This window comes from Conger conger, chromosome 13, assembly GCF_963514075.1.
Source record: "Conger conger chromosome 13, fConCon1.1, whole genome shotgun sequence".
Classification (NCBI taxonomy): Eukaryota; Metazoa; Chordata; class Actinopteri; order Anguilliformes; family Congridae; genus Conger; species Conger conger.
Genome location: NC_083772.1, coordinates 29,107,760 through 29,168,355, shown reverse-complemented (window position 1 = coordinate 29,168,355; position 60,596 = coordinate 29,107,760). Strand labels below are relative to the sequence as shown.

At 42.1% G+C, this 60,596-nt stretch overlaps 2 protein-coding genes and 1 pseudogene across 2 annotated transcripts; all 3 read left to right on the top strand.

Annotated features, from left to right (window-relative positions):
• Nucleotides 1–2,853: 2,853 nt before the first annotated feature.
• On the top strand, nucleotides 2,854–15,563 carry LOC133108423 (extracellular calcium-sensing receptor-like; annotated as a pseudogene).
• Nucleotides 15,564–18,970: 3,407 nt separating this feature from the next.
• On the top strand, nucleotides 18,971–43,785 carry LOC133107521 (extracellular calcium-sensing receptor-like). Its single transcript, XM_061216509.1, has 7 exons — nucleotides 18,971–19,039; nucleotides 21,021–21,241; nucleotides 21,402–21,684; nucleotides 36,197–37,018; nucleotides 37,352–37,579; nucleotides 42,014–42,137; nucleotides 42,893–43,785. The coding sequence occupies exons 1-7, from the start codon at nucleotides 18,971–18,973 to the stop codon at nucleotides 43,783–43,785; spliced, it is 2,640 nt and encodes an 879-aa protein (XP_061072493.1).
• Nucleotides 43,786–49,230: 5,445 nt separating this feature from the next.
• On the top strand, nucleotides 49,231–59,833 carry LOC133108384 (extracellular calcium-sensing receptor-like). The gene is made up of 6 exons (XM_061217887.1): nucleotides 49,231–49,370; nucleotides 49,538–49,829; nucleotides 53,356–54,174; nucleotides 54,511–54,738; nucleotides 58,036–58,159; nucleotides 58,941–59,833. The coding sequence occupies exons 2-6, from the start codon at nucleotides 49,572–49,574 to the stop codon at nucleotides 59,831–59,833; spliced, it is 2,322 nt and encodes a 773-aa protein (XP_061073871.1). The 5' UTR covers nucleotides 49,231–49,370; nucleotides 49,538–49,571.
• Nucleotides 59,834–60,596: the final 763 nt, after the last annotated feature.

Genomic DNA, 60,596 nt, shown 5'->3' with positions numbered 1-60,596 from the left:
ACAGTTTCTGGGGGTTTGAAGTAGAGTTGTGAATTTGTGTTTGATAGTATTTTACCTTGGTGGCAGTGACAGCAGAAGAAAATGCCGCCAGGTGAGACCGGTAGGTTGTGAGGCCCGATGGGTCTCTGGATTTTCCCCACTTCCTCTCAGCTGCACGGAGGCTGGCCCAGGAGGTATGTAGGGTGTTGGACATCCAAAGACTGAGAGTGGATATGCGAGGTGGCCTTGAGACAAAGGGACAGAGAGAGTCAAAGGCAGAGGAGAGAGATGAAAGAAGGGTGGCAGATGCAGAGTCAGTGGGGAGTTTGAAGAAGGATTCGAGAAGGGGGAGAAAGGCGGTGACAGTGGTGGCAAAGGAAGAGGCTGAGAGGGAGTTGACATTACGGCGGGCTGAGGAAGAGGAGGTGGGAGGAGGGGAGGGAGGATGGGGAGAAAGGGGGAGGGAGAATGAGATGAAGTGGTTGTCAGATGTATGCAGAGGAGTAACCGTGAAATTGGAGCATGAGCAGTTCCTCACGAAGACAAGGTCCAGGACGTTGCCCGCTTCATGGGTTGGAGGAAAGTGTTACAGGGAGAGGTCAGAGGAGTGGAGTAGTGGTAGGAAGGCAGCAGCCTGGGAGGCTTCAAGGTGGATGTTGAAATCTCTGAGGAGAATCAGTGGGGTGCTATCCTCAGGGATCCTCAAATGGTAAAATAGTAAATGGTTGGCATTTATATAGCGCCTTTATCCAAATCGCTGTACAATTGATGCTTCTCACTCGCCCATTCATACGCACACTCACACACCGACGGCGATTGGCTGCCATGCAAGGCACCGAAAGCATTTGGGGGTTAGGTGTCTTGCTCAGGGACACTTCAACACAGCCCGGGCGGGGGATTGAACTGGCAACCCTCCGACTGCCAGACGACTGCTCTTACTGCCTGAGCCATGTCGCCCCTCAAGGAGCTGAGAAGGGTTTCATCAAGGAAACTTCCCAGAGGCACTGGAGGACAATAGACAACTGCAATAAAGAGGTTAGTTGGGTAGAATGGTGAAACATCCCTCCAAATGTGTTCTCTAACCTGAACACAAATTATAGGAAGAGTCCCATGGCTGTCATCTTTCCTAGGGGTAAGTATAAAACAGTAGCAGTAATTCTGGAACCTGTTTTTTGGGGAAATATTTTTTTCATTTGAAAAAGACTTTATCAATGAGTCAATGGAATCAACCAAAGTACACTATTTTATAATTTAAAAAATCAAGAGGAGAAACAATTCTTCTTTACAGCTGAATCTAGTCCCACCCCCAAAGTCCCACTGAGATCCATTCAAATGCAGAGTTTTAGTGTTGCTTGACCTCACAACATGAAGTCACACAAAATAGCTTATAACCATAATTGTTTCTTTTGAGGTAGTGCTTCTAGTGTTGGAGAAATAGCGTGGACATCATACCCTGCTCTCCTATATATACAGTAATATACAATGTTCTGTCCGCAGAAAATACAAATTAACAAGTCTACAAAAGACAAATACACACATGCAGTTATAAACACACACACACACACAGACACAAGACACACATAATCCCATAATCAAACACAGGGCATACACTCAAACACATGTTCCCATCATCGTAAATTAATCCTCATCTCCAGGGGCCGAGTGATATGCATGTGATTACATTTTAAACAGAGAACACAGATTACGTACACATGCACGCACATAGATAAGCACATGCTTGAACACACACAAACACACACACACACACACACATTGCCTTTAACTAGGCACCTTTACATTAAAACACCCATTTAATTGGTGAATTGGCATGAAGAATACATTTACCATGTTCGTATTGTGCTTACTGCATGATCTTGCAAGCAATTACATAAGAAGAGAATATAACAAATAAGACTGGGGTTTATTAATAGGTTCCATTTTAGGTAGTTGAACATGTGCTTAATTTCATTTGTAATTTTCTTTCCTTAAACACAACAACACAATGCAGCTTTGCCTTGTTATATTCTTTGTCTTAGCATTCTTCATTATCTTCCAAATGGTTTGTTTTGGTGGCCAGGTGTCCTTACTTTCACCAATTAGGAGCCTACTGATTCACCTTAGTCTTTAATTTGATCCGTTAAAAATAATTAATAAATAACTCCATATGCAATTTTCTGTAAATTGTATGCATTGTTTGCAATACAGCACAATAATCACGATATGAACATGGACATTTTATTCTTGATAGTCTGCATAGCTATCTGACAAAATGTGCTTTTAGATGGTAAGTAATCCATGTAAAGATGAAAAGCACCTACTAAAAGAAAAAAAATCTAAATTCAAAAATTCATTGCAATTGTAGTTGGAACTAAAACCAGCATACACCAGGGTGCTCCAGGACCGAGTCTGGGAACCATTGATGTAAGGGAACGTGGAGAACGTGGGTCTGTTGTGGAAAAATATGCGACAAACAGCACTCAGTGCACATTAGAGAGGGAGAGTCAGTACCAGACTCCAGGGTCTTATGAAATAATTATCTCCAGATAAAAAAAAACAAGGCGATTTACTTCTTTTCCTTTGGGTCGAGGCTTCGACTGGGCTCCATCAGGGTTTTCACAATTACTACACTACAAGCTTATTATTGTTTTTTTTTTTGTTTTTTTTTGCAGTACAGGGAATAGGCCCTAAATAAGGAAGCCTCCCTCTATTTCAGTCAGAGAACTTAGACCCATTCCCTCCTTCTCTCTGTCACTCCCCCCTCTCCTGCAGGAGATGGGTATTCATACCTGGTTATGGCTGTGGGTGTCATTGGTCCTTGGAGCAGTGTGTGGAACAGCAAGCTCCTCCTGCAGGCTTTTGGACACTCTTATCTCTCAAAGTGTGTATAAGGAGGGTGATGTGATCATTGGAGGACTGTTCACAATTCATATAGAGGCACCTGAGCCCAACCTGGACTTCACACAACGAGTGGCACCTTCACAGTGTCAGAGGTAAATGCATAACCTTTTACTTTATCTGTATACTGTATACACCCAGTGAGAACTTCATTAGGTATTTATTAGACTTATTTTTTAGACTTCTACTGCTGTAGCCTATCCACTTAGAGGTATGATGCGTTGTGTGTTCTGCATACCACTGTGTGGTTATTTGTGTTACTGTCACCTTCCAACCAGCTTTGACCAGTCTCGCCATTCTCCTCTGACATCTCTTATTAACAAAGCGTTTCTGTCTGCATAACTGCTGTTCACTGGACTGATGTTGATGTGAACAATAACTGAAGCTCCTGTCCCATATCTACATAATTGTATGCATTGCACTGCTGCCACACAATTGGCTGATTAGATAATCGCATGAATAAGTACGTGTAATAAAGTAAACATGTTCCTGATAAAGTGCTCAGTGAGTGTATGTGTGTGTGTACACAGACCACATATGCAAATTTATCTGTGAACCTTTCAAGCTCTCTTTCACTTCACTTTCTTTTTTTCTCCCTCAGATTTTATTTGCGTGCATACCGTTGGCTGCAGACCATGATCTTTGCAGTGGAAGAGATTAACAGAAACCCCCAGCTGCTGCCCAATCTCACCCTGGGGTATGCCCTGGCTGACACCTGCCTTTCAACATTAGCCACTGCCCTGGGACTGGTAGCAGGGAATGACCCAGTCATTATGGGTTCCAGGTGTGGCCGCACTCCTGAGGTGCCTGTCATTGTTGGTGATTCCCTCTCATCAGGATCTATCATAATTGCTTGCACCCTGGGAGTCTTCAGTATCCCCATGGTGAGAAATGGAACAGCACTGCAGAAAATTAATGATCATTAATTAGATCATTAATTGTCTCAAAATGTTTTGTTGCAGAAGGCAACGGCAGCTCTAATTTCGTAACACAGAGTGCATTCAATCTCTTACACTTGTATAACGAATACTTACTGCAGCATAAAAGATTAAATCAAAGCTTCAAGCACTGTCAGAACACTGTATATATCATTTATAATGGGAGATGCTATTTATGGATGTTTGCTTAGGTCCAAAGGATTTAAACTATGATGTTATGATGAGAGCTAGCTGACTAACACTTCACAGGGCAAGTATTCAACAATAAAAACTTTAATAGATTGTCAAAGTCTTGTACAACTCAGTCTTAGGGCCTTGTCGCTGGCTAGGAACAACCTCTGTCCACAGCACAAAGTCATTCACCTAATCGCTTTTCTTTGGTGGTTATGCTGGGTTTCTCACCCAGATATACACAGATGCCTGCCACTGAAGGCTAAGAGATTTGGTAAAGTCATCAACCCACTCACAGGAGGGCAGCAAGAATGGGGGCCTGTATCACAAAGTGAGCTAAATGGGTTAATCAGCTAACTATGGGCTTAGACATGAGTTTCTGGTATCAGAAAAGTTGCTCATGGACTAAATCACCATGGTGATTATGCTGCAGAGCTGAGATAAATTTTAAAAAGACATGCGTTTTACTGGAAGTTCCCTGTGTGCTCCCCAGGTCAGTTACTCTGCCACATGTGCGTGCCTTGGAGACCACCAGAAATATCCCACCTTCTTCCGCACTGTGCCCAGTGATGCCTTTCAAGCCCGGCTATGGCTCGCATGCTGCACCTCTTTGGCTGGACCTGGGTGGGTGTGATAGCGGGAGATGATGACTATGGCAAGTTTGGGATCCAGCATCTGTTGAAGGAGCTGCAGAACTCTGAGGTGTGTGTGGCCTTTTCTGAGGTCATCCCCAAGGTCAACTTTGAGAGGAGCATTCCACGCATCGTGGAGACGCTCAGGCTTTCCACAGCCAAAGTCATCGTCACTTTTGCCATTACCTCAGACATGCAAGTCCTGATGGAGGAGGTGGTGAGACAGAACATCACCGACAGGCAGTGGATTGCCACAGAGTCCTGGATTACCTCTCGCCACATGTCCTCTCCTAATAATCTGCCCTCATTTAGTGGCACTTTAGGATTTGCCTTGCGCAAGGGAAACATTCAGGGTCTCAGGTCTTTTCTCACCAGGTTTCAGCCCAAGGATTTGCCCTCTGACCCCTTTGTGGAGGAATTCTGGGAGATGATGTTTGAATGCTCCTTTAGAAATGGCCCCAGCCCCTCTCCATTAGCCAGACCCAACTGCACAGGGTCTGAGAGCTTGGACAATGTTGAGAGCTTTTATACTGACGTCTCCGTGCTCAGATTCACTTACAGTATCTACAAGGCTGTGTATGCCATTGCACATGCCATTCACAACATGCTGTCCTGCCAACCAGGGCATGGCCCCTTTGAAAAAGGGGGCTGTCCAAATGTCACCAACCTCCAACCCTGGCAGGTAAGACCAAAAAACATACAAATATCACATTGGGTAAAAATATAAATTAATGCATATTAATAGCTTATAAGTAAGGGATTTGTTAAAAGCATATTCTAAAATGTACATATAATTATCCCCTTAAGTATCACCACTTTTTTAAAACAAGCTTGAAAATGACATCCAAAATAAAGTGGTTACTACTCTTGATCCCTTTTGACTACAGGCACAATCCTGGTATCTTCTGAAAGGTAACCCTTGGGAGTGTGTTTGTAGAGTTACTCTAGACATAACTAAAACAGAGTTAAAGATGCTCAAACACAGTGGAAGTGGAAGCTTTTTTCCACACTGAAAAGTTTTTTGTATTTGATACAGATGCTCATGACTGTGTCTGGTGGCCTTAGAAACACAATGGGACCACAGCAAAAACGCTGGACAAATTCCTTTCAAGTCCATGACAATATCACCAAAAATTAGCATTCGGCATTGGTTTTAGGCAGGACATCTAAAGGACATGTAAACTAAATGATATTATTGGTCATGTACGAGGTGTAAAATGCTATAGATTACATACTAAATTATAAAATACTTTTTATTCTTCCTACTATTTATTATTCAAAAGCATAATCCTGCTCCTTATTCATAAGCATACAGAATAATATAAAACCATTTTGAGAATGTGTTTGGATGCTCACCGATGGAAAATGGGATCACGTCACTGGAAACCTCCAGAGTCTTCCATTTAGACTTAGCCATCACAAAATATTTTTTGCTTGTATAACATCAACCTTTTTGGCCATAACGTCTCAAGAACTATTTTTCCACCACATAACGCTCAGCCTGTGTACTGGAAATTAAAGGAAAATGATTATGCTGGCGAAAAAATCTGTGTTTTTTGAGCGATTGTCACAGTTTCTCACCTAGAAGTGACCTAGGTGTGAGAACTGGTTAGCCACTACTTTGGAGAGATTGGGGGCAGGACATACAGTCAGGTCCATAAATATTTGAACATTGAAAAAATGATAGTTATTTTAGCTGTCTACCACAGGATATTGGGGTTGGAAGTAAATAATGAAGATGAGCTTATACATAGCCACCCCAGTTTTAGGGGCTCAAACATAATTGGACAAATGGAAGTGCACTTTAAAATTTTATATTTGGGACAGTTTAATTATGTTGATCTCACTGTATGTACACAATCAGGCTGTGATTCTGCAGTTCTGTTGCACTGCTTGTTCTTTTGAATATTAAATCAGATCCTATGGCCTAAATTAACTCGGTACTTGAGTTCAGTAGATACTTTCTTACTCTAACTTGAGTAATTATTATTGTAAAGTAACAGTACTCTTACTTGAGTACAGCTTTCAGCAAGTCACCCTGAAAAGTAAGGTGGCTGCTCCCCTACTGTTGTAGGTTTTTTCCCCCAGCCAGCAACATTCTTGCCACAGAGGCAAAATGTCAAATGAAACAAGAAACTGTCATGGTGGGAGGTAATTCTCACTGGTGCCACGAGAGGGCCGAGGATTATTGTTTCCACCTGTTTCTCGTTTACTCCAGGGGAATTACCTCCCTGGAGAGTATTTAAGACCAGCATGGACTATTTTTCAGTGCTTTTGTGTTCAACCGTTCGCCCTTGGCACAAAGCCGGTAAAGCGCCCGGCAGACTCTAAACCTAGACGAGTCAGGTACGGTGCTGGTGGATAATTCTCTCATTGCTAAGAAAGAGAAATATCTAAAAGGTAAGGAAGGCGTACAGCTGGAAGTGTTGTGTGTGCTGGCGCCTTCCTCAAGGGTTTTGTTTTTTCTTTTGGACTCGTGTGAGTCGATGGTAGAGGGACGTTGTCCCCGGTGTTGTATTTTGGTTTGCATTTTTGTCCCGAGCTGCGTCTCGAGGTTTTTATTTTCGTGCCTAGCTTTTCTCGCTAGGTTGTATTTTATTTTGGTTTTCACTTAGTGCCCAGCTATTTGGCATGGTACCAAAGTTATTGGTTCGCCCTGGTTATTAAGGGTTGTTTTACGTTCTCTAGCCGTTTTTGAGCTACTTTTCTGTTTGCGATTTCGAAGATTGGTTTGTTTAATTTCTATTCCTCCCATTGTTCCGGGAGAAGTCCTGTCCCTAGCTGGGTATCCCTATTTCTGTTCTCCCTGGGATTTAGTGACGGACACGTTCGCGTGTTGGTTAAAAAAAGGTTCTACCCTTGGTCGCTCCTGGCTCTCCGCTTAGCTTCCCACGCTACAGAAACTGTGTATCAAACGCATGCAGACACAGGTTTTTTTGTATCCATGTGTGTATGTTGATAAATACCAATCAATCCTAAATGAAAATTGCATTCAAAGAACTTGTGATTAACATATATTGAAGCACCTAAAATACCATATAAGTAAGGAGCGTGGAATTGTAGGCTATTTTGCATTACATAACATTTCAGTCATTTAGCAGACACGCTTATCCAGATCGGTGTAAAATAAGGTGCAAATCAGAACCAGGGACACGTGCGTTGAAGACCCGAGAGGAAAGTACAGTTTCCTAGAGTCCTAGAGTGACCATTTGAAGAGATAGCTGAGAAAATCCAAAAGAAAAGACCGCTCTGATTCAAAGATTGAAGTACTGTTAATGGAAGTACAAGCCAAAAACATAATTCAGTCAGTAGTGTAAGCAGTGGTTCTACGCCCTATTTCTAGCAACCTTTGATTATTTTTTTAATGGAATTTACATTCAACTCAAATTACACATGAATTAGTAAATGTTACCCAAATTAAGCATCACCCATTTTAATGTTGAATCCAGTTGTGATTTTATATATGATGTGAGCAATTAGAATATTCAAATCTTGCCACCGTTTTTTAAATCTGAATAAAATATAATGAATGGAATAATAGAAGCAGAAAACTAGCTTTATAACTGCCTTTTTTAAAATTTATGCACATGATAGCAGCTCAGAATACCTGTGAAATCTATTTGTAACCTACTAACAAACTGAATATGAAAACTTTGAAGAATCACACATGGTTTGTGTAAACGAGGCCCATTATTAGCTACCTATTTTGTATTTTATAAAGACCTTTAGTTATGCTTTATTGAATATCCACAATTATGTACAGTGGGCTCCAGAATTATTGGCACCCTTGACAAAAATGAAGAAAAAAATGATCGATATATCATATGATAAACAACACCAATAAAATTATTGGCACTCCTAACGATTATTGTAAATAACATTAAACAAAGTGAAATTGTCAGTACAATTGTATTTAATTGAATGTCAGTCCATCACATTCTGTTTCACTTTCATATTGAAATGACCAACCACCTTATACCTACTGTCAAATATGGAGGTGGGTCATTGATGTTTTGAAGATATTTTGCTGCCAGTGGTCCAGGGGCACTATTTAAGACCAATGACACAATTAACAAAACAAAGTACCAGGAATTTCTGGCAGAAAATCTGGTTGTCTCTGTTAGGAAGTTGAGACTTGGTCGTAAGTTGATTTTCCTACAGGGCAATCTTTCCAAACATACATCAAAATCTACATAGAAATGGTAAAGTGAAAACAACATCCATGGTCTGCAATTAAATCCCTTCAAAAGCCTGTGGTCTAAACTGAAGAGGGAGGTCCATAAGCACAAAACTCAAGGATATCAATGATTCTGAAAAGTTCTGCATGGAGGAAAGGTAAAAAATCCAAATTGTTCTCTAACCTTATTACAAATTATAGGTAAATTGCCATGGCTGTCATCTTTGCCAGGGGTGTTTGCACAAAGTATTAAACCAGGGGTGCCAATCATTTTGGCGCCAATGGTTTTTGGAAAAAACTTAAAAGTTATTGAAATATCAGAATAAATGTATTGAAATAAAAGTATATAGTTTTCCTTTTTGTTTGAACATACAGTGACATATGGATTATTATCTGTGTTTTTTACTAAATACTGCCTTTTGTCCTAATTTTTATTAAGGGTGCTAATAATTCTGGAGCCCACTGTACAATGTATTTAGTAATTAATTCCAATCTTGACCATCTGCTATAATATTTGCCAAGTTGCTTAGCAATTGTTCAGCATGTATTTCTAAGGTAATGTATATGTTGTCATGTGTTTATAGTGTAGTTTATAGTAAAGTATTCTCTTCATAGATTTCAGTGTTCAGAATGTTAGTTTTACATTGTTTATTTTTCATTTGCTAGTCTATTAATTGTGTATAAGTGGCAAGCACTGTATAGTTAACAGTTTTATAAATCACCCCATATGTTCAATTTAGTTAAAAATGGTGAAAATCCTGATCTTCCCTGTCCTGAAAGATTCTCCACTACATCCAAACCGTCAACTTCACCACAGCTATGGGAGAAGCTACAAACTTTGATGAGAACGGTGAACCACCGGCCGCTTATGACATCATTAACTGGCAAATTGGGGTGCAGGGGACAGTGGAGTTTGTCGAGGTGGGACATTTTGACTCTGTGGATGGATCTCACAGCAAGTTTGACATTGATGTGAAAAGAGTCGTCTGGGGCGGTGGCCAGAATGAGGTAAAGTGAACCATTAATTTAGCATGCAATTTAACCACATAACCATCTGTTTAATTTTTGGACTGGTGTACCAATCATTCTCAATCAGGGTAGTTTATAGTTAGATTCTTGTAATCTTTCCCTCTGTGAAGCCCATAGAGTTATGCTACAGAGGACCACTGACTGACAGCATCCATAAAAATGGCATAGTCTGAGGCAAGTGCCTGCCGCTGTTTTTCTGGTGTAAAGGCCAGGGCCGCTTTCCCGATAACAGTGTCTCTTAGCGTTTTACGAACACTCAAAATATACATTACTAAAGTTGTTTACTTTTCTAAGTGTGTATCCCTTTTGGAGGTTGCTTAAGGCATAGCTTCTACACGCGACATTACTAGGCCCATCAACCTTTCTAAGATTATTCACTCCATGCAGTGACTGCTTGACTGCATTATGAGAGAAATTAGTGTTTATGAATAAAACACTGCAGGAATAATTAATATTGCATTTATCACGACTGGTGGGAACTTGACAGAATAAAAAAATTACAAACCAAATTTTGGCAGAAAGTACAGTTTGTGATGTCAGATTGTGGTATCGCACCTTGTCCCACTAGGCCACCAAGCAATACGCCTTCTTTGGCATGTCTTGTTTTATTTACATTATTTTAATATCTTTGTCACAGTGCCTTAAATGACTTTGCAATCAAGGTTGATTTGCCAGAAGCACCATCACATTACTGGTGTAATTCACTATTTTCTCTGATTAGTTTTCAATAAAAGCACGCTAACAAGCAAAACGAACCAACATGAAAATAACATATGCTGCAGTTTCACAGCAAACAAAATGGAAGCATTGTTAGAGGACGTGGCGTGGAAATTATGTTCCAGTTTTAGGACTACGGTGTTAGTATCATTAGCAAACTACAACTGTAGAATTATTAGTGTCCATATTGCTTAACAGATTGAGATGTAACTAAGAGCAACAGCTGATTTCAGAGGCTTACGCTCGTAACAGTGGTGACCACTAGCAGAGTGAGCTGACAACATCGATACGGTAGCTAAGAGTGGTCCAGACCAACCTTACGAAAGTATGACGTACAGAAGGTATACTGAGGTAAGAATGTTTTGGGAAACACGCTGAAATGTTAAGGTAGAGCTCAAGGTATTACTTATGAACAACGTAGCATTTAGACGGCCTGTAGTGTAGTGGTTAAGGTGAATGACTGGGACACACAAGGTCGGTGGTTCAAATCCCAGTGTAGCCACAATAAGATCCGCACAGCCGTTGGGCCCTTGAGCAAGGCCCTTTACCCTGAATTTCTCCAGGGGAGGATTGTCTCCTGCTTAGTCTAATCAACTGTACGTTGCTCTGGATAAGAGCGTCTGCCAAATGCTATTAATGTAATGTAATGTAATGTAGAAGGCTTTGGGAAACGACCAGACTATATGGCCAAAACTAGGTTTCTGAATCAAGGGCTGTGTCCTAATATGAAGTCAGCTGCCTTAGAAGGCAGCATTTGAAGATGGTAATTTTCAGGGACAAAGGAAGGCAACAGGGGTAACACCACTTTCTTGTACGTCGCTCTGGATAAGAGCGTCTGCCAAATGCCAATAATGTAATGTAATGTAACACACAGTGTACAGTGATAACACGCATCTTGTATGGCCATATGAATGCTATAGGGCATTGTGCTATCTTCAGTGTGTGTCCCTAACCCATTGCCTTGTGAGGTTCCTTCTCCGTTAGGATGCTACCTTAGGAGGGAGCTCACTTCTAAGGATGCAGGTAGGCAGGCGAATTTGGCTAAATATTTTGAATAATAGTGGGAATTCAAGTTCCCTGCCAACTCCGCTTTCTGGATCTGAACAGTGCCAATTTTTGTGGGTTAGTCAGGGTGAAGTCATCCAGAAACGTGAAAATACTTCCACTAAAATGTACACCGTTTTACACTTCGTCGTGGGAGTGGAGGAGGGCAGAGTTTGTTCATATACTGTGAAAATTGGACAGTGAAGTGAGGGAGTCCACAATTAACAGTTCCCAGGGCACAGAGTGCATTGCATTTAGCTAAAATCTGTGTATTTATATGTCATGGTGTGATTTTTGAGAATTGCTACTGCATTGGTGAGATATTACTGAGGAATAATTGAGCATATGTTAAATACACAACATTTTTAGCACATATTATGCTCAAATGTAACACTGATTTATGCATATAAAATATTAAGAAATAAGCTTGGGTATGTGAGAATAATGTAGGTTGACGTGCTCTGTTGTTGAGGGAATACAATGTTTTTGAGTGATGGTATGGAGGTAGAGTGATATTCTGTCTGTTCTGCTGGATGCATACAGGTGCCTGTGTCCGTCTGCAGCATGCCCTGTCCCCCAGGCACTCGGAAGGCTGTGCAGAAAGGAAAGCCCATCTGCTGCTTTGACTGCTTGCCATGTGCAGCAGGAGAGATTAGCAACACCACTGGTATGATTAACTATTCTTTCTTTAAATGATTTTCAACACCTGCACAAAGATAAGTTTTTATGTCTTAACAAATGATTATGGCTGCACTTTTTACTAAAAGGCACATTATGGTTGTTAATGAGTGAAAATTCCACAGAGAAACTGCTTAGCCTTCTAAGTCATTGTTATTGTTGCAGTTTGCATAAGGCTACTATCACCAACTGTCACCTACTACAAGGATAGCTGTCAAATAAATCGCAGGTTAGGTGTGGTTAATTTGATCAAAACATTAGCTAAGTATTCCTTTTGATATCTTAACAGATGTGCGAGCGATGAGGTTGTTTCCATGGTGATGAGCTATGCAATGACTCCATTCGCTCTTTAACAAAAATAAAGAAGTACTATTGGTCCGACACTTATTTTAAATACTTATTTTTTCCTTTGAAGTGCTTTACATGAGGATCTTTGTTATAGGAGACTAATTCCACACTGTTTGTCTTTTTGCTGTTTGTAAACCTTGTGGATTTAATTAGCAGCTGAAATGATTGAGTGGGCCTTCATCTTCACACTGACCTATTTATAGTCATTCTGTTTAGTTCATATTGGGTGAAAAGAGTAGCCAGTATATTATATAGGCTGTTGCATGGCTGTGAAAACAAATGTTTGTGACATATAGCCAGGTGGATGTGTGCACAGAACATATCTGTGCTGATGACCTGTCAGTCAACATCTGTTGGTCCTGCTGTTATTTAGGAAAAGTCATTACAGTACCACAGTCTTGGTGAATACTCAATTCTGATTGGATGCTAGGCAGTGATTATTTTTGTATAATCGTTCAAGTTTGGCAGGTAGGCCTGGTGAAGCCTAATCACCCTTCTAAGTGAATATGTTGCCTGGAGTTTGCGAAGCAGAGACTAATAGCCAGTACTGCGATATGAGTTCAACTGGGTTTTATTTATTAACCACGACTTTGTCATGCCAATAAATCTATTTGCATTTAAATAGCCAATAGTCGCAAGCTTTCTAATGTTTTGATAGATGGTTAACATTATTAGCTACTATGTGACGTGCCGTTTGTAAACGGACAACTCTCAATTAGCTCCAAATGTTTCCTTTTTTTGGCTATCACCAGCACAAAATGGAGAAGCTGGCTATGTTGGCTAAATTGTGTGATGTTGGTGTAATGTGTGGCCCAAGACAATTTTCAATGTTTAAAAACGTTGCAGTGAAACAGGCAGTTGCCACAACACAGCAGAGTAGAAAAAATTAATGTGGACCAGAATTACGAATAAGAAGTTGAAAATAATACATTTAAGGCGTGTTTAAAACCTTGAATTTAACCAAGATTAAAAATTATCAAAACCAGCCTCTCTATTTTTAGCAGAATGTAACTAGCATATGTAACCATAGCAACATGCTGAAACAGTAGCCACCTATATAGCTAGTTAGATCCAGAAAAAAAAGGTTTATTTTGAGGCCCAAAAATATTAGCGACCCCTGCTTATATTTTCATCTTTGGTAAAAAACCATGATATGAGCGGAATAACCCACTCGAAGGTCATTACATGGTTTTAATGCACTCGGCTTCACACTATCTGTATCATGCATTTTAAGATGTCATTGATTAGAGACAATAGTTCCTTGTTTTGTAAAATGGGCGGAAAAACAAGCGTGGGGGACCTTACCATCTCTGAATTTTGGAAATGCATATCTTACACAAAATAAGGTAATGCCAGTGACCTTTTCACAGCAAGGGTCCAGCAAAACAAATGCATAAAAATGCAATTCTAAAAACTTGTAGAAATGTCAATAGAATGTCTATTGTTTACGTAGAATTTATCTGGGGGAATTATCATTGTTGTCTGTTTCGATGTTGCATACTACAAAAGTACTTGCACATAGGAATGCTGTTATCTACGTTTTGCATAGACTTTCTGGAAGAAGAAGAGCCCACATATGTGCTTCTCTGACCAGTATCGGTAATCCAGTTGCACAGTAAATGTGTGATCCCTATCCATGAGTAAAAGATGCAGTATTAATTCGGCTCAGCCTAGAAATTAGGAGTGGTATGGTATTGAAGAAACGACTGAGAAACATTTTGGCTAATGACATTACATTTCCAATAGTTTGTTAGGCTTTCATAAAACACAGCATTTATTTGCCTGTGTAACAAGACCATAATACGCACGCTGAGACTATTACGCTTTGGCAAAAACTTGAGATTTTATGGCCAAAAAGGTCTTCCTTTGGGGGGACTTCCAAGGAATCCTTTGTCTCTCTAGCTTGAGTGTTCGAGCAGATATTTCTAAGAAAGACAGTGAAATCAAACCTAGAACCAGAATCACTGTTTAGATTTTAATGCCTCTCAACATACAGTGATTGTAAACTCCTAAGTGAACCACGTTGGTCTCGGCTTAGACATTTTTTTACATCATCTTTAAGGTTCAACAGAGTGCCAGAAGTGCCAAGATCGATTCTGGTCGAATGCTGCTCGAACTGCCTGTGTTCCAAAGGAGGTGGAGTTCCTGTCCTTCCAGGAGACCATGGGGATCGTCCTTGCTGCTCTTTCAGTCTCTGGGGTGGTCCTCACAGGCAGTGTCCTCGCCACCTTCTTTTTCCACCGGGACACACCCCTTGTTAGGGCAAACAATGCAGAGCTGAGCTTCCTGCTGCTGCTGTCGCTCTCTCTCTGCTTCCTGTGTGCGCTGGCCTTCATCGGTCGCCCCTCCCCCTGGTCCTGTATGTTGCGCCACACGCTGTTTGGGATCAGCTTTGTGCTCTGCATTTCCTGTGTGCTCAGCAGGACAGTGGTGGTGCTGGTGGCCTTCCGTGCCTCAGTCCCTGGCAGCAACATCATGCAGTACTTTGGCCCGGTGCAGCAGAGAGTGGCCATCTTCCTCTGCACCTCCATCCAGGTGCTCATCTGTATGCTCTGGTTGGTTCTGTCACCACCCGTCCCATCTGAGATACGGGGGCAGAGTGCCAAGATCATCCTTGAGTGTGATGTGGGCTCGATGGCTGGCTTTGCTTGTGTCCTGGGCTACATCGGCCTGCTGGCAGCCATCTGCTTCCTGCTGGCCTTTTTAGCCAGGAAGCTCCCAGACAACTTCAATGAGGCCAAGTTCATCACCTTCAGCATGATCATCTTCTGCACCGTCTGGATCACCTTTGTCCCTGCCTACGTCAGCTCCCCAGGAAAATACACAGTCGCTGTGGAGATATTTGCAATCCTGGCCTCAAGCTATGGACTCCTCCTTTGCATCTTTGCTCCCAAGTGTTATATAATCCTTCTGAGACCCGAAAAGAATACCAAGAAGAAAATGATGGCAAAATAAAAAAGTCTACACTTTGATTACATTTATTTTGTATGAGAAACATTTAAGAGACGGCTAGAGAGAATGTTTATCGGTTTAGATATTGGGTCACTGGAACAGTGAATTTCCAGTGCTGAAGCTGGAAGGCATTCTAAAGCCCTGCATTAATTAAATGCATGTAATGTAAAAATGTATTTGTCAACAATTAGTCATACATTTTAAGATGTTCTATATGTTCTTTGTTTTATAGTCCTTCCATTCACACAGTTGTCTTATAAAATTTTTAAACCATAAACCATTCAAATATTACAATGTGAAATGTAAAATATTCAATGATAAATTATACAGTAAATTGTTATTCATTCCAGGAACCAAACTGTTAAATAAAACTTCTTTCCTCAAGTTAAAACATGACCATTTTTTTAAACATGAAGCATCTTGCATTTCTGTTCCTTGTCATTCTACCATCACAGAATAGAAGCTGAGTGCTAAGATTGTTTGTTCTGTGTGTGAACTCATTCTGAGTTGCATTCTGATTCCACCCCACACATGTAAATTTGCATTTCCATTTTTCATTGGACTTCGAGTTTCCTCACTGCAGGCTCCAGACCACTGGCATCAGTGATTAGTATGGGGGTGGAGGATGTGCACCTCAACAGCCAGGAACCTCCCCAGTGAGGACGCATTACATCAGGGTCCTCATTGAGGAGATGGGAAATAGACATCATTCCTGTGTTTTTATTGTTTAAAAAGGAGTGTCCATGCGAAGTTAAGCCAGAAGTACCGGCATTTTGTATAAAAACAAGGAAATCTGATGTCACATAACAGCACTGTCTTGGAACAGTTGAGCTGCATTATTATTATTGTGTCCATGGTCCTTTGTTTTTCAAGCATTAGCTTGGGAAACTACATGCACGTTATTTTGCAAAAGTAAGTAGAATTCTTTGTAAGCAGAACATTTGCATGTTAACATTTGTAGTATCACTGCCTTGAAGGGGTGCATTGCAGTATGTTCATGTGTATTACCAGCTTGTTGTTCAAGCATCTTTATCCAGCTAGCTGTCTACATGCTTATGTTTAAGTGACACTTTTGATATGATATCTGTGTGGAGTTTGCAGGTTCTCCCCGTGTTCGCGTGGGTTTCTTCTGGGTACTCCGGTTTCCTCCCACAGCCCAAAGACACGCAGGTTAGGCTGATTGGAGAGTCTAAATTGTCCGTAAGTATGAGTGTGTGAGTGAATGGTGTGTGTGCCCTGCGATGGACTGGCGACCTGTCCAGGGTGTATTCCTGCCTTTCGCCCAATCTATGCTGGGATAGGCTCCAGCTCCCCCTGCGACCCTGTTCAGGATAAGCGGGTTCAGATAATGGATGGATGGATGGATGGAATAGTTATGCAGATTACATATAGAGATAATTATCCGGGAAGGTCCGTTCTTGGCACAAGGAAGGCTGAAGGCACTAGGAATGCATGCTCAGTGCCAACGGTCACGTGTGGATTTTTAAATATGCACCTACCAACCATCTCCAGAACTATACGCCATTTAGTTATATGACTCACTGAAGAGACTAGTTTTGAGCCTGCATTTAAAGATAAAGAGTGTGTCTGAAGCCAGAATATGCCTGGGAAGATTATTCCATAAACTAGGAGCTCTATAAGAGAAGGCTTTTCCTCCGATTGTAATTGTAGATATACTACACTATTATATATATGAGTAGCATGGACATCATACCCTGCTCTCCTATACATACAGTAATATACAATGTTCTGAATGCAGAATATACAAATTAACAAGTCTACAAAAGACAAATACACACATGCAGTCACAAACACACACACACGGACACAAGACACACATAATCCCATAATCAAACACACAGAACATACACACATACACATGTTCCCATCATCGTAAATGAATCCTCATATCCAGGGGCCTAGTGATATGCATGTGATTGCATATTAAACGGAGAACACAGATTACATACATTTGGACTTGGAGAAGGCTTTCGACCGTGTCCCCCGGGGAACCCTGTCGGGGGTACTGCGGGAGTATGGGGTACCGGGGCCATTGTTACAAGCCATCCAGTCCCTGTATAACCAAAGTGAGTGCTATGTCCGCATCCTCGGCACAAAGTCAAGCACGTTTCGAGTGGGTGTGGGACTAGGTTGCCCCTTGTCACTGGTCCTGTTTGTGATATTCACGGACAGGATCTCAAGGCGTAGCCGAGGTGAGGAGAGTGTCCGGTTTGGTGACCTCAGAATTGCGTCTCTCCTTTTTACGTGGTTCTGCTGGCTTCATCGAACCGTGAGACATCCAGAGCGGGATGGGCAACCACCATCTAAAGCTCAACCCAGATAAGACGGAGGTGATCTTCATCCCTGCTTTAACCTCTCCCTTCTCTGATTTCTCCATCTCACTAGGGGATACCACAGTGACCTCATCCCCTAGTGCAAGAAACCTTGGAGTGGTGATGGACAACAGGCTATCCTTCTCCAAGAACATCGCTACGGTGATCCGGGCGTGCAGGTTCTTCCTGTACAACATCCGGAGAATCCAACCCTTTCTCACCACCTACTCCACTCAGCTCCTTGTTCAAGCAATGGTCCTGTCCCGCCTGAACTATTGCAATTCTCTGCTGGCTGGCCTTCCAGCATCTGCCATCAGACCCCTACAACTCATCCAGAATGCTGCAGCCCGTCTGGTATTCAATGTTCCCAGACATTCACATGTCACCCCCCTGCTCAGCAACCTCCACTGGCTGCCTGTTATGGCTTGCATCAAATTTAAAACTTTGGTGCTCGCATACCAGGCAGTTAAAGGATCAGCCCCTGTGTATATTCAATCCCTTATCAAGACCTATACACCAACAAGACCCCTCCGTTCTGCCACTTCGTGCCGTCTGGCGCCTCCCCCTCGCCATACCTGCACTTCACGCTCACGACTGCTGTCTGTCCTGGTCCCACGGTGGTGGAATGACCTCCCGGTGAATGTCAGAACGGCAGAGTCTCTGACCTCCTTCAAGCGCAGACTGAAGACCCATCTCTTCAGGCTACACCTTTCCCTCCCCAACTCACAATCACTGTGATTAGCCCTAGACCGTAATGGCACTTATGTATAGATATTGTTACTTGTATAGGTATTGTTGTTTTTATTGGCTGTTGTATTCTAGCTGCCAACAGTGGTATGCTAGTTTGAATGTTGATTGTACTCTTCAAGGGTTCTGAATTTCTGTATGTTTACACTAGGACTCGGAACTGTACTGTCCTCTCAGGTCTACTTTTGCACTTGTTCTTGTGATTGATTTGCACTTTGTTGTACGTCGCTCTGGATAAGAGTGTCTGCTAAATGCCACGTAATGTAATGTAATGTAATGTGACCTTCAACACGCACTGGAGCAGTTTGCAGCGAATGTGCAGTGGACGGGATGAGAGTCAGCGCCTCCGAGTCTGAGGCCATAATTCTCTGCCGGAAAATGGTGGATTGTTCCCTCCAGGTTGGGAATGAGCCACTGCCCCTCGTGAAGGAGTTCAAGTATCTCGGGGTCTTGTTCACAAGTGAGGGTAGAAGGGAGCGTGAGATCGACAGGCGGATCGGTGTAGTGTCAGCAGTAATGCAGGTGTTGTGCCAGACCGTCGTGGTAAAGAGGGAGCTGAGCCGGAAGGCAAAGCTCTCGATTTACCGGTCGATCTACGTCCCAACCCTCACCTATCATCACAAGCTTTGGGTAGTGAATGAGATCGCGGATACAAGTGGCCAAAATTAGCTTCCTCCGTAGGGTGGCCGGGCTCAGCCTTAGAGATAGGGTGAGGAGCCTGGACATCCCGAGGGAGCTCGGAGTAGAGCCGCTGCTCCTTCGCATCGAAAGGAGCCAATTGAGGTGGTTCGGGCACCTGATCAGGATGCCTCCCAGGCACCTCCCTTTGGAGGTTTTCCGGGCAGGTCCAACTGGGCAGAGCCCCCGAGGTAGACCCAGAACCCGCTAGAGAGATTATATATCTCTCCTGGCCTGGGAACGACTCTGGATCCACCAGGAGGAGCTGGAATGCGTTGCTGGGGAGAGGGACGCCTGGAATACCCTGCTTAGCCTACTACTACAGCGACCCGACTCCGGATAAGCAGGTGATAATGGATGGATGGATGGATGGACGTTCGTTTGTCTTTGTATTTGGTCGGTTAGCTGGGTCTCCGTTTACATCCAAGCCCCGGCCTTCCTCTGTTTCCGTCCGGCTTTAGCCCGGGGCGGCTTCCATCTATGAACAGAGTTAGAGAGGGTTAATTTTCAAAGGGTGAGACGGTTATGCTCATGTGTTTTTCCTACAAACGATCAGAGTCTTTTTCCGTTCCACGGACATGCTGGCTTCACGTTATTTCCCTGGTCACTGGAGCAGTCTGTCAGCCAGCTGTGTGCTTTGTAGGGCGAGCCGGCTCCTTTTCAAATGCGGCTGAGCTGTGTGCATCCTTATTAGCTGCGTGCAGGCATGCATTTTGCACGTGGCTCATCTTTGCGGCACTGTCCATGGTGCTGATTTTATCTCTCCACGGTGCTGAACCCTGTAGGCAGGAAACTGAGAAATATTCACCGTCAATTACTTTTCCCAGCTCCTGCCGATCCTGGACCGGGCTACCACAGTACGCACACATATTGCCTTTAACTTGGCACCTTTACATCAAAACACCAATTTCACTAGGTAGTTGAACGTGTCTAATTTCATTTGTTGTCACTTTGCCTTGTTATACTTTTGTTCTTTTTCTTTTCTTTTACTTAGCATTCTTCATTATCATTCAAATGGTTAGTTTTAGTGGCTAGGTGTCAATACATTCACCAACTGATTCACCTTAGTCTTTAATTTGATCGGTTAAAAATCATTTATAATTCATAAATAACTTCATATGAAATTTTCTGTAAAATGTATGCATTGTTTTCAATACAGCACAATAATCACGATGAACGTGGACATTTTATTCTTAATAGTATGCATAGCTGTCTGACAAAATGTGCTTTTAGAGGGTAAGTAATCCATCTAAAGATGAAAGCACCCAATAAAATAAAATAAAAACATGTTAAAATTCCTGGATTGCACTTGTACTTGGAATGAAAACCAGCATACACCAGGGTACTCCAGGACCAAATTTGGGAACCATTGATGTAAGGGAAAGTAGTGGGGAAGTTAAGGGTCTGCTGTGGAAAAACGTGTTGAAGACAAACAGCACTCAGTGCACATTAGAGAGAGAGAATCAGAACTAGACTCCTGGGTCTTATGAAATAATTACCTTCAGATAAAAAAACAAGGTGATTTAGGTGTTTCCCTTCGGGTCGAGGCCCCGACCATTAACTGGGCTCCACCAGGGTTTACACAATTACTGAACTTATTTGTCGTTTTTGCAGGGACTGAGCCCTACATAAGGAAGCCTCCCTCTATTTCAGTAGGAGAACCCCTTCCCTCATCTCTCTGTCACTCCTCTCTCTACTGCAGAAGATGGGTGCTCATACCTGGTTATGGCTGTGGGTGTCATTGGTCCTTGGAGCAGTGTGTGGAACAGCAAGCTCCTCCTGCAGGCTTCTGGACACTCTGATCTCTCAAAGTGTGTATAAAGAGGGTGATGTGATCATTGGAGGACTGTTCCCTATTCATATACAGTCACCTGAGCCCAACCTGGACTTCACACAACGAGCAGCGCCTTTGCAGTGTCAGAGGTAAATAGAGGTGAACCTTATTTGTATAAAGTATATGCATGTGTGTGTGATTCACAAAACGTGTGTGCAAATTTATCTGTTAATATATGCCAACAACAATGGCTCTCTTTCACTTCACTCAAGCCTTTCCCATTCTCCATTTTTTTTTTCTCTCCCTCAGTTTTTATTTGCGTGCATATCGTTGGCTGCAGACCATGATCTTTGCAGTGGAAGAGATAAACAGAAACCCTCAACTGCTGCCCAATCTCACCCTGGGGTATGCCCTGGCTGACACCTGCCTTTCAACATTAGCCACTGCGCTGGGATTGGTAACAGGGAAAGACCCTGTCATTATGCGCTCCAGGTGCGGGCGTACTCCAGAGGTTCCTGTGATTGTCGGTGATGCGCGCTCCTCAGAATCTATCGTCATCGCTCGCACCCTGGGAGTCTTCAGCATCCCCATGGTGAGAAAATTATTTCACGGTGCAATTTCTGACTTCATTTAGGTTATTTTGCAATGAAATTGGTGGAATCAATATTTGAAAATTGTCTGCAGGAAAAAAGTGATTGTTTAAAGAACTCACCAACAATCATAATATGTTGGCTAATTAGTTTCCAGGAGGGTAAAAATTATCTGCAAATGTTTTGGTGCAGAAGGCAACAGCAAACAGAAGGCTCGGAAGGCTCGAAATCTGCATTGCTAGAAGCAGTTCTAGATTCAAGCGGAAACCAATGCAGTGCAATTTGGTTTTGTTATATGGAATATGTAGATTATGACTGCCCAGATCGAACAATTATTTATCTACAAATATGACCTCTGTTGTTGGAAGCAGAAGTTAAAAAAAAACTTTTTTTAGAGGTATTGGTAGCTAAGCAGGATTACCTCCTAACACATTCATGTTTGGTCTCATTAAAAAGAGACTAAAACCATGAATGTTTTCATAATAACAATGGTGCTTAGCCCTGCTTTCAACAATATGAGGTCAAATTAATTAATAAGTACATTATCCTCTGTCGGGGAAAATTCCCTTTGAATTAGGAGAGACTTCTTGCAAGCAACCTTTCCCGTTTAAAAGAACCCAGTTCTTTCACAGCAAGGAGAGTTTCAATAATACAAGCTTTATTAACCCTATAACAAAGCACAGAGAATGCCTCACACCAATGTGAGAAAACACTCTAGATTTTAGCAGACAGGGTGTCTATTCTTATACCATTACCCATTCAAGTTATCACATGAATACATTACTGTGAAAGCCAATCATCTTCAGACAGTGTCTCAGTATTTTTCCCACACGTTGTACTCCTCGGCCCACATCTGCTCCTTAAGTCATATAACATTTGTGTTGCAATTAGCCCACTGCTACAGTATCTTCAAGGTTATATTTATCATCCGTGGTTCCTCCTTAGTCTGGGTAAGGAGGAACCGACCTCGGGTGCGATTCCTCCTCATTATTTTTTATCATAACAAGCACATGAGCGCACCCAACAATGGAAGCGTGCGTTCTGCTTTATCCCCTGCACGTATGCCCATATGACGTAAGCTGTGGCAGAGCACTCACCCCTCCCTTACATTTTTGCTGGTTATCTGTCACAAGCACAATATATTCTTTTAAGCAGTTTTCTAACTATATGCATTGTACATATCTGGATACATATATCCTAGGTTATCCTGTACTACATTATATTTTTCTCCCACAATCCCTCCTTTTATCATATAAATGATAACATATTCAAAGAGAAAAATAAAAAAAATAAAAATTTAAAACATTTGTCTGCTTTGCTCATCCGCTCTTGGCTCCTGCGTCGTCGTAGGGTGTGTAAGGCAGTTGCTCGAACACCTCTCGCAGCTCTTGACACTTTTGTTCCTCTGTTTGTTGCAGGGGCTGGTATTCTTTCCGACATAGCAGATGAGTGGTCACCCCCTCAGAAATCCATTTTCCTATAACCTTTCGCAGGAGTGGAACACAGCAACAAAACACCAATGCCAATATAACAAAAATTACCGCACAAGTCATTCCAATTTTAGCGCAAACACCGTACCAGGAATCCATGACCAATTCTCCCATGGACTGACTCCTGAGTTCTCACTAAGTTCTTTTCGTAGGTTTTTAATTTTAAGCATAGCCTCAGTAAAGGAACCTTCCGGGCTAGTATTGTTAGGGATGTACGTGCAACATTGGTCTCCAAACATTTGACATACACCTCCTTTCTCTGCTAATAGCCAGTCTAAGGCCTGGTGGTTTTGCCAGGCCATTTTACTTGTGGCATCCAATTGTTCTCCCAGGGCGGTCAAAGCCTCATCGGTGTAATTAATAAATCGCTGTTGATTATAGTATATATAATTTATCCACTCTACATTTTTATTAGGTTGTATCCGTATAAATATAGATGCGAAACCTGCTTTTACCTCATCCATAGCCTTATGTTCATATGGGATGCCCCTCGGTTGGCCAATAGCATCTAAGTACACTCTACTGTCACCTTGATACGCTCTTCGGTGCATATTTCGAGCGCTCTGGTCATGGAAGGTACTTACATCCACCCTTAGCACCTTCATAACCCGAGCACAAGTTCCAGTCCAATTGGTGGGCAATGTCTGGGTTAAGGGTCGGGAGAGACCACAGGCCCACCATAAGTCGGCCAGTGGTGTCCCCGTCCCCTGGAGAGCCCACTGTGGAGGTAGAGCACTCCCGTTTGTTGACTGTGTATTTTCCAATTCACTTACGTTCCACGTTTTACTACAATTGCTGGCTGGGAATGTCCCTACATTTACTACCCCATTTGTACGTTTATAACATTCTATTTTAGATTCACCCACTCCCCATTTTGTGATATTTTCTTCCCTCTTAGTTTCGGGCCACATGGTCACATTTGTACAGTGGGCAGAAGCATTATAGTGTCTTGATCCTTGCATCATTAAACACAAATACGGGCAGGTCCCTGCCCCTCTAGTACAATTTTGTACACATAAACAGTTTTTTGTTCTAGTCATATTCAACAATATAGTTCTTCTACCAGTTTGGTTTGCTGCTGCACATTCATCATTTATGTTTACAACCCCACACATTGCCTCACAAGTCTCTCGGTGCTCCATCAGCCATCATGCACATGTGGAGGGTGTCGGAACAACCCAATGGTCTAGTGTGTGTTCAGCGCAAACCACAGAGTCCCCTCTCCCTTCAGTTTCTTTCATCGCTGTGTGATTAGCCCATTTCCACCATACGTTGTGGGTGGCCCTGGCCCAGAGAGAGTCTGGTACACCTCGTTGTGTCCTATTTTCTTGAGTGTCTTCCGAGCCCTTTCTGTCCAGGTGATAGGCAGTGGGAGCACATGAGGCTATGGTGATTGTCATAACCCCAAGCCATACCAGTCGCCATTTGTCCCCATTGCTGATCAAAGACTGCCTATGGCTCGTCACAGGCATCCACCTCGTTTGTACAGCTTGCAATGACTGGCGTGTATCCAGGAAGTGCGCTCAGCTACTCGAACAGCCGTCGGAGTGGTGAGCAGGATCTGGAACGGTCCACGCCACCTGGGTTCGCACCACCTCTTCCTCTGGAAGTCCTTCACCACCACCCAGTCTCCTGGTTTCAGCTGATGGCCAGGTTCGTCACGTACGGCCGGTTGTGCTACTTTCACCTGCTTTGAGACAAATCGCAGTGCCTTATTCAATTCCACACAATATTGAACCATTTGATCATCTACTAGGGCTAGGTCTGTCCCGGCAATTGGGGGGCCCACGGGGGTTCTCATGGGTCTCCCCGTGATGACCTCGTGGGGCGACAATCCTGTCGTCTTACTTACCGCTGACCTCATGGACAACATGACTATGGGCAGAGCTGTTATCCAATCCAACCCTGTCTCCGCCATTGTTTTTGTCAATTTGTTTTTGACCACTCCATTTGCTCTTTCCACTGCTCCTGCACTGGCCGGGTGATAAGCGCAGTGGAATCGCATGTCAATGGAGAAAAATTTGGTCAATGCTTTCATCAAATTGTTATAGAAATGTGAACCTCGATCTGAGGATATTCGTTTCGGTATTCCCCACCTGGGAATGATTTCCCTAATAAGTGCTTTCGCCACCGTTGTTGCATCTGCATGTCTGCAAGGAAAAATTTCAATCCATTTTGAAAACATATCAATGATCACCAAACAATATTTTTGGCCTCTGCAAGGGGGCCGTTTTTACTGCTACTCCGGCGTTGTGTGTTGCACACACAATGCATCTGGAACAAAAATTTTGTGAGTGACTTTTGAATGCACATGTGCTGAGGTCCCAATATTGTTCCATTTCTGCCACCATCCCTCCTTTTGACACATGGGTCTTTCCCTGTGTCAATTTCAGGTAGTATGGAACCAAACATTGGGGTAGAAAAGGTTTACTTGAGGCTTTCCCCACCCACAGACCATCGACCTTCTCTGTGGCGGTAGCCATTTCCTGACTCTCTTGTATTGTGAGCTGTGGGTCTTTTTGTTCATTCAACATTTGGAGGGTCGTTTTCATAGGGGCATGTGCTGCTGCCTTAGCAGCCGCATCAGCTGCTGCATTTCCTCTAGCCACGGGTGTACTGTCCCCAGTGTGTGCAGTGCATTTGCAAACTGCCACAGATCTGGGCAGCATGATGGCGTCCAGAAGATTTCTGACCAGGGGTCCATTCTGAATGGGTTTTCCCGCACTGGTGAGAAATCCTCTGTGTTTCCAAATTGCACCGAAATCATGTACCACCCCAAATGCATATCTGCTGTCTGTGTAAATTGTTACAACTTTACCTTTTGCCAAATGACACGCTCGGGTAAGGGCGAACAATTCTGCAGCTTGGGCAGAAAGGTGACCCGGTAGCCGGGCGGACTCTTGTACCGCATGTTCGGTTACTATTGCATAACCCACATGATTTTCACCGGTTGTGGGATCCTTTGAAGCGGATCCGTCTACGAAAAATTCAATATCCGTATTCGGCATGGGTTCTGTTTTTAGGTCTGGTCTGGGGGTGAGGACTTCCTCCAAAACAGCAACAGTCATGTGCTTCTCCGTCTGCTTCTGTGGGAAGAAGAGTAGCGGGATTTAAAACAGTGCATCGTTTCACAACAACATTAGGTAGGGTTGTTAATACATGTTGGTAGTGGAGCATGCGCGAAGCTGAAAGGTCAGCGGTTTTTTGTTTCAGCAGTATTTCTGCCACAGCATGCGGAACCAGGACAGTAAGCTGTCGATAAGCCACTAAAGCACAGGTGGCTTCTACAGCCGCAGCAGCCGCTGCAACTGCTCGCATGCAGGCGGGAAGTCCCCGGATTACTGAGTCCAGTCTCGTTGAGTAATACCCGACAGGTCGTTGTTTACCTCCATGCTCCTGGAGCAGGACAGCGGACATATATCCGCCCTTCTCTTGTACCGTCAGAGTAAAGTCTTTGTCCATATTTGGTGTTCCTAATGTAGGGGCTATTTGTAATTGCCCTTTTAAATCTAAAAATGCAGCTTCTGCTGCCTCAGTCCATTCTAAGGGGTCATGTGACCCTAACCCTTTACCATGTATTATCTCCTGCAAAGGTTGCGTTCTTTGCGCATAATCCATGATCCAGGATCTGCAGTATCCTGTCATGCCTAAAAAAGACATCATCTGAGTTTTAGTCTGTGGTTTGGGTACTTTGAGAATCGCTTCGATTCTGTCTAAGCCCAACGAACGGCCGTCTTTAGAAATGTCATGACCTAGATATCGCACTGTTTCTTGTATCAATTGTAATTTTGCCTTTTTCACTTTATTCCCAGTTTCTGCTTGGAATGTGAGAAGCGCCACAGTGTCTGCAGTGCAATCTTGTTCTGTTTCTGAACAGATCAATAAATCATCAACATATTGCACCAATGTGCTTCCTTGGGGAAAAGTGAATCCTTCCAAACATTCACTTAGTGCGGCAGAGTAAACAGCAGGGCTTTCAACATAAAATTTCAAATGCAAACCATGGTTGCGATTCCTGAGCTACAGGAATACTGAAAAATGCATTTGCTAGATCGATCACAGTAAACCAGCATGCTTCACCCGGGATCTGGGACATAATAGTAGCGGGGTTAGGCACCACAGGGGCTCTAGGAATTATAGCCGAATTTACTGCCCTCAAATCTTGTACAAATCGCCAAGTTCCATCAGGCTTTCGTACTGGCAGTATAGGCGTGTTACATGGGGAACCTGTACACGGCACAATAATTCCTTCTTTTAATAGTTCTTCAAACACTGGCGTAATACCCTCCTCGGCCTCTGGTCGAAGAGGATATTGACGTTTGCATGGCCTGTAAGATGACTTTGGGGAGACTTCCAGCGGTTTGGCACCTGCCAATAATCCCGCTGATGCTGTATTTGTGGTCCAGAGTTTTTCTGGGACCTGTGCCAGGAGTGTTTCCTTTTCCGAGGTATTGAGAAAAATGGAGGTGCCCATTGTAGGGCCTTTCCCTCCTTTTAACAATTGCGGAAAAACAGGTATGTATTCTCTTATTGAGACTCGACGTACCTGAAGGGAGGGTGAATATTGGCCCCACCCTTTGTTTTCCCAATTTTTGGTGTTCTGACACTGAGCCATCCAAGGGCCCAGGTCTTCCCATGCCCAATCAGAATTATTTTCAATCGAAATATGTGGAACACTTCCTGGCACACAAAACAGCGATTTTTGCTCCTCTGTCAAATTTACAGAAAATGCGGTAGCTTGTGGCCCCATATAGAGATCTCCTATATACACTTTGCCATCTCCAAGCTTACCCAAGAACCCCCAATCTTCCTGCTCTGTTACCCTCATTGTTACATGCAATTTGTCTGACGACATTTCATCCCCTGGTGCTTTGCAATATCTCCTTCTCCTATGTATTGCTTCGTTCTTTAGACATGCAGCTGTTGGTGGCTCTGTGATCCCCCATGCATTTTTTATTTTTAACGGGCTTTGTCCCTTGTGTAACAACCATTTCTCCGTTTGTACCAATTATACAAATATTATAAGTCAAATTAAATCTCTTCCTAATAGGTTTACTGGACATGTTTCGGAAAATAAGAAAGAATGATGGGTAGCGGTGTTTTCACTAACGGTAGGCAGCGGCTCAGTGAAATTTTCATAAACAGTACTCCCCCCGCATTCACGGTATTTAAGCCTCTTCCAGACATTTTTCTCTTTCCATGCATTCTTACTTATTACCGACACCCCGGCCCCAGAATCGACCATAAAGGTCATGTCTTTCCCATTTACTTTTAATGTCCAATTTGGTAAATCTCCTGGTTTGCATTTTATCGACATTAATGTGGACTCACCCGTCTGCAGTAATGCTCCATCCACCTTTCCCCTCGCACCTTCAATCTTGTTCGTCAAACTGATCAGGATGCTCCGTGGAGCGTGTTGCCATTCTTGCTCACCTCTTTCGCCCAGTCTTTGGTCTCCTCCGCCCTGCTCTTTGTATTTCCTGGGACAGTCTCGTGCCCAATGTCCTTCTTCTCCGCAGACATAACAAGGGCCGTTTCTGTCACTGCTTCTCCCAGCCCCTCTTCCTCTCCCCCTTCCACATCCTCTGCCTCTTCCTCTAGCTGGCTGCTAACTCTTCAGCTGTTTGAGTTGGAGGTCAGTTACTTGTACCATTTGCATCTGATGTTTTTTGTTGTTTTTTTTCTTTTTTTTCTCTTTCATTATTTTCGGCATGATGTGCATGGCGTCGTAGGTCATCCAGGCGGGCATGCTGCCATCCCACAAGAGTCTGTTGTATCGCTGCCCGTAGGCTGGGTCTCAGCCCGTTCATAAAGTGTTGACTGAGATACGACTCATATGGTGTGTTTTGTACTCCCGGGAATGGTTGGGGCTTCGGCAATCCTCCATGCAGTTCCATAACACTCTGCAGCCTGTCTTCATATTCTCCCACTGTTTCTTCAGGTTTCTGCACGGTTCTGGCCAGTTTACCTGTATCCAGGTGAGTGGGAAAAACATGTGTGAGAGCTGCCCTCAAAGCCGCAGTCTGTAAGCCATATGGGGATCCTGCTGCTGGGTTATAGACGACGGTAGGGTCGAAGGCAGTCACTTGCCCTCCGGCGCCCGGTACTCCAGCTCTGTCTCTCACCTTTCCCCACCTGGTGCCCAAATGCATGCGCATGATGCCTTCCAGATCATTACTGCTTGGTTTAGCACACTGTATTATTTCCATCAATTTGTCATAGAAAGTTTCTCCCCCGGTATGACTTGGGTTCGGTAGTTCCGAGCAGATTGCCCTTAGTTCGTCCCTAGTATAGGGTCAGTACACCAATTGTACCTGCCCTGGTTGATGGGGGTCCGGACATTCTACCATCGGAAACTGTCCCATTGTCAGCTGGGGGTGGGGAGGATCATCAGGTTTAGGTCCATACCACCCTTCGGGATCACCCTGATATGGTTCTTTATTCCATTCTCCTTCTGGAATGTCTTAATCCATACTGGCGTTCCCGTGCCTCTGCGGTGTGTGAGGCACAGACAGGGGCTCTGTCTGCTGCAGTTCCTGTGGCAGGGAACTGACAGTTTGGTATTGCACACGGGTAGTTTTTCCGTGGCTGATACTGTAATCCCGATCTGGTGTGGCCCGTGGAGGGTTCGGTGCCTGGTTGGTCCCACAGGGTGATCATGGGGCTGGTGGAGGGTGTCAACGTTGGTGGCTGAGGGGTCCCTCTTCCAGGAGTCTGTAGGTGTGGTGGCGATGGCAGAGTCAGGGCTGGAGCAGGCGGTCTCGTCGGGGTGTTGGGGACCGGGGCTGGCTGGTGCGGTGGAGGTGCGTGAGGAGGTGGACGGGGCACCGGGCAGTCCAGGTCCGTGTCAACCTCGGAATGTTTTAACATGGTTAGTGAGGGATATAAACAGGGTGTGCTTTTCCCACTCGCCCCAGCTGAAAAATACGACGGAGGCTGAGTTTCCCCTTTTTTATCATTATTTCTTTGTTGTCTCGCCTGCCTTTCACATGCCTCTTGTTCCCATAACTCAAATCCCCTTAATTCCTTTTTTTTACAAAAATGTCTTTTCTTAGTACAACTTTCCATATTTTTTCTAACATCCTCTAACCTCTGTGTTGAAAATGTGCCAATTAAAGGAAACCTATGCTCTTGCCAAATTTTTAAACCTTCCACGGCTGATGGTCCGTGTTGGTTCCACATTGTTCTTAGGGGCCCTGTAAATTGATCAGAGCCCACATTTAACTCCTTCCCGCAAATATTCCCCATTTTAACAATTACAGAAAGGTACCAACCTGAAATGAGTCTTTAAGGCCTTACGAGATCTCCGGTCCCGGACCGGTGCGTTCGTCAACGCATAGGCACGCCCTACACCCGGTGTAGTCTGCCCAAGTCTCGTTCTCGTTGCTGTGGGGTTGCCACTCAGTCTTTCTCCTTCCTCAATATTCGGATCTCGTATCGCTTTCTCCCCACGAAGGCGGTCTTCGTTTTAGGGATCCGGATCTCGGGTCGCTCCCTCTTCCCGGAGGCGCTCTTCGTTTTTAGTCCCAGACTAGGAAGACTAAGCCCCTTCTGAAACAGACAGCAGTTAGAGATCCTGCCAATCCCTTTCCAGTCCCGGACTGGTGAGACTCAGCCCCTTCTGAGACAGAAACGAGTTAGAGATCCTGCCGACTACGCCAAGTTACTGTCGGGGAAAATTCCCTTTGAAGGAGAGTTTCAATAATACAAGCTTTATTAACCCTATGACAAAAAGCACGGAGAATGCCTCACACCAATGTGAGAAAACACTCTAGATTTTAGCAGACAGGGTGTCTATTCTTATACCATTACACATCCTAAGTTATCACATGAATACATTACTGTGAAAGCCAATCATCTTCAGACAGTGTCTCAGTATTTTTCCCACACGTTGTACTCCTAGGCCCACATCTGCTCCTTAAGTCATATAACATTTGTGTTGCAATTAGCCCACTGCTACAGTATCTTCAAGGTTATATTTATCATCCATGGTTCCTCCTTAGTCTGGGTAAGGAGGAACCGACCTCGGGTGCGATTCCTCCTCATTATTTTTTATCATAACAAGCACATGAGCGCACCCAACAATGGAAGCGTGTTCTGCTTTATCCCCTGCACGTATGCCCATATGACGTAAGCTGTGGCTGAGCAGTCACCCCTCCCTTACATTTTTGCTGGTTATCTGTCACAAGCACAATATATTCTTTTAAGCAGTTTTCTAACTATATGCATTGTACATATCTGGATACATATATCCTAGGTTACATTGTACTACATTATATTTTTCTCCCACACCTCTTAGTTGGGCTAGTTCTAGCCATAAGGGAGTATGACACCCCCTCCCCCCTTCCTTGCACACACTGGCTAAGGTATTTAAGATGGCCGCAGGAACAAGTTTGTGTGTTAGAATTTTGATTTGTGGAGAATGCTTATTTTGGTCATGGTTCCTTGGCTGTGAGTTCCCCATCTTGTTTACCTTGTTCCTGTGGCACTGAAAGTGGTAGGGGGAAATAATCTGGCAAGGTCTGGCTTATCTGTTTCTCTCTCTCTCTCTTTTCTGGTATTTGCAATTTAATATCTTGTCGAATGTCTCCTATTTTGTAAATTAAAGGTAGTGAGCCTATACTCAATAAAGAATGTATGATTTTCATTAATTAATTGTGGGCTTCTTCATGCATTAGAGATCTGATATAGAGTTTGTTTTGACTTGTTGGTTGTTTCCACCAGTTTACCTATCCAAGAAATTGGCGATTTAATTGATAATTGTCATTCTTTTTTCCTTCTGATTTTTCTCTTTTTCTCCCCATTTGGTAGCCAATTGTACCCCATCTAATCCAATTACAGTTAGTGGTAGATACACCACCCACACCCCATCCCTCGGCGGCAATCAGCCAACCCGCCCAGTCCCTCCCTCTGGAGCAGCGACCAATTGTGCCGCTCCACGTGAGCCGGCCAAACTTGGCTTTTGGCAGGACCAGGAATCGAACCCCGGTCCTCGATGTGCATCTTAGCCTGTTGCGCCACCGCGGCTCCCTGATAATTGTCATTCTTAATAATAATTCTGAATTACATTGAGGTTAAGTGAGGGGTTTTTTAACAGAATTATAACTGATCCTTGCTTCCCTGACAAATGGAAAGTCCATTTTGAGATACTTTTGTGATACAGGCCCTGGATCTGGCAACTTAATTCAACTTAATTCTCGCTAGAATAATTTTATTTTATTTTTTTAACGTAGGTAGTATGTGATTATTGTTGCATCCATATTTATATAATACAAAAAACTGAGACATAATACAACCATGAAACAGCGATGACAGACACTCCACTAGCGAGAACAGCAGCCAGATGCTTATTGACTTATTTGCAAAGCAGGTCAATAAAATTCCAGCCTCCCCCTCACCACACTCATAGTTTATAACCCTCACCTTTGGCACAGACTCAGACAATAAAAAGCTCATTCTGTGGCATTCAGTGGCATTCAAGCGATTATTGATTGGTATTAACGGGCAGAAAGTGTGCCAAGAAAACTTGCCCAAAGCATTACACCACAATTGTACAGAGTGGTTATCTGAGTTACCATAGCCTCATAGCCTTTCTGTCAGCATGAACCAGTCTGGCCATTCTTCGTTGACCTTTCTCATCAAGTCTGTCCACAGAACTTCTGCTCACCGCAGTTTCTCACCCAATTAGAACACGTCCTACTTTTAAGTGGACCTAGTGCCCTTTCCAAAAAATGTATATGTACGTTTTCATGTGCTACGGTTGATATTAAAATTTATATTCTCCAGAATGAGGCCTGTTACGACCGGCATTCAAGCAGTCACAACAAAACATGGAGACCAGACAAGGAAAATATATTTAAAGAGTTTTATTTTTCAATACTTGTGTTTCTGTCTGAATGCGTGTCAGAGTGAATCAGTTTAGGGGTGTTTGAGTGTGAGTGCAGGTGGAGTGTGGAAATCCAAAAATAACAAAGGAAGACCAAGTCAACCAACAACCAACAACCAACAACCAACAACCAACAACTGAGCACGGAGTGAGAAATCACCTCCCCCCCGAGCCTCTGGGTGAAGCCATTTATCAGGCTCCTTTCAGGTGCAAACACTCAGGAAAATTGGTAACTCATGAAGCAATTATCCAATCAACGATGAGACCATTCCAAGGGAGGGAAAGGACGCAGCACTGCCACCTGCTGGATGACAGCAACAACCTCCGCAGGGGAAGACCAGGCATGGTCGTCACAGGTCACATTGGAAATGAACTGTGAAAAGTTAGCCAGTGACTTGATAATGAAAGGCATGGTGCAACTGCAAGCCACGCGACTCATGGAACATACGATTATACATTGCCAGAGCCATATGGAGCAAAAATGGCAGATCGGCCGTGACGTCACTCCAGCAAAGAACTTAAGGGCTCTGCTGCCTCCTAAGGTCCAGGAAAGTGAATAGCAGGCAGTGTTTTCCGCATCATTCAGCTTTGGTGTAATTCAAATGCATACTTTGTTATCTCAATAGGCTACAACCAAATGAGACCTGGTCCATATCATTTTCTTGTCGCTTGTAAAGTTACATCCTTGTCTAGCTTTGCAAGCGAATATCAGCCCCTGCTGAAAAAAAACACCTTGAGCTAGGTTTTGAAACAACTGGTTGACCAGTTAGACCAGCTCCCTAGGCTAATGTTCATTCAGATATACACTATGTACTTATGTAATTTGACAGTGATGAACTCTTTGAGTTTCGTTAAAAGAGCATTAATTACTAGAAAGTAATGACACATAATTAGTACATTTTAAGTACATATAGCAACAAAATACTTAGCTAATTGATATTTAGAAATGAATGAACTCCTGCATTCCTCTGAAAATAATCTATTTGGTTGTTGATTCAAAGAGAATATTTCATTAAATCCTCAGCAGCCTGCCCAGTGGTACATGTTGTTTGAAGTAGACCACCATAGTTACAGTACCCATGGCAGGTATTAATGCATTACGTGTCGGAAGCCTTGTCAGTGCATAGGTCAAGATAATGTTCTCGGTGCTTCTGTGAATTTCCTGTCTTTTTCGCCTTTTGCCAACCATTATGACACTGTCTCTGACTTTAGACATAGTTTTTCGGTTGAATATAGGTTTGTTTTGCAAATTATTCTATAAAGACATATTTATGGAAGAAAATATCCCACCTGGTTATGAAGGCAGTTTTCTAACTAATTTTTTTATTGTATTTATTTCAGAAGCCATTCAGCCATTTTTGCGAACTATATACACTCACCGAGCACTTTATCTGGAGCATTTTTACTTCACTTATTCATGCGATTATCTAATCAGCCAATTGTGTGTGCATATACGGGAATTGTGTGTGCAGATACGGGCCAGTTCAGTTAATGTTTACATCAACCATCAGAATGGGGAAATAATGTGATCTAAGTGACTTTAACTGTGGAAGACTGTTGGTGGCAGACAGGGTTTGAGTATCTCAGAAACTGCTGATCTCCTGGGATTTTCACACACACTAGTCTCAAGTGTTTGAAAAGAATGGGCAAAAAACGAAAATCCAGCAGTTCTGCAGACAGAAACGCCTTGTTAATGAGAGAGACGTCAGAGGAGAATGGCCAGACTGTAACAACAACACATTACAACAGTAGTATGCAGAAGAGCATCTCTGAACACACAACACATTATAACTTTAAGTGGATAGGCTACAGCAGTAGAAGTCTAAAAGATAAGTATAATAAATGCAGAATAAAGTGCTCATTGAGTGTATATACCGAAGCAACGTATATTCATATGTCATATTCAGGTGATGGACAGTTTAGGAATGAATATACAGATGTGTGGAACCATCCTATGAGCATTTGTGTTGCAGGCAAATCTTTGTGGGTTGAAGTTTGGTGGTACAGCAGACATCATAGTGCTTTCAATTTAAATATATTCTTATATTGTACTTTTGTAAATAGTTTTATGCTCGTTTGCCTAGTAACAGACAATTACAGGATTTGTATTTAGATAAACCTGTTATTGTACTGGCTAATGGGGGTAACGGGGCTCTGTTTAACCTAATTTTGAAATAAAGTTCAAGTTTAAATGTGGTTGGTACGAAAGCATTAGGGTGAGTAACAATTTATAAATTTAACAATTTATTTATTTGAATAAAAAACTTCACATGTGAAGGTAAATTTTGTATCAAAAATCAAACAAAAATAAGCTTTTCTGATCATGTGTCTCGACAAAAAGTTCAAAGTGTACTTATGGCATTGCAATGCCTTTTGATATCTTTACCAAATTTTGGACACAAATTGAAATTGATGTTCATGCGGAAATATGAAGTAGTTCTGGGTTTGTCCTTGACTTAGGAATTGAGGTATTCAGTGCTAAACTATAAAAACACGGGACACAGGAAAACAAAACTGTGCAAAGAATTAAACTATATACAGTACAATACATACATCTAACAACTAGCTTAACTAGATGAATATATATGCAATACTGCTTTACACAATATATACTCCTAAAAAGTTCCTCTCACCTCACTCCTTTCTCGACTGAGGCAAAGGGAAACTATCACTTATTTTCCTTTCTCCTTATTCTACTCCTAGCTACACACATCGGAAGAGGCAAGACATCAGTTTGAATTTAGTTACAGATGTGGTAGATGCATGGCAGATGGGGAGAGGTGTGCCCACAGGTCGATAATTTATATGTCACGCTTTACAAAAAAAAAGGAACTAAATTTACTGAACGAAAATGTGTTTAAAATGAATACAAAAAAGTATTAAGTTCTATTAACATTTGATTAGGAGGAGTGCTTTACTACCCGCTGGTGACCCAGTCAGTCTCAGAGGCCTAAAAAAACCCCATTATAACTCATATAACCAAATGTGCTCTGAGTGATTAAGTGCCTCTCCTCTGTTTTCTGTTGATATTGTATGACCCTGTGCTTGTTTTCTGTTTAATGTTTACTGGAAATAAACTTGACATGTTTAAAGTAACATTAAGCTGACAGGTGGGTGTGTGATCTGTGTGCTGCCCAGGTCAGCTACTCTGCCACATGTGCGTGCCTGGGAGACAACCAAAAGTACCCCACCTTCTTCCGCACTGTACCCAGCGATGCCTTTCAGGCCCGGGCCATAGCACGCATGCTGCGCCTCTTTGGCTGGACCTGGGTCGGTGTGGTTATGGGAGATGATGACTACGGCAAGTTTGGGATCCAGCATCTTCTGGAGGAGCTGCAGAACTCTGAGTTGTGTGTGGCCTTTTCTGAGGTCATCCCTAAGGTGAATTTAGAAACTAGCATTCCACGCATCGTGGAGACGCTCAGGCATTCCACAGCCAAAGTTATCGTCACTTTTGCAGTTGTCGCAGACATGCAAGTCCTCCTGAGGGAAGTGGTGAGACAGAACATCACCGACAGGCAGTGGATCGCCACAGAGTCCTGGATTACCTCGAGCCACATGTCCTCTCCTAATAATCTGCCATTACTGAGAGGGACTTTAGGATTTGCCTTGCGCAAGGGAAACATTCAGGGTCTCAGGTCTTTTCTCACCAGGTTTCAGCCCAAGGATTTGCCCTCTGACCCCTTTGTGGAGGAATTCTGGGAGATGATGTTTGAATGCTCCTTTAGAAATGGCCCCAGCCCCTCTCCATCAGCCAGACCCAACTGCACAGGGTCTGAGAGCTTGGACAATGTTGAGAGCTTTTATACGGACGTCTCTGAGCTCAGATTCACTTACAGTCTGTACAAGGCTGTGTATGCCATTGCACATGCCATTCACAACATGCTGTCCTGCCAACCAGGGCATGGCCCCTTTGAAAAAGGGGGCTGTCCAAATGTCACCAACCTCCAGCCCTGGCAGGTAAGACCAAGCAACATACAAATATCACATTGGGTAAAAATATAAATTCATGTATATTAATATCTCAGTGGGATTTGTTAGAAACATATTCACTGTTTGAAAATTAAGATTTTGTCTGAAATTTACAAATACAAATGAATATATTAAAATGTATTAACATATATTACGATTTTGTGAACATTTACAAATATTCATGAACACTTGTTTGATAATGGTTTCTTCGATAATCTATGAATAATATTCAGTTCATAAGAATTCATTTCATTTTTCATCACCCCTAATGTTCAATTTTGTTAAACATTGTGAAAATCCTGATCTTCCCTGTCCTGGAAGATTCTCCACTACATCCAAACAGTCAACTTCACCACAGCTATGGGAGAAGCTACACACTTTGATGAAAACGGTGAACCACCGGCCGCTTATGACATCATTAACTGGCAAAGTGGGGTACAGGGGATGGTGGAGTTTGTCAAGGTGGGACATTTTGACTCTGTGGATGGATCTCACAGCAAGTTTGACATCGATGTAAAAAGAGTGGTCTGGGGTGGTGGCCAGAATGAGGTAAAGTGACCCATTTATTTAGCATGCCATAAATGTAACCACAGAACCATCTATATAATTTTTGGACTGCTGTACCAATCTTTCACATGTTCTCAATCAGGCTTATTCATACATTATTTGAATGTTTCCCTCTGTAAAGGCCACAGGGTTATGCTACAGAGGACAGTCTTCAGACCACTGACCGGCAGCATCCATAAAGATGGCATTGTCCAGGACAAGGGCCAACCACTGCTGTCCTGGTGTAAATGCCAGCTCATTCATTATGCTGCAGGGTTTCTGAATCAAGGGCTGTGTCCTAATATGAAGTCAGCTGCCTTAGCAGGCAGCATTTGAAGACAGCAATTTCACTTATTTTCCTGCTAACATTATTGATGTAAATACTTGAACTGATTATATAGTTAGGGCTGGAAAAAGTTGTAGTAAGCTGAATGAAAAACAAATTTTGTTTTCTCTTCATGGACAAAGGAATGCAAGAGCGGTAACAACAGTATACACTGATAACACTGATTTCACGTTCCGTGACATCATGCTGCCTTCAGTGTGCCCCAAATCCTTTGCCTTCTGAGGTTCCTTTTAAGAGGATGCGACCGTAGGAGGGAGCTCACTTCTAAGGATGCAGGTAGCAAGGCAGCTGCCTTCATATTGGGACATCGCCAAGGTTATCAGAAATACTAAGTGAGGCAAATTAGGCCCACGAGGAGGGGAACATTATGGGAGAATTAAGCATTGCACTGAGCAAATTGTGTATTAACAGATGCACGATTGTTAGATAATGTCCAAACCACACTTGCATTCAATACAGGAAAATCACCAGTCTTGTTGTTTTGCCATTCTGAGACCAATATAATGAAAAATCTTGATTTGATTTTCAAATAAAAATATATTAAAATTAATTCAGAAAAATGTTAAAAGATCTGATTGGTAGTTTTTATTAAAAAATCTTTTCTACAAACGTTTTACAGGGTTGTACAGTTTCTCACCCAATTAGAACATGTCATACTTTTAAACGGACTTGTGCCGTTCCCATAAAGTGGGTTTTCATGTGCTACGGTTTTTATTTAAAAAAATTCGGAAACGGGGTGTTATTGAAAATGAACAGTTTGCTTGTCTGTTAGCCAGTGACTCTATAATGTACGGCATGATGCAACTGCAAGGGACACACGGAACATACAATTATACATTTCCCATATGGAACCAAAATGGCAGAAGAAATTAGCGTGACATCACAACAGCGAAGAACTTAACGGCTCTGCGGCCTTATGATGTTGAGGAATGTGAATAGCAGGCAGGGTTTTGTGACATTTAACCATGGTACGAACACAATTCAATGTTGGAATATAAAAATAATTTGTGAAAACTGAGCAGAATTGTTTTATTTACATGATTTATACAATGTGGTCTATGGTGGAGTAGGGTGGTAGTGGAGATGAGGAGTATGCACTTCCTGGCTGATGGGAAGCACCCGTTGTTAGCTCAGCTAACATTAGTTTGTGGACAAGGCAAAGGAGCTAGTTAGCTACCTCATGAAATGTTAACTAGCTATGCGACAAGGTAGGATTAATGCAGTGGCTAGCTATCAGCCTGTAAATAAACCAGCTAGACAGAGCTAATGTATAAGCTTAGCTAAAATATTTGCTCATAGTTATTGTCCTAATTAGCTAGCTAAATTTGCAACAGTTAGGTTACTTACCTAGCTAGCTAGCTATCTATATTTAAGGCTTAAGTTGCTTTGTTGGTCTCAGATATGATTTTCCAAAGGAACTAAGTAATGTTATGTCTGACCCTGGATCAATGGGTAACATACTTTACACAACAAAAAACAGGAACTCTGGTTAGTCTGTAGCTATTCTAGCCATCAGAAGTCAATCTGTGTCTCTTGTTGGGATAGCTCCATGCTAAGCTAGCTAGCCTATGTCAGCTTGGTTACTAGCTAATTGCGTTAGCTAGCTAGCTATGTAACATTAAATAGGACAATTTACATGCAATGGCAACTTCTAGCTAGCTAGCTATGTCATCAAGTCCTGTAAAGTATAAACATTACACCAGCAAAAGCAGTGAACTAGTTGTCAGTGCCAAGCTTATGAAACACCATTGCCTTAAAGGTACAATAGGTAATTTCGGACTACTAATGGTCAAGAGAGGAATTGCAACAACAAACAGCCTCAGACCACAACACTGTTTAAGCTTCCCACAGTCTATTAATATAACGGGTAATTAAAGTGATATTATACAGTTCAGTGCACTCATGCACTGTTTTGGAAAGCTGACAGTGACAAACACAACAGAGCCTGCCGTCTTTTCATAGTGTTCTCATAAGAAAAGGTTGGCCGAACAGGTGACTTGATTAAATTTTGACTTGGTGTGCTACACAACACTATTTATATTTTTTGTCTTTTTTAAGTTTCACTTTAGCTAACCAACTATATTGAGCAAACAACTAATTTGTCTATGTAACTAGCTATGATAGTCCACCACAAACGATGCAACTGTAACTAACAGTTTGAGAGAAATAAAGGTTTAGCTAAACACGGATGATTGAACACGTAAAGATAAAAGGAACGTGTAGCTGCCCAAATTGCACTCCAGACAAGCGATCACTGAAACTCTGTATACTATTGCTTATCTAGTTAGAAAACAATACAAATATCAGTGACACCAAGCAAATTATACATTACTAGTTAGCTTCCCGAATTTACAAATAACCACCTGAAGCGTAACGCTTGTGCACTATGCATCGCTACAATGTTCGTATTGCTCATTTTATCGTAAGTGGATATTTGTAAATTCATCAAGCTAACGACAGCTAATTTGCTTGCTGCTACCGATAACAAACTGGTATGGTTTTATAATTAAATATGTAGTTGCTTGGATAATAAGCAATAGTATACAGAGTTTCAGTGATGCTTGTCCGGAGTGCAATTTGGGCAGTTACAAGAACAATCCAAATGAGCCCCCATGCCATTGGCTGTGGCAGTTAGAACCAATTTTCAAGCAGTGAGCTTGAATTGATGTACAGCTGTACAATATTTTGATACAGAGTGACGGCCCGACAAATTTACACTTTGAAACAGGCAGAGGTCAACATGTCAGTGAGCCTTTTTCAAAGATAGGAAGGGATTTACAATGATCTTGTAACAATGTTTTAACACAAAAATCGTACCTATTGTACCTTTAATGTAACGTTACTTACAGATTAGCAGCTATCAACAGCTAGCACGTCCTGGCATGAGGCATGACCTCTTCTCTGTTCATTCACTTTCAGTGCCCATCGCTACATCAATTACATGGATAGTAAAATTCCGCTGCAAGAGTCCTCACCCGCACTAGGCCCTGGCAACACATCACTCCCATCCTCCATCAACTACACTGGCTCCCTGTGCAATACCGTATTCAATTTAAAATCATTCTACTTGTTTTCAAAGCCCAACATAATCTTGCACCCTCTTATCTTTCAAACCTCCTGACCCCATACCAACCTACCCGCACCCTACGCTCCACCAATACCCACCTCCTGCTCACCCCCACTGCACATCTCCGTTCTATGGGTGACAGGGCGTTTAGTGTAGCTGGTCCTAAACTCTGGAACTCCTTCCCACTTGCACTACGGAATATCACCTCACTGTCCACCTTCAAAACCAAGCTCAAAACTCACCTTTTCACTCTTGCTTTTCCTCCCTACTCCTAACTGACCCCTCCATCTCACTCTCGCCATGTACCATCCTATTGTTGTTTGTTGTTTTATATACTCTATTTTATTGTCTACATTTTTGTATAGTGTCTTTTAATAAGTGTACAGTGTCTGTCCCTATATGTTGTTTTATGACTGCCACTTGCCACTATTTTACAGTGTCCTTGGGTGATGTGAAAGGCGCTTTAAATAAAATGTATTATTAAATGTATTATTATAGTAGGGGCGATCCAAGTCCTCGATTTAGACAAGTACCTGTAATGATTATTGACTTTTTTCCAATCACCAGTGTTGGCGCTACAAGTAACTGGATTATAATCTGTGATTGGAGAATTGGCCCGCTTTATTTTATTATTATTTTTTATATCGGCTGCACCAGTGACAAATGCATAACATAAAGTTAACACTGTTTCGTGATAGGCCAGTTCCTCCCCCTAAGATTAGTAAAAATGACTGCCTGCTGCTTTTTTCCTCACTTCTCTCTTGTGCATGTCAAAAGACTGTTGCGTGAACTTGTTCCAATCCTAGATTAAGGATATAACAATTTAACTAGTGTCTTGTCATAGTGTGACCAGAGGTGCATTCAAGATCGCAAACGTTAGCGAACATATTCCAACCTTTTTCTGTTTGCCACGAATGTTAGCTAACAATTTGAAATAGTAGCGCAACACGAACAGAAATGGCTGCAGAATCAAATACACATCAGCTAAGAGTGATTTTCTGTGTGTTGTGTTGGATGCATACAGGTGCCTGTGTCCGTCTGCAGCATGCCCTGTCCCCCAGGCACTTGGAAGGCTGTGCAGAAAGGAAAGCCCATCTGCTGCTTCGACTGCTTACCATGTGCAGCAGGAGAGATCAGCAACACCACTGGTACGATAAGATATAAGTGCTTATGGCTGCAATTTTGTGCACACTCAGTAATTCTGGTTGTTTATCTGTGAAAATAAGAAACTGCTTAGCCAGCTGAGCCATATTAAAATGTTAGCTAACTATTCCTTTTGATATCTTAACTCACAAGCAAGTGATGAGGTCATTCCCATTGTGATGAGCTTTGCAAAGACTCCATTCACTCATTAACAAAAAAAAAAAAGAACAAGTAGTGTTGGTCCAACACTTTATTTAAATACTTATTTTTTTCCTGATCTTCATCAGTATTTTTATTAGGAGAATAATTACATACTTGTCTTTTTGTTCTTTGTAAACCATGGGCATTTTATTAGCAGCTAAAATTATGGAGTGGGCCTCCAGCAAGGACAGTCTTCACCTGTTGATAGTCATTCTGTTTATTATATATTGGGTGAACAGAGTGGCCAATATGTTACACAGGCTGTCGCTTGCCTGTGAATACAAATCTTTGTGAAATACAGCCAGCCAGATGTGTGCACAGGAAATATCTGTGCTGATAACCTGTCAGTCAATATCGGTGTGTCCTGCTGCTATTTATCAAAAGTCATGAAAGTGCATTGAAAGCAGCATGTTTCCAGGGCTGGAAATTAAGGTTGCCCAATCGCCCAAGTTAGACGAATGGCAAGTGATAAAGTGCGCTACGGACAACAAACTGAAAATCATGCTTCCTAATGAACCACATTGGTCTTGGCTGAGAGGTTTTCTACATAATATTTAAGGTTCAACAGAGTGCCAGAAGTGCCAAGATCGATTTTGGTCGAATGCTGCTCGAACTGTCTGCATTCCAAAGGAGGTGGAGTTCCTGTCCTTCCAGGAGACCATGGGGATCGTCCTTGCTGCTCTTTCAGTCTCTGGGGTGGTTCTCACAGGCAGTGTCCTCGCCACCTTCTTTTTCCACCGGGACACACCCCTTGTTAGGGCAAACAATGCAGAGCTGAGCTTCCTGCTGCTGCTGTCGCTCTCTCTCTGCTTCCTGTGTGCGCTGGCCTTCATCGGTCACCCCTCCCCCTGGTCCTGTATGTTGCGCCACACGCTGTTTGGGATCAGCTTTGTGCTCTGCATTTCCTGTGTGCTCAGTAGGACAGTGGTGGTGCTGGTGGCCTTCCGTGCCTCAGTCCCTGGCAGCAACATCATGCAGTACTTTGGCCCGGTGCAGCAGAGAGTGGCCATCTTCCTCTGCACCTCCATCCAGGCGCTCATCTGTATGCTGTGGTTGGTTCTATCACCTCCCATCCCAGCTGAGATACAGGGGCGGAGTCCCAGGATCATCCTTGAGTGTGATGTGGGCTCAATGGCTGGCTTTGCTTGTGTCCTGGGCTACATCGGCCTGCTGGCAGCCATCTGCTTCCTGCTGGCCTTTTTAGCCAGGAAGCTCCCAGACAACTTCAATGAGGCCAAGTTCATCACTTTCAGCATGCTCATCTTCTGTGCCGTCTGGATCACCTTTGTCCCTGCCTACGTCAGCTCCCCAGGGAAATACACTGTTGCTGTGGAGATATTTGCAATCCTGGCCTCAAGCTATGGACTCCTCCTTTGCATCTTTGCTCCCAAGTGTTATATAATCCTTCTGAGACCCGAAAAGAATACCAAGAAGAAAATGATGGCAAAATAAAAAAGTCTACACTTTGATTACATTTATTTTGTATGAGAAACATTTAAGAGATGGCTAGAGAGAATGTTTATCTGTTTAGATGTTGGGTCACTGGACCAGTGAACTTCCAGAGCTGAAGCTAGAAGGCATTTTAAAGCCCTGTATGAATTAAATGCAGAAAATGTATTTGTCAGCAATTAATAATACATTTGAAGATGTTCTATCTGTTCTTTGTTCACGTCCTTCCCTTCACATAGTTGTCTTATAAAGAAAAACGAAACCATTCAAATATTATAATATGAAATGTAAAATATTCAATGATAAATTGTACAGTAAATTGTCATTTATTCCAGGAACCAAACTGTTAAATAAAACTTCTTTCTTCAAGCTAAAACATGACCATAATTTTTTACATGAAGCATCTTGTATGTCTGTTCCTTGTCATTCTACCATCACAGAAAAGAAGAGTGCTAACATTGTTTGTTCTGTGTGTGACCTCATTCTGAGTTGCCTCCTGATTCCACCCCACACATGTAAATTTGCATTTCCATTGTTCATTGGACTTCAAGTTTCCTCTCTGCAGGCTCTAGACCACTGGCATCAGCGAATAGTATGGGGGTGGAGGATGTGCACCTCAACAGCCAGGAACCTCCCCCGTGAGGAACCATTACATCAGGGTCCTCATAGAGGAGATGGGAAATATACATCACTCCTGTGTTTTTACTGTTTAAAAAGGAGTGTCCATGCGAAGTTAAGCCAGAAGTATCGGAATTTTATATGAAAACAGGAAATCGATGTTACTTGTTTTATCAGTCACATAACAGCACTATCTTGGAACAGTTGAGCTGCATTATTATTATTGTGTCCATGGTCCTTTGTTTTTCAAGCATTAGCTAGGGAAACTATATGCATGTTATTTTGCAGAAATCGCATGTTAACATTTGTAGTATCGCTGTCTTGAAGGAATGTGTTGCAGTATTATGCTCATGTGCATTACCAGCTTGTTTTTCAAGCATCTTTATCCGGCTAGCTGTCGGCATGCTTATGTTTAAGTGACACTTTTGTTATTACTACTGAAATGTGGGAAATGCTATTATCAGGGTTTTTAAATAATGCAAAAGGCAATGTTTAAAGCTGGGGTAGGTAGGTAGATATATTAAAATATATATATATTTTGTCAAATTCTCTTCACATTCTGACAGCTAACAATAAACCAACCGAGAGACTGACTGGAGAGGAGGGGGTGGGTTTTTCCACTAACTAAGAGGAAGAAATCTTGAGCAGATTGAGTAAGAGGAGGTATCACACTGTAGAGCAGGGGGAGGAGGGCAGAAACAAGATCGATAGATAGAAACCTTTATTGCTGGGAAGTCCCACTGAGACCAAGGTCTCTTTTTCAGGGGAGCCCTGATTACAATAAAGCATTTACAGTGACACTTTTACAAAAACAATATTTACAGTTTAGATCCAAGGAATTCACATACACCACACAAAATATAGGGATAAAATAATACAATAAATAAATTAAAACATAAAAAGGACATAAGACAGGGAATAGTGATCTTATTATCCTAATTCATCACTAAATGCAGGTACATTCGGCCTCTTTTATTGTCATGTCCATCACTCATTTCTTGAAGGACTTGATTGGGTGCCTCTAACGGAATCCAATCTTGAGATGTGATACGATGACTTGCGATTTTGATGGACAGAAGCCTGGTCAGGTAGAGAGGAAGTTTTCCTAGCAAGGCTTTATAAATAAATAGAATGCTATTTTGCTTCCTTCTGTAATGGAAATAATACTATCCTACTGAACTATATAAAGCACAGTGATGTGTTCAGAAACCATGCCAGACCTCAGCAAAGGTAGGGAACTGAGGAAACCGAAAAGAAAAAACAAGCTAGCGTAAAATGCTTGGCACAATAAAATAAAAACCTTGAGACGCAGCTCGGGAAGAAAAGCAAACCAAAATACAAATACCGGGGACAACGTCCCTCTACCCCCGACTCACTTGTTTGGGAAGGCGCCAGTGTACAATACAGGAGTACTGCACACCTTCCTTACTTGTAATGTTGTCAAATACACACACCAGAACAATACCTGACTCACTACTAACCGAGTCTACCATGTGCTTTTACCGGCTTGGCTCAAGAGCGAACAGTTGACACACAAGCACCGAAGTGTAGTTGATACTGAGCTTAAATACTCTTCCCGGGAGGTAATTACCCTGGAGTTAACGAGGATCAGGTGGAAGCAATGATCCTCAGCCCTCAGGCGGTAACAAGGGGTATTACCTCCCACCATCATATGGGGAGATTATTCCATAAACTAGGAGCTCTATAAGAGAAGGCTCTTCCTGTCATTGTAATTGTAGATATACAGTATTGTGCAAAAGTTTTAGGCAGGTGTGAAAGAATGCTGTAAAGTAAGAATGCTTTCAAAATCTGAAATGTTAATGGTTTATTTTTTATCAATTTACAAAATGCAAAGTGAGTGAACAGAAGAACAATCTAAATCAAATCAATATTTGGTGTGACTACCCTTTGCCAAAACCAGCATCAAATCTTCTAGGCACACTTGTACAAAGTCAGGGATTCTGTAGGCATATAGTCAGGTGTATGATTGACCAATTATACCAAACAGGAGCTGATCATTTGAATGATCATTTACATTTTAGTCATTTGGCAGACGCTCTTAATCGAAAGCAACTTACAAGTACATAGGCTCCACAAGTTAAAGCATTACATCCATAACTAGTAAAGTACACATGAAGTACTGTTCTAAACAAAAAATACAGTCAACGAAAGTGCAATTTATTTTTTGGGGGTAGACAAGAGGGATATCGGAAGGGGTGGGGGGAATCAGGAGGGAGGACTAAGGTACAGTTTGAAAAGGTGTGTTTTTAGTCCGCATCGAAATAGGGGGTGGGATTCTGCTGTCCTGACAGTGGTAGGCAAGTAATTCCACCACTGAGGAACCAGAACGGAAAACAGGCGTGAATGTGCAGCTAGACCGCCAGGTGCTCATAGTGAGGGAACCATAAGGCAACCAGAACTGGCAGACTGGATTGGTCTAGCTGGGGAGTAGGGAGTGATTAAGGGTTGTATGTATGGTGGGGCAGTCCTATTAGAAGCCTGAAATGCCAACACTAGGGCCTTGAAGTGGATGCGTGTGGCAACAGGAAGCCAGTGGAGGCCAATGAGGAGTGGATCATCAATTTAATATGTAGGTTCAAACGCAATCATTAACTGAAACAGAAACAGCTGTGTAGGAGTGTTAAAACTGGGTGAAGAACAGCCAAACTCTGCTTCCAAGGTGAGGTTGCTGAAGACAGTTTAATGTCAGAAGTCATACACCATGGCAAGACTGAGCACAGCAACAAGACACAAGGTAGTTGCATCAGCAAGGTCTCTCCCAAGCAGAAATTTCAAGGCAGACAGGGGTTTCCAGATGTGCTGTCCAAGCTCTTTTGAAGAAGCACAAAGAAATGGGCAATGTTGAGGACCGTAGACGCAGTGGTTGGCTTAGTGGAAGCTTAGTGGAAGGAAGCTTAGTGCAGCAGATGAAAGACACATCACGCTTACTTCCCTTCACAATCGAAGATGTCCAGCAGTGCCATCAGCTCAGAATTGGCAGAAACTAGTGGGACCCAGGTACACCCATCTACTGTGCGGAGAAGTCTGGTCAGAAGTGGTCTTCATGGAAGAATTGCAGCCAAAAAGCCATACCTCCGATGTGGCCAAGTAACTATACACGAAAACATAGAAACTGGGGTGCAAAAAAATGGCATCAAAATGTGAAATATTTGGCTGTAGCAGATTGTTCGCCAAAGGGTTGAAGAGTGGTACAAGAATGAGTGTTTGGTCAGAATTAATTGTCTCCTCAATGCTGAGAAGTACAGGCAGATAATTATCCATCATGCAGTACCATCAGGGAGGCATCTGATTGGCCCCAGATTTATTCTGCAGCAGGACTACGACCCCAAACATACAACCAATGTCATTAAGAACTATCTTCAGCATAAAGAAGAACAGGCAGTCCTGGTGATGATATGGCCCCTACAGAGCCCTGATCTCAACATCATCGAGTCCGTCTGGGATTACGTGAAGATACAGAAGCATTTGAGGCTGCATTAATCCACAGAAGAACTGTGGCTAGTTCTCCAAGATGTTTGGAACAACCGACTTCAAACTGTGTGCAAGTATACCTAGAAGAATTGATGCTGTTTTGAAGGCAAAGGGTGGCCACCCCAAACATTGATTTAGATTTTTCTTCTGTTCAATCACTTCTTCTGTTCATGCATTTTGTTAATTGATAAAAATAAACAATTAACATATTCAATTCTATAACAATAACAATATAACAATAACAATTCTATATTTGAAAGCATTTATTTTATAGCATTTTTTCACAACTGCCTAAAACTTCTCCGTTGTCTGAACAGGCACGTTAGCCTGCCATGCTTGTTAGTTAAAATGAGTGGGATATTATCAGTGAACCATGTTAAGTGTTCAGATCACATACTATTACAAAAACCAATTGGAGTGATGTGAGAGTTTTGTGAAATGTTTACATATTACATTTTGCTCTTTTTTTGTTACTTGTGTTTTGCTAAAAAAAAAGAAGGTATTTAGTTAAGTTAATGTGTTAGGAATGTTTTACCGAAGCACTTTGAACATTTGTTCAACTCACATTTCATTTGTTGCTACTTTGCCTTTTCATTGTGTTAGCATTCTTCATTATCTTCAAAATGGTTAGTTTTTCACCAATTAGGAGCCTACTGATTCACCTTAGTCTTTAATTTGATCAGTTAAAAATCATTTATAATTCATAAATAACTTTATATACAATTTTCTGTAAAATGTATGCATTATTTGCAATACAGCACAATAATCACGATATGAACATGGACATTTTATTTTTAATAGTATGCATAGCTATCTGACAAAATGTGCTTTTAGAGGGTAAGCAATCCATCTAATGATTGCAATTGTAGTTGGAAGGAAAACCAGCATAGACCACGGTACTCCAGGACCAAGTTTGCAAACCACTGATGTAAGGGAAAGTAGTGGAGAAGTTATGGGTCTGCTATGGAAAAACATGTGTTGAAGACAAACAGCACTCAGTGCACATTAGAGAGAGAGAATCAGAGCTAGACTCCTGGGTCTTATGAAATAATTACCTTCAGATAAAAAAACAAGGTGATTTAGGTGTTTCCCTTTGGGTCGAGGCCCCAACCATTAACTGGGCTCCACCAGGGTTTACACAATTACTGAACTTATTTGTCGTTTTGCAGGGACTGAGCCCTACATAAGGAAGCCTCCTTCTATTTCAGTAGGAGAACCCCTTCCCTCATCTCTCTGTCACTCCTCTCTCTACTGCAGAAGATGGGTGCTCATACCTGGTTATGGCTGTGGGTGTCATTGGTCCTTGGAGCAGTGTGTGGAACAGCAAGCTCCTCCTGCAGGCTTCTGGACACTCTGATCTCTCAAAGTGTGTATAAAGAGGGTGATGTGATCATTGGAGGACTGTTCCCTATTCATTTACAGCTACCTGAGCCCAACCTGGACTTCACACAACGAGCAACGCCTTCACAGTGTCAGAGGTAAATAGAGGTGAACCTTATTTGTATAAAGTATATGCATGTGTGTGTGATTCACAAAACGTGTATGCAAATTTATCTGTTAATATATGCCAACAACAGTAGCTCTCTTTCACTTCACTCAAGCCTTTCCCATTTCCATCTCTCCGTTTCTTTTTTCTCTCCCTCAGTTTTTATTTGCGTGCATATCGTTGGCTGCAGACCATGATCTTTGCAGTTGAAGAGATTAACAGAAACCCTCAACTGCTGCCCAATCTCACCCTGGGGTATGCCCTGGCTGACACCTGTCGTGCAGCGAGAACAATGTTAGCCTCTGCCCTGGGGCTGGTAACAGGGAAGGACCCTGTCATTATGGGCGCCATGTGTGGCCACACTCCCGAGGTGCCTGTCATTGTTGGTGATGCCTTCTCCTCAGGATCTATCGTCATCGCTCGCACACTGGGAGTCTTCAGCATCCCCATGGTGAGAAATGGATTGTGATTATTGTGGCCCAAAATTATTGCACGGTGCAATTTCTGACTTCATTTAGGTTATAATGAAATAAAATTGGTGGAATCAATTTTTGAAAATTGCAAGTCTGCAGGAAAAAAGTCATTGTTTAAAGAACTCACCAACAATCATATGTTGGCTAATTACTTCCCAGGAGGGTAAAAATTATCTGCAAATGTTTTGGTGCAGAAGGCAATAGAAGGTCGGAAGGCTCGAAATCTGCATTGCTAGAAGCAGTTCCAGATTCAAGCGGAAACCAATGCGGTGCGCTTGAATCTGGAACTGCATGTAGATGGAGATTATGACTACCCAGATTGAACAATTATTTATCGACAAATATGGCCTCTGTTGTTGGAAGCAGAAGTAAAAATATTCACAGCTAAGCATTATCCTCTTAGATGGGCTAGTTCTAGCCATAAGGGAGTATGACACCCCCTCCCCCCTTCCTTGCACATGCTGGCTAAGGTATTTAAGATGGCTGCAGGAACAAGTTTGTGTGTTAGAATTTGGATTTGTGGAGAATGCTTATTTTGATCGTGCTTCCTTGGCTGTGAGTTCTCCATCTTGTTTACCTTGTTCCTGTGGCACTGAAAGTGGTAGGGGGAAATATTCTGGCAAGGTCTGCCTTATCTGTTTCTCTCTCTCTTTTCTGGTATTTGCAATTTAATATCTTGTTGAATGTCTCCTATTTTGTAAATTAAACATAGTGAGCCTACATTCAGTAAAGAATGTATGATTTTCATAAATTAATTGTTGGCTTCTTCATGCATTAGAGATCTGATATAGAGTTTGTTTTCAATTGTTGGTTGTTTCCACCAGTTTACTCTCAACTGACCTATCCAAGCAATTGGCAATTTAATTGATAATTGTCATTCTTAATTATTCTGAATAAAAATCACGTAAAATATGTTTTATATGTAGGTTAAGTGAGGGGTTATAGCACGCAATACCACTTGCGTTTAGTATTCAGAGTGCTAATCAATAAGGATATTATTTGTTGGACTCGCTAAATTCAGAATTATAACTAATCCTTGCTTCCCTGACAAATGGAAAGCCTAGTCTATAGTCACAACCCTGTCAGAATTTAAAAGCAAGTGGATACCATCAAATCTGCAGCCACGTCTCAGGGTACAAGCCAGACATGAATGAAAATCCATTGTAGTTCTCCCATTTGGCAAAATTCATACTATTTTTAAATATGACCAGATTAGTATTCCATATCCGTTTACATCTGTGCAAAATTGACTTAAAATGGTCCAGCAGCAATATTTTTTTTCTCTTTGATGAATTTGGAAGGTTCATATAGGTTTGTTTTGCAAATTATTTTATAAAGACATATTTGAAGTTATGAAGCCATGACTGTGTTCTAACTAACGTTCAGTTTATTTCATAAACTGTTCAGCCATTTTTGCAAACTATATACACTCACCAGGCACTTTATTTGGAACATTTTTACTTTACTTATTCATGCGATTATCTAATCAGCCAATTGTGTGTGCAGATATGGGCCACTAAGTCTCCCAATTTAGTAGCCAATTGTACCCTCCTTTAATTCAATTCGAGTTAGTGTGAGAAACACCGTCCACACCCCGCCCCCCTGGTGGGCCGAGGAAGAGCAACACGCATTCTTCAAGACGTCTCATCTCTCTAATGGTGTCCGTGCTTGCAAGTCATACAAGGCGCTTATTGTACGGCGATCAGCTAACCCTGCCAAGACCCTCCCTCTGGAGCGGCGAGCCAATTAATGCCGCTCCACATGAGCCGGCCAAACTTGGCTTTTGGCAGGACCGGGAATCAAACCCCGGTCCCCGGTGTGCAACTGCAGCAAACTGCAACCACAAGTTTACTGCATCTTAGCCTGTTGCACCACCGTGGCCCCCAGAAACGCCTTGTTAATGAGAGAGACTTCAGAGTAGAATGGCCAGACTGGTCAAAGCTAACAGGAAGGTGACAGTAACGCAAATAACCACACATTACAACAGTAGTATGCAGAAGAGCATCTCTGAACACACAACACATTATAACTGTAAGTGGATAGGTTAGGGCAGTTGAATTTGAATAAATACCTAATCAAGTGCTCACTGAGTGTATATACCGAAGCAAATGTCTTGAACCACTTCTTTACAATGCATTTGCTGCCTAAATGCATTGTCAGGTCATTTCAGTACCAAACTAATGTAAACATGGTTAGCTTCAGGGTTTCCTACCCTTTTCAGCAAGGTATATTCATAAATGTATATTCATATGTCATATTCAGGTGATGGACAGTTTAGGAATGAATATACAGATGTGCGGAACCATCCTATGAGCATTTGTGTTGCAGGCAAATCTTTGTGGGTTGAAGTTTGGTGGTACAGCAGACATCATAGTGCTTTCGGTTTAAATATATTCTCATATTGTACTTTTGTTTTATTTTCATTTGCCTAGTAACAGACAATTACAGGATTTGGATTGAGATAAACCTGTTATTGTACTGGCTAACGGGGCTCTGTTTGACCTAATTTTGAAATAAAGTTCAATTTAAAATGTGATGCAAGTTGGTTCGAAAGCATTAGGGTGAGTAATCCTTTTTGGACAATTTATTTATTTGAATAAAAAACAGCAGATGTGAAGGTTAATTTTGTATCAAAAATCTGTATTACTATAAAAATAAGCTTTTTTGATCATGTGTCTAGACAAAAAGATATGCAGATATTTTCTATTTGGGGACAAACCATGAAACAGTTGTTTAATATTTAGTTTATGTTTAGTATGGTATGGTTTAGTATGTGTATGAACTGCAATGAAAGACCCAAAAATGAGAAAATAACACAAAGGCTTAACAAGGGCTTTTTATTCACATTTCTGTCACGCTCATATCACATATCACAGAAAACATCAAATGTTTGCATAAGTATAAGCGGACGCTAACTGGAAAACAAAACTGTGCAAAGAATTAAACTATATACAGTACAGTACGTACATCTCACAACTAGCTTAACTAACTTTCTTGACTGAGCCAAAGGGAAACTATCACTTATTTTCCTTGCTCCTTATTCAACTCCTAGCTCCACCCATTGGAAGAGGCTAGGAAAAGAAGTGAAGACAGGGAATTTGAGAAAAAGTGAATTAGGCAAATGAAATGTCCTTGCTCCTTCAAACATTAGTTTGAAGTTAGTTACAGATATGGTAGATGCATGGCAGATGGAGAGAGGTGTGCCCACAGGTCGATAATTTATATGTCACGCTTTACAAAAAAGGAACAAAATTTACTGACCAAAAATGTGTTTAAAATGAATACAAAAAACATTTGATTAGGAGGAGTGCTTTACTACCCGCTGGTGACCCAGTCAGTCTCAGAGGCCAAAAAAACCCTATTATAACTTATATAACCAAATGTGCTCTGAGTGATTAAGTGCCTCTCCTCTGTTTTCTATTGATATTGTATGACCCTGTGCTTGTTTTCTGTTTAAAGTAACATTAAGCTCACAGGTGGGTGTGTGATCTGTGTGCTGCCCAGGTCAGCTACTCTGCCACATGTGCGTGCCTGGGAGACAACCAAAAGTACCCCACCTTCTTCCGCACTGTACCCAGCGATGCCTTTCAGGCCCGGGCCATGGCACAAATGCTTCGCCTCTTTGGCTGGACCTGGGTCGGTGTGGTTATGGGAGATGGTGACTATGGAAAGTTTGGGATCCAGCATCTGCTGGAGGAGCTGCAGAACTCTGAGGTGTGTGTGGCCTTTTTTGAGGTCATCCCCAAGGTCAATTTAGAGACTAGTATTCCACGCATTGTGGAGACGCTCAGGCATTCCACAGTCAAAGTTATCGTCACTTTTGCCGTTGTCGCAGACATGCAAGTCCTCCTGAGGGAAGTGGTGAGACAGAACATCACCGACAGGCAGTGGATCGCCACAGAGTCCTGGATTACCTCGAGCCACATGTCCTCTCCTAATAATCTGCCATTACTGAGAGGGACTTTAGGATTTGCCTTGCGCAAGGGAAACATTCAGGGTCTCAGGTCTTTTCTCACCAGGTTTCAGCCCAAGGATTTGCCCTCCGACCCCTTTGTGCAGGAATTCTGGGAGACTATGTTTGGATGCTCTTTTAGTGACCCCAGCCCCTCTCCATCAGCCAGACTCAAGTGCACAGGGTCTGAGAGCTTGGACAATGTTAAGAGCTTTTATACTGATGTCTCTGAGCTCAGATTCACTTACAGTGTGTACAAGGCTGTGTATGCCATTGCACATGCCATTCACAACATGCTGTCCTGCCAACCAGGGCATGGCCCCTTTGAAAAAGGGGGCTGTCCAAATGTCGCCAACCTCCAGCCCTGGCAGGTAAGAACAACCAACATGAGTATCACATTGGGTAAAATGATAAATGAATGTATATTAATATCTCAGTGAGATTTGTTAAAAGCATATTCACTGTTTGAAAATCATGATTTTGTCTGAAATTTACAAATACAAATCAAATGAATATATAAAAATGTATTAATATATATTACGATTTTGTGAACATTTACAAATATTAATGAACACTTGTTTGATAATGGTTTCTTCGATAATCTATGAATAATATTCAGTTCATAAGAATTCATTTCATTTTTCATCACCCCTAATGTTCAATTTTGTTAAACATTGTGAAAATCCTGATCTTCCCTGTCCTGGAAGATTCTCCACTACATCCAAACCGTCAACTTCACCACAGCTATGGGAGAAGCTACAAACTTTGATGATAACGGTGAACCACCGGCCGCTTATGACATCATTAACTGGCAAAGTGGGGTGCAGGGGACAGTGGAGTTTGTCGAGGTGGGACATTTTGACTCTGTGGATGGATCTCACAGCAAGTTTGACATCGATGTAAAAAGAGTTGTCTGGGGTGGTGGCCAGAATGAGGTAAAGTGAACCATTACTTGAGCATGCCATGAATGTAACCACAGAACCATCTGTATAATTTTTGGACTGCTGTACCAATATTTCACATGTTCTCAATCAGGGTTATTTATACATTATTTGAATGTTTCCCTCTGTAAAGGCCACAGGGTTATGCTACAGAGGACAGTCTGCAGACCACTGACTGACAGAATCCATAAAGATGGCATTGTCCAGGACAAGGGCCAACCACTGTTGTCCTGGTGTAAATGCCAGCTCATTCATTATGCTGCAGGGTTTCTGAATCAAGGGCTGTGTCCTAATATGAAGTCAGCTGCCTTAGCAGGCAGCATTTGAAGACAACAATTTCACTTATTTTCCTGCTAACATTATTGATGTAAATACTAAAACTGATTATATGGTTAAGGCTGGAAAAAGTTGTAGTAAGCTGAATGAAAAACAAATTTTGTTTTCTCTTCATGAACGAAGGAATGCAAGAACGGTAACAATAGTATCCTCTGATAACACTGATCTCACATTCAGTGACATTGTTCAGTGTGCCCCAAATCCTTTGCCTTCTGAGGTTCCTTTTAATAGGATACGACCATAGGACGGAGCTCACTTCTGAGGATGCAGGTAGCAAGGCAGCTGCCTTCATATTGGGACACAGCCAAGGTTATCAGAAATACTAAGTGATGCAAATTAGGCCCACATGGAGGGTAACATTATGGGAGAATTTAGCATTGCATTTTGCAGAATTGTGTGTATTAACAGATGCACGATAGTCAGATCATATCCAAACCACACTTGCATTCAATACAGGAAAATCACCAGTCTCATTGTTTGCCATTCTGAGACCAATATAAATGAAAAATCTTTTGATTTTCAAATAAAAATATATTTAAATTAATTCAGAAAAATTTTAAAAGATCTGCTTGGTAGTTTTTATTAAAAAGATTGATGAACAGTTTTGCACTCTTCTACAGACGTTTTACCGGGTTGTACAGGTAAATTAGAACATGTCATACTTTTAAACGGACTTGTGCCGTTCCCATTAAGTGGGCTTTCATGTGCTACGGTAGTTATTAAAATTGATATTTTTCGGAAACGAGGCACTCGTTGTCATGACAGGCTATTTCTAACCGCTTTCAAATGGCAGTTAGCTCAGCTAACATTAGTTTGTGGACAAGGCAAAGGAGCTAGTTAGCTACCAAATGAAATGTTAAGTAGCTATGCGACAAGGTCGGTGGCTTGCTATCAGCCAGTACATAGACCAGCTAGACAGAGCTAATGTATAAGCTTAGCTAAAATCTTTGCTAATAGTTATTGTCCTAATTAGCTAGCTAAATTTGCAACAGTTAGGTTACTTACCTAGCTAGCTAGCTAGCTATACTTAAGGCTTAAGTTGCTTTCTTGGTCTAGGATATGATATTCCAAAATAACTAACTAATGTTATGTCTGCCTCTGGATCAATGGATAATATACTTTACACAACAAAAAACAGCAACTCTGGTTAGTCTGTAGCTATTCTAGCCATCGGAAGTAAATCTGTGTCTCTTGTTGGGATAGCTCCATGCTAAGCTAGCTAGCCTATGTCGGCTTGGTTGTAATGTTAACATTACTAGCTAATTGCATTCGCTAGCTAGCTATGTAACATTAAATACATGCAATGGCAACTTCTAGCTAGCTAGCTATGTCATTAAGTCCTCTAAAGCATAAACATTAAACCAGCAAAAACAGTGAACTACTTGTCAGTGCCAAGCTTACAAAACACCATTGCCTGGACTACTAACGGTCAAGAGAGAAATTGCAATATAATCAATATAACGGGTAATTAAAGTGATATTATACAGTTCAGTGCTCTCGTGCTTTGTTTTGGAAAGCTGACAGTGACAAACGCAACAGACCCTGCTGTCTTTTCATCGTGTTCTCGTCCGAAAATATCTCCCGAACAGGTGACTTGATGAAATTTTGACTTTGGTGTGCTAAGCAACACTATTTTTATTTTTTGGCTTTTTTAAGTTTTCACTTTAGCTAACCAATTAGCAAGCAACTAATTTGTCTATGTAACTAGCTATGACTAGTCCACCACAAACGATGCAACTGTAACTAACAATTTGAGAGAAATAAAGGTTTAGCTAAACACGGATGATTGAACACGTAAAGAGATAAAAGGAACGTGTAGCTGCCCAAATTGCACTCCAGACAAGCGATCACTGAAACTCTGTATACTATTGCTTATCTAGTTAGAAAATAATACCAGTTTGCTATCAGTAACAACAAGCAAATTATACATTACTAGTTAGCTTCCCGAATTTACAAATAACCACCTGAAGCACAACGCTTGTGCACTATGCATCGCTACAAAGTTCGTATTGCTTATATTTTATCGTAAGTGGATATTTGTAAATTTGTCAAGCTAACTACAGCTAATTTGCTTGCTGCTACCGATAACAAACTGGTGTGGTTTTATAATTAAATATGTAGTCTTTGCTTGGATAATAAGCAATAGTATACAGAGTTTCAGTGATGCTTGTCTGAAGTGCAATTTGGGCAGCTACATGAACAATCCGAATGAGCCCCCATGCCATTGGCTGTGGCAGTTAGAACCAATTTTCAAGCAATGAGCTTGAAGTGATCCGAGTACTCGATTTATAAGTACCTGTAATGATTATGTACTTTTTTCCAATCACCAGCGTTGTAGCTACAAGTAACTGGATCACATTATCTGTGATTGAAGAATTGGCCTAATTTATTTTATTATTATTTGTTGGCTGCAGTAGCCATACACCAGTGACGAATGCATAACATAAAGTTAACACTGTTTCATGATAGGCCAGTTCCTCCCCCTTAGATTAGTAAAATTGACTGCCTGCTGCTTTTTTCCTCACTTCTCTCTTGTGCATGTCAAAAGACTACTGTGTGAACTTGTTCCAATCCTAGATTAAGGATATAACAACTTAACTAGTATCTTGTCATAGTGTGACCTGAGGTGCATTCAAAATCTCAAACGTTAGCGAACATATTCAAACTTTTTTCTGTTTGCCACAAATGTTAGCTAACAATTTGAAAAAGTAGCACGACACGAACAGAAATGGCTGCAGATTCAAATACGAATCAGCTAGCTGGCATTGTTAGATCAAAGTCACATCCACTTGTATTCAAAATGCGTTGGTGGTGAACTAAATGAACATTAAGAGATCAGCTTGAGTATGTGTGAATACAGTCGGTTCACATGCTGTGTTGAGGGAATACAATGTTTTTTTTAGTGATGGTATGGAGATAGAGTGATATTCTGTGTATTGTGTTGGGTGTATACAGGTGCCTGTGTCCGTCTGCAGCATGCCCTGTCCCCCAGGCACTTGGAAGGCTGTGCAGAAAGGAAAGCCCATCTGCTGCTTTGACTGCTTACCATGTGCAGCAGGAGAGATCAGCAACACCACTGGTACGATAAGATATAAGTTATCAGATCTCAACAAATGCTTATGGCTGCAATTTTGTGCACACTCAGTAATTCTGGTTGTTTATCTGTGAAAATTCCACAAAGAAACTGCTTAGCCAGCTGAGCCATATTAAAATGTTAGCTAACTATTCCTTTTGATACCTTAACTCACAAGCAAGTGATGAGGTTGTTCCCATCGTGATGAGCTTTGCAAAGACTCCATTCACTCATTAATAAAAAAAAAAGAACAAGTAGTGTTGGTCCAACACTTTATTTAAATACTTATTTTTTCCTGATCTTCATCAGTATTTTTATTAGAAGAATAATTACATACTTGTCTTTTTGTTCTTTGTAAACCATGAGCATTTTATTAGCAGCTAAAACTATGGAGTGGGCCTCCAGCAAGGACAGTCTTCACCTGTTGATAGTCATTCTGTTTATTTTATATTGGGTGAACAGAGTGGCCAATATGTTACACAGGCTGTCGCTTGCCTGTGAATACAAATCTTTGTGAAATACAGCCAGCCAGATGTGTGCACAGGAAATATCTGTGCTGATAACCTGTCAGTCAATATCTGTGTGTCCTGCTGTTATTTATCAAAAGTCATGAAAGTGCATTGAAAGCAGCATGTTTCCAGGGCTGGAAATTAAGGTTGCCCAATCGCCCAAGTTAGACGAATGGCAAGTGACAATTACAAGTGCGCTACGGACTACAAACTGAAAATCATGCTTCCTAATGAACCACATTGGTCTTGGCTGAGAGGTTTTCTACATAATATTTAAGGTTCAACTGAGTGCCAGAAGTGCCAAGATCGATTTTGGTCGAATGCTGCTCGAACTGTCTGCATTCCAAAGGAGGTGGAGTTCCTGTCCTTCCAGGAGACCATGGGGATCGTCCTTGCTGTTCTTTCAGTCTCTGGGGTGGTCCTCACAGGCAGTGTCCTCGCCACCTTCTTTTTCCACCGGGACACACCCCTTGTTAGGGCAAACAATGCAGAGCTGAGCTTCCTGCTGCTGCTGTCTCTCTCTCTCTGCTTCCTGTGTGCGCTGGCCTTCATTGGTCACCCCTCCCCCTGGTCCTGTATGTTGCGCCACACACTGTTCGGGATCAGCTTTGTGCTCTGCATTTCCTGTGTGCTCAGTAGGACAGTGGTGGTGCTGGTGGCCTTCCGTGCCTCAGTCCCTGGCAGCAACATCATGCAGTACTTTGGCCCAGTGCAGCAGAGAGTGGCCATCTCCCTCTGCACCTCTATCCAGGTGCTCATCTGTGTGCTGTGGTTGGTTCTGTCACCTCCCGTCCCATCTGAGATACAGGGCCAGAGTGCCAGGATCATCCTTGAGTGTGATGTGGGCTCTGTGGCTGGCTTTGCATGTGTCCTGGGCTACATCGGCCTGCTGGCAGCCATCTGCTTTCTGCTGGCCTTTTTAGCCAGGAAGCTCCCAGACAACTTCAATGAGGCCAAGTTCATCACCTTCAGCATGATCATCTTCTGCGCCGTCTGGATCACCTTCATCCCTGCCTATGTCAGCTCCCCAGGGAAATACACTGTCGCTGTGGAGATATTCGCAATCCTGGCCTCAAGCTATGGACTCCTCCTTTGCATCTTTGCCCCCAAGTGTTATATAATCCTACTAAGACCCGAAAAGAATACCAAGAAGAAGATAATGGGAAAATAATCGTCATTTACCTTTGATTACATTTAAAGTGTGTGTGGAAGATTCAGGTGATGGCTAGCTGTAATTTTTATCTGTTTTTGTTTAGATATTGGGTCAGTGTAGCGGTCATCTTCTAGAGATAAATCTGGAAAATCCATTAATTGTTAAGAAATCCTTTTAAATTATTCTTCCTTCTTCAAGTTCCTCCCTAAACACCAACTGTTTTCTAACCAGAACATTAAAAAATGAAATAATCATAACCCATTCAAATATTATTACGTGAAATGTAAAATATTCCATAAATCATCATAAATTATTCCAGAAATAAAACATCTTTCCCAAGCCAAAACATAAAAAACATCTGGTCCTCCAGATGAGCTCTCCTGGTCATTCTACCATCACAGACTAGGCCTTGTGGGCCTATATCAGATTGTCGGCCCTGGAGGGGAAACAGTCGTTGTTTGTTTTTGTTATGTAATGCAAGTTTTATTCTGAAAACAATAGGACCCAAAATTATGGGCACCCCTTACAATTATTGTAAATAAAATAAAAGTGAAATTGGCAATACAATTTTCCTGAATTCAGTTAATCTCAGTATACGTTATATAATTTCCTGTTTCACTAGAGTATAATCCATCAGCATGGAAAAAGCCAAAGAACTGTCAATTCAGAACAGACAGATGGTAATTGACTGGTAATGGTACAAGAAATACATAAACCGTTAAACATACTGCTTAGTCTAATAAAAGGTATAAAACACATGGAATGGTTGGAAATCACAGTT

Bases quoted from the DNA above. Each gene is read 5' to 3' on its own strand.
- LOC133107521 (XM_061216509.1), top strand. From the start codon at position 18,971: ATGAGAGTCAGCGCCTCCGAGTCTGAGGCCATAATTCTCTGCCGGAAA. The intron at 19,040-21,020 runs GTTGGGAATGAG...TCTCTACTGCAG, and splicing joins TGGTGGATTGTTCCCTCCAG to AAGATGGGTGCTCATACCTG. The intron at 42,138-42,892 runs GTACGATAAGAT...ATAATATTTAAG, and splicing joins AGAGATCAGCAACACCACTG to GTTCAACAGAGTGCCAGAAG.
- LOC133108384 (XM_061217887.1), top strand. From the start codon at position 49,572: ATGATCTTTGCAGTTGAAGAGATTAACAGAAACCCTCAACTGCTGCCC. The intron at 54,739-58,035 runs GTAAAGTGAACC...GGGTGTATACAG, and splicing joins GGGGTGGTGGCCAGAATGAG to GTGCCTGTGTCCGTCTGCAG. The intron at 58,160-58,940 runs GTACGATAAGAT...ATAATATTTAAG, and splicing joins AGAGATCAGCAACACCACTG to GTTCAACTGAGTGCCAGAAG.